A 72,089-nucleotide genomic window follows, 5' to 3' on the forward strand; every position below is an offset into this window, starting at 1 on the left:
CCACCTCCAAACCGTTGCCAACCAACGCCTGGAGGAGGAACGCCTCATATTCTGCCTTGGGACCCTGAAACCACAAGGGATAAATGTGGATTTCAACAGCTTCCTCATTTCCCCTTACCCCACATTATCCCAGTCCCAAGCCTCCAACTTGATACCGCCCTCCAGACCTGTCCATAACTCCCCCTCTGACTTATCACCTTCTCCCCAACTTTCCTCCACCTATCGCTTTCCCAGCTACTGTACTCCAACCCCACCCCCTCCCATTTATTGCTCAGCCCCTCGACCTACAAGCCTCATTGCTGATGAAGGGCTTAGGCACAAAACATCGATTCTCCTGCTCCTCGGATGCTGCCTGACCTGCTGTGCTTTTCCAGCATTATACTCTCGACACTTACCTTCACAGCAAAATGCTATGAGTTAACTGTCAGTTTCATAGATGATTGTGGAATTGATTTTGTTAATTGAGAAATTTGGGCTACTCCACCAATGAAACCAGCCTTTAAGGTGAACATTTCTTACAGGAAAAATAGCACTTAAAGGTCACGATGCTAAATGGGACAAATGTTTGAGCCAATTTAAAAACTCGAGACCGGGCATCAAAAAGGCACTGTGGGCCATCAGCAGCAGCAGAATTGTACTCCTCAATCTGTAGTCTCATGGTTTGTCATATCACACACTCAACCATTAGCATCAAACCAGGAGACCAGCCCTGGTTCAATGGAGAGTGCAGGAGGGCATCCCTGAAGCAGCATCAGGCGGACCTAAAAGTGAAGTGCCAACCTGGTGAAGCTATCAAACGGGACTACTTGTGCACCAAACAACATAAACAGCAAGTGATAGGCAGAGCTAAGTGATCCCACAACCAGTGAATTAGATCTACATTCTGTAGTCCTGTCACATCCAGTCGTAAATGATGGTGGAAAATCTTTTATTTAAAAAAAAGGCTTGCTGCAGGAGAACACTCTCAAGTATCCCTATCATCAATAATGGAAGAGCCCAACACATTAGTGCAAAAATTCAGGCTGAACCAATTGCAGAAATCTTCAGTCAGACGTGGATGATCCATTTTGGCATTCTCCAGTGGTCCCCAACATTGTAAATACCAGACTTTAATTAATTTGATTTATTCCACACAATACCAAGGAGCGGTTAGAAGCACTGGATACTGCAAAGATTATGGGCCTGACAATATTCTTGCATCAACGCGACAATATAGAAAATTGCCCAGATATGTCCTGTACACAAAGCAGAACCAATCCAACCTGGCTATTTCCTGCCCTATTGCCATCGCTCACCAGTAAAGTGATGGAAGGGGTCATCAACAATGCTAACAAGCAGCATCTGCTCATCAATAACCTGCTCAGTGATGCAGAGTTTGGCCTCTGCCAGGGCCACTCAGCTCTTGACCTCATTACAGCCTTGGTTCAAACATGGACAAAAGTGCTGAATTCCAGAGGGGAGGTCTTGTCTTCAGAGCCGCATTTGTGGCACCAAGGAGGCTGAGCAAAATTGGAATCATTGGTTATTGGGGGAAAATTCTCCTCTGGTGTCATACCTGGGAAGTAGGAAGCTGGGTGTGGTTGTAGTAGGTCAGTCATTTCAGCTCCAGGACATCTCTGCAATGTTCCCCAATGTTCAGCACAATTTGTAACACTTCAGATACTGAAGCAAACTATGTTTAAATGCAGCAAGGGCTGATTAATATACAGGGTTGTGGCAAGAAATATTTGTATAATCCCAGTTAAAGACCATCTGCAATAAGAGACAATCTAACAACCATCCCTTGACATAAATTTCCATCACTGAATTTCCCAGAAACTCAACAGGACATACCACACCAACACAGAGTGGCTACAAGAGCAGGTCGGAGACTAGGAATACTGTGGCGAGCAACTCACCTCCAAAGTCTGTTCACCATCTCCAAGACACACGCCAAAATGGCGATGGTATGCTCGCTGCTTGGTTGGAATGGTGGGGTTCCAACAACACAAGAAGCTTGACACCATCCAGGACATGCTAGCTGTTTGATTGGCACCACATCCACATGCACCCACTCCCTCCACCGCTAATGCTCAGTAACAACAGTATGTACGATGTAAAGATGCATTGCAGAGATTCACCAAAAATCCTTAGGCAGCAACTTATAAACCTACAACCACGAAGATGTCAAAGGACAAGGCCAGCAGATCCATAGCAGTTTTTCTCATCTGGTAATCCCATAACAGGAATTAGTTGCATTTAAGACAGTATATAATTAACTAATAATTTGCAAAATTCAGTGTTACTAATTCAAATAAAGTACCTTCAGATAACGAGTGGACCATTGTGATATTTGTGCAGCGTTGCCCCCTTGCTGAAATAACATGCATATGTCTGGAACCTGCCTTATTTAACCCTAAAACATATGTTTTCAACTTGTATCTGGCGCAATAAATGTTAACAGATGATACTATAAAATCTAGACTAGAAATCCTAAATATCAATTTCCAAAATATTCAGTGATGGATTGCGAAAGAGTGCAATGGAGGGTTGAAACCAGACCTATAATTCCTCACCTGATAACTGATAATTTATGATAGTCAAGTGATATTTGAAGATCTGTACTTAACGTGGAAAGATAAAAGTCCGAAGCCATAAATCAAATTGGTTAACTTAAACTGAAAACACACGAGGTGTATTGCTATAAAACTTTCTCTTAAATTAGAGATTAATTTATGACATGAAGGGGCGGGGAAATACATTGTGTCAAGTGGATCAGAAGGTTTCAGTTCTGATTTTCCGCAGGTCTTTACAAAATGTGGGGTGAGTCCCTACTTGAGGTCACAACATGAAGTTTTGGTGTCATGAGCTCCAAGGTAGCAATAGTCAAACCGTTCACCACCTCGACACTCTGAGTTTTAACAATTTACAAGCCTTAAAATGGTGTCACAGTGGGAACAGGTTTGAAAAACCCTGACCTACTACATCTTCTAAATAATTGACATTGAGTTGTGTTGGAGTTTATATCAAATTCTTCATTGTTTTTAATCCTTTTAGACTTGGAAGTATTATGGTATCCTTTAATTCCATGACCTCCCACTCGTTTCAGGCCCTGTTTTAGTTTTGTAAAATGAGAGTCAGGTTTATGCAAACCTTACTATGTGAACTGAATGTCACAGTTCCAACATTGAAAGAGTGAAAGATGGCAATTCTCTGGTTGCTCAGTGAGCTGCAGTCTTACATCTGCCTTGACAAGTCTCTGCAGTCAGATCAGCAAAGATCAGAATCCCTGGGGCATTTAAGGAAAGTTCAGTAATACAGATGAAAGACTAAACGTTTCCCTCTTTGCCAAACATGCTGGTTGGTTGGAGATGAAGTACTCTGTCCTTATTCACATGACTGATTAGTGTGTTTGTGAGGTTGGGTGTGAAGTGGGATAGTAAATCACAGTGGTGTGAATTTGGAATATTGATTTAATTCACCCTCTTCTATTTTCTTTGCCTCATTCCAAAAGATTTGTCAACAGACAAACAGAATTTAACTTTGCTTGTGAGTGTATCGTCGAGGAACATTTCATTATTCTGTATCCCAATGCTGCTGACATGCTCACCCTGTTTCAGAGGGATGTGTAAGCTGTGGTTGGACCATTCGGAAGGTAATGCTTGAGATTCTCCTCCTATCCAAGTCAGAAAGAGAACTGGAGCTGGTGTTGGCATTACTGAGCTCTGTTGCTATTTGAAGTTAACGAATCTTAGCAGAAGGAGTTGTGTTGAGCCAGAAGGTGTCGGGAGGTTGGATATAAATTGTTGTATGGAATACTTGGAATTTTTGTTTAAAATGTGTCAGTTTAATAGTCCTTTCAGATTTTAGATTTTTACTTAGAATTGAAATTACCGATATCAAATATAATTCAGGGCTTAGTGCTGCATTTCGTGGCATGCTGGACAAGCTCAAAAGCATTTTGGATAATTTTAGCAATTGCAGGAAATCTGTGTTGATTTCTAATTTGAATTTAATCTTGCTTCAGAGCTATTTAATTTCCCCTTTTTTATCTTTTCTTTTAAACTGCATTCAAAATGACGTTTGTTACTTTAATGCTTTTCTGCAGCTCCTTCGTAGATTCCCACAGAAAAGACAATTCCATCTCCCTCTTTTTTGCTTTGGGAGCAGTATTTTTGCAAGTTGACTGTTAGTATTTCTATCTGTAACTGGGTTGTTAATCTACCATTTTCTTCCTGATCAGAGAAAAAGACATGGCATTGATGGAAGGATAACTTAAATGGGATTGTAACTGGATGAGCGACACAAATACTCTGGCTGTATGAGCAGCTCAGCGGCTGGACATTCTGCAATGAATAACTGTCCAAAGCCTGAGAGGCACTTTTTTGGATTGTGTGATGGAACAGTCTCTATGTGTTTGGATGAATACTGCTCCAACAGCAAGGAAAAAGCTTGACATTGTCCTGAGCCAAGCAGCCCACTTGGTTGACACCCCACCCATTGACTTCTTTCTCAATGGCACACATTTGCAGCAGTGTGTACAATACATAAGATGCACTACAGCAACTAACCAAGGCTGTTTTGACAGCACCTTTTAAACCCATGATCTGTGCCATCTTAAGACAATGGTAGCTACTGCTCCCTTACTAATGCTACCACCACCCAGTTCCCCTCCAAGCTGCATAACGTTTGACTTGGAATCATATCATCAAACCTGTACCACATCCTGACTGCACTGTGGGTGTACCTTCAAGAGGGCAGCATACCACTACTTAAGGGCAATTAGGAATGAGCAACAAATGCTGGTTTCATTGGCAACCCTCTTATTCCATGAAACCATCTTCAATAAAAGCAAGTCATGTAAATATATCCTGTGGTTACAGTGCAGCTGTGTATACAATCTGCAGACACTGTGCTATGAACCTAACCTGTTTTAATAGTATTCTTGCTAGAACGCTACATTTAACTGAAAATTTATTCATTAATCAATCATGAGAGGGGAAACAGCTTTGTCATTTTGAAGCAATGTCATGGTATTTCATGATAATCCAGTTTAATTGAAGACCTCTTTGTCTTATACAGTGTGATGTGAAAGTTTCGATATAATAGCCTTGATTATATGGTAGGCTGTACTACATTTATGAATAAAATTCACCCAGAATTACTGGAATTATTGAAAAATCATGCAGAATTTTAAGTATGAATTATGTTTGTTGTGTGAATGTTGTAATATTGGAAAACTAATAGAAACTAGCACCCTCTCCCAGGGTGAATTAAATACCAATGGAACTTTGTAATGATTGTGTTGATATAAATCTTTAAAGAGGCTGTTAAAAAAATGAAGATTCTCTTTTGTGATCCAGATGAGAAATTGACATGTTTTAGAAATATTTGACTTTTTTTCCTGTTTGAAACATAAAAAACAAGTGTTGTAGTCAGCCACTTGAGCCTGCACTGTTACTCAATATGATCATGGCTGATCATCCAAATGCAGACGTTGTTCCCACTTTCACCGCATACCATTTGATCTCTTTAGCCCTAAGAACTTTCTCTAGCCATTAAAAATATTCAATGTTTTGTCCTGAAATACATTCTGTGGCAGACTATTTTGTGAGTTCCCCACTATCTGGATGAAGAAACGTCTCCTTCTCTCCCTTCTGAATAGCCTCATCTTATATCCTTTAGACGATGCCCACTGGTTCAGGCCTACCCCACCATGAAGGCCAACATACCATTTGCCTTCACTGCCTGCTGCACCTACATGCTCACTCTCAGGGACTGGTGGACAAAGACACCTTTAGTTGCACCTCCCCTTTTCCCATTATATTCAGATAATTTCCCTTTCTGTTTTTGCAACAAAAAAATCACTCAACTTATCCAAATCACACTGAAGCATCTCTGTATCGTCCTCACAGTCCATCCTCCTCACAGTTCACCCTTCCACCCAGCTTTGTGTCATCCACAAATAGAAATAGTAATAGATCCCCCATCTAAATCATCCGTATATATTGTAAATAACTTGGTTTGAACCATTGATCTCTGTAGTACCGCACTGGTTACTGGCTGCCACTCACAAAATTACCTGTTTGTTCCAGCTCTTTGTTTCCTGTCTGTCAACTAGCTCCCTGTCCATTGAAATACACTAACCCCAATCTCAAACCTGTTCTTTGGTCGGATCACCTGGTAGTTGCCTGTAGTGTTCCTGGTTGTGCAGTTGTCGGTACACTTCCTTGCAGTAATCTGTTCTAGTCTGAATGACAATGGCTCCTCCTTTATCTGCTGGTTTGATGGACAATGTTGTGATTGGTTTTGAGAGCCTGGATAGCATTGTGTTGTGAACGGGTGATGTTTTGCTCTACATGGCAGGTACTCATGTGACTCAGCCAACGTTATTTATCTTATACATTGCAGGCAAGGATGCCCGGAGGCATGGTACATTGGGGAAACCGAGCAAAAGCTACGATACGGGTAAATGGGCACCGCACAACAATCAAGAGACAAGAGTGTTCTCTCCCAGTTGGGGAACACTTCAGTGGTCCAGGACATTCAGCCTCAGACCTTCGAGTGACCATCCTCCAAGGCGGACTTCGGGACAGGCAGTAGTGAAAAATGGCCGAGCAGAAGCTGAAAGCTAAGTTCAGTACCCATAGGGAGGGCCTCAACCGGGACCTTGGGTTCATGTCACATTATAGGTGACCACCATTGCACTATACACACACACAGATACTCCTACACACACACACACACACACACACACACACACACACACACACACACACACACACACTCACACAAAGCACTCCGATAGACACATGCACACGGACACACATATCCACAGACACGCACACACACTCCCATACTCACACATGCACCCCCTCACAGACTTAAGACACTCTACACTCACTACACACACACACAAAACCCCCAACCCAGACAGACACACACAGAGAGACAGACAAAGACCCACATGGACACATATTTTGTGGGATGAATTTGTCCTTGCAGGGTTACATTGTACTTTACTCAAAAACTGCAAGAATTCATGTAAAACTCTGTTATCTCACTTTTTAGATTAGAATTAATCTAAACATCATAGCATAGACAGAGAACACACCGGGGTGTAACACCTTCAACATATTGTCTACCTCTCACCATTGTTAACAGCTAACCTGAGAATGCAACTTTTTTAAAAATGGTTTTGTGATTTACACATGAAAGAAGTGAAACTATCATGATATTCTAACAGATGAAAGGCCTAACAGACAATCAATTTTTCAATGTATAATTTCAGTTACATCACACTGTAAATTTTTACAATAAATTCTGTGTGTTAGGATTGAGCTCTCCACTACCATCTGATGAAGGAGTGACACACCGAAAACTAGTGTGCTTCCAATTAAACTTGTTAAACTTTAACCTGGTGTTGTGAGGTTTGTAACTTTGTACACCCCAATCCAACACTGACATCTCCAACTCATTCCAAATTCTACTTTCCTTCTGCTTTGCCTGTATGTTATATTTAGCGAGAACAAGGTCATTGACCAGAAAGATTAATACTGCCTGAGCTTTACAGTGCTTCCAGATATCGCGGAGCTGCAGTAATTTGTTTTGCACTCAGCCATTTATTGTTCTCACTTGTTTCTTTGTGAAAGATCACAAAATTAACTTGGATGGATGAATTTAGGATTCCCTTTACCAATGTTGGGAGAAAAAATGTCAGTGTTTCAAGTGCTGATAAAGTAAAATAAACTGATAATTAGTAGAAAGGGTTTAGAGGGATATGGAACAAATGCTGGCAAATGGGACTAGATTAATTTAGGATATCTAAACAGCATGGGCAAGTTGGAATGAAGGGTTTGATTGAGTGTTGTACAACTGTGACTTCATTCTCTCAATTATTCAAGAAGTTGAATACTGCGAGGAGGAAAAGGAGGATTTATGCAGAAAATGCACCTGAAATGATGATCGAGGTATATCAACCTCACATTATTTCATTACCTTTTCCTCTGGGTTCTTCAATGACCAAACCTGTTTTGTTATCTGAATAACTATGTATCATCTGATTTGTTTTGCACAAAATATTTCGTTAGGATCTAGTGAACTGTTAAGAAGTGTTCATTTTTAAAATTTAGGCAGCGTGATTGTTAAGCAAGAAAAGGTTGGCGTTTTACTCCCACTGAATCATTGCTCTATAAAAGATAAGTTTTTTATCTGTTCTGGGCACTGAACATATGGAAGTGAATTCTGAAGGAAAAAATCCTCATCGGTAATGTTCCCACATATGTGGAGGAATTGCTTCTGGTCACTCTTCAGGCTATAGAGGCGAGGAAATAAATGAGTTAGCCAAAGTTAGCAACATCATTTGGATGGACTGTACTCATTGGGGAAACTTGCAGGATCTGTAGAAGAAACATGTGTTTCTGAGCATATGCAATAAACCTGAACATTGTTACTTTTTCACAGAGCTTGGGACCTGATCGGAGCAGTAATGAAGCTAGTATTGCTTTTTTAAAAATTTCCGAGCTTGCCAAATTAATGTTGGGAAATGTAGGTGACATTAGCAAAGCACCTTTCATAGTCCCCAGCTAGAAATTTGGTCCCAGTTTTGTCGGCCCATCCATTCCAATGGATAAAAGGTATTTTAAATGTGAGCACTCCATTTAACTATTTGAATTAATCACTGAAGTATTCAAGTCCTATTGGATTCTTAATTTCAAATTACTCAATGTGATTTTTTGTCCTCCCAGAATTTGCCAAGCACTGGGCAGTTCTGGAATATTCCAAATATTTACAATAGATGCATGTACACTATTGAAGACAACCTGGCAGATTTGAATACCATTCAGGTAGTCAAAAACAATACATAAATAACTTTATGAATTGCTTACTGCACACCAACACAAACCAAGTACTATTGAAACCACAGATTGTCTCCCAAGGACTCTCAAGTCTAAACAGTGCATTCAGATATGCTTACTATCACTATCTGGGAGCAGTCTCCCAAAGTGCTCCCAGAACTTAGAAAGTGAACACACTGCCCTCTAAAGCTAAATCTGCTGTCACAGGCTTCACTTTTATTGCATACAATGACATTTATTCTCCAGTTCTTTAATGTGACAGTTGATTTTACAAACAATTTACACAATACTTTAAATCCTGAAGAAATGTGATGTCAGCCCTTTGTAGAAGTGAATGGAAAGTGTGATGTTTGTTTGACCTTTGGCTCTACGTATCAGACCGAACTGAACCTTTAACAAGATGTGGGATGTTTCCCACACACTTTGTTTAAAAAAGCAAAGATTATGCTCTGAGATTTAAGTGTTCAATCACGTTTGATCAAAAAGCCTTCCAAAAATTGAGAGTTTGATTTCAGCCCCTTTAAAGAGACATGCTCTCGACCTTCAATTTTGTGCATGTGATCATTCTTTGGTAAAGGTGGCTGTGTACAACACTGCAGGATGTTGTACTGAAGTGCCTAATTGGGTAGATGAGCTTTATTACTGGTGTAACTTGGCTAATTTTGAGATGGAATGTTCCTTGGAGTTAAATCTTGTTTTTAAACTGAGGCGTGTTTGTGTAACGCAAGTGTCAACACTACGCTCATGTTTACGATGAACCTTTCACTTTTGCAGATTAGTAATTTTCCGATCTGTTTTGTAAATAAAGTTCACTATAGAAAGCACAGTGCTGGAGAACCGCAGGTCCAGCAGCATCTCTGAGGGGAAAAACTTTGTAAGTTCCAAGTCCAGTGACCTTTTGTCCGTTCAGACAAAGAGTCAGTGAACTTCAAATGTAACATTTTTTTCTCTTCATAGATACCCTCAGAACTGCTGAGATTCTCCAGCACTTTGTTTCTGAGGTTCAGATCTCCAGCACCTGCAGTTCATTGTTTTGTTATCAATCCTATGATTTAACTTGGGGCACGAGAGGCAGCAACTGTGATCAACTAGGATAAAACTCCCCAACCACGGGAAAAAAAACACATATCTTTATACTTTGCAAAACATTACTGTAAATAAGAAATGCAATTAAGCTAAATGCAAGAAGGCATACCACCTGCCGTGTCTCAAACTTGTTACTCATCTTTGAGGACTAATCTGTCAGAATTATGTTTGCTCCCTTCCTTTGAGATCACAGTCCACAAATGTCCCAGTTCCAATTCCTGGGCCGGACCCCGGTGCCACATTGCAGTGGGGTGGGGAGATTTGTGTCAGCCTGAAGTTTTTGTTAAGAGCAACATTGCAGGTTGAAATTGACAGTTTTGACTAATATGGTATCATCAAACTTGGAGAAAATCCTTCCGAATGATCAACTGTACTGAGCTTGTTTACATGCAGTCCTGTTACTAGTGCTGTAATATTCTAAGTTAAGAATCACACAACCCCAGGTTATAGTCCAATAGGTTTAATTGGAAGCACACTAGCTTTCCGAGGGCCGCTCCTTCATCAGGTGATTGTGCAGTGTACAATTCAAAGGCACGGAATTTATAGCAAAAATTTACAGTGTGATGTAGCTGAAATTCTCCATTGAAAAATACCTTGATTGTCTGTTCAGTCTTTCATCTGTTCGAATACCATGAGAGTTTCACTTCTTTCATGTGTCAATCACCAAACCTGTTTTTAAAAGTTGCATTCCTGACACTGGCCCACCAAATCACTCATTGTATTAATCACTGCACAGTCTCAACAAAGGAATGAAACTGGGTGGACCACATTACATCTACCAATGCACTGGAAAATACAACCACACAATCAGCCCTCTTGACCCTGCAACTTCCGCCTCACTGTGGGCCAACAACAGCAACAGAACAGTACTCCAGCCCAATCTGAAATCTCATGGCCTGGTATATTCCCCACTCAACCGTTAACATCAAGCTGGGGATCAACCCTGGCTCAATGGTGAATGCAGGAGGGCATGCCAGGAGCAATTCCAGGTATACCTAAAAAGGAGGTGCCAACCTGGTGAAGCTAACCAACATGCATGCCACACAGCGCAACAACACCAAATAGAACTACATGATCCAACAATTAAAAGATCAGATCTGAGCTCTGCCACACCTCGTCATGAATGGTGATGGACAATTAAACAACTCACTGGAGGCAGCATCACAGATATCCCCACCCTTACTGATGGAGGGGCCTCACACATTTATGCAACAGATAAGACAACAACATTTACAGCAATCTTCAGCCAGCAGTGCCAAGTGGATGAGCCTTCTCCATTGGTCCCTGACATCATAAATGTGAATCGAATTGATTGAAAACTCATTTCAAATCAGATCAAGAAATGGACAAGTCGTGTAAAGGCTATGGCCCCTGCCAACATTGTGGCAATAAGACTGATGGCTGTGCTCCAGAACTTGCTACACACCAAGATAATTACTGCTCCAGCACTGGCACCTACCGACATTGTGGGACATTTCCCAGTGGTCTTCAACACAAAAGTGCAGGACACATCCAACCCAGCCAATTTCCCTCCATCAGTCCACACTCACTCCACAGTGAAGTGATGGAAGGTGTCATCGATAGTGCTGTCAAGCACTTACTGAGCTATAACCTGCTCAGTGATGCCCGGTTAGGGTGCTGCCAGGGCCAATCAGTTCCTGAGCTTGTTACAGACTTGATTCACAAACTGACAAACAGCTGAATGCCAGAGGTGAGGCGAGGGTGATAGCCCAGTCCCACTCCAAGACCACTATTTCGACTTCAGTGATATCACCTGACCTCACCACAGTCTCAGCTCATTTACTGAAACTCTCATTCATTCATTTTGTTAACTCTAGATTTCATTGTCTAAACCCACTCCTGGCCAGCATCCCACAATCACCCTCCCTATAATCTCCAGAATATTGAAAACTCTACCGCCCAAGTGCTCACTTGTACCAGAACTTGCTGATCCATCAAAAGGCTCCCATTTATAAGCGACAGCAATTTACTTAATTCCTGGCTGTAATCATTCCTATCTCCCTGCATCACACACCCTTTCATATCTCAATAACTCATTTTAGTTTAGACTCCCAACGATGTGTTTATTTTTGAGTTCAGCTGCGTGACTGTTTCTATAGATTCCAAGGCAACACGGTCTGGAATTCCCACCCTCTAAGATCTGCTTTCTTCCTTTAAGGCATTCCTGAAAAATGGCTTATTTGGTAATGGTTTTGGTCACTGGACATAATATTCTCCAGCTGTGGCCTTATGTCAAAAGTTCTCAATATTTTTGTGAAATTAAAAACATGTTGATTTGTACAGATATCTTCTACTCTTCACTATGTCTGAGTGAACAATCTGTAATGTCTCTTACCCAACCACTTTGTGGGAGCACCTTCACCATTCAAACTGCAGCTGTACAAGGAAGTCAAACATCACCCTCTCCACAGGCAACAGGGCTTTGGCAATGATCACTGGTATCTGTGGAAGGTGAAATACACATGATGTTTCAGGGAGTGCAATATGAATTAGAGGGATTGAAAATGGTGCAGAATTTGACTGTCAGAAATGGAAGGAAAATCCATTCACTTATTGGAAAAAAGAATTCTTGACTGTCAAAGATATTGTGGAAAAAATAACCTGATAATGGAGCAGCAGACGGTCAGGAGTCGGGCAGCAGTGGACAATCCATTTACAAAAAGGTCTGTGAACGTAATAGTAAAATAATAAACATGGCAAGAATACACTCATGAGAGATTGAGGAAGCTAGATAAAGAACAAGTGGACATCAAGGAGCCCAGAGGTGAATCAGAGCAGTGTTCACTTTTATGATCCCACAGTCAGAGATGTCTAACACAGAAACAGACTCTTCAGTTCAACCCATCTATGCCAACCAGATATTCTAATGTAATCTATTCCCATTTGCCAGCACTTGGCCGACATCCCTCTGAACCTTTCCGATTCAAATTTTTTTTTTAAGTGTTACAATTTTAGTTACCCTTTAGGCTCCTTTTCAATTTTCCCCTCTCACCCTAAACCTATATCCTCTAGTTCTGGGCTCCACCACCCCAGGGTAAACACCTAGTCTATTTAGGAGAAAGTGAGGACTGCAGATGCTGGAGATCAGAGCTGAAAAATGTGTTGCTGGAAAAGCGCAGCAGGTCAGGCAGCATCCAAGGAGCAGGAGAATCAACGTTTCGGGCATAAGCCCTTCTTCAGGAAACATCGATTCTCCTGCTCCTTGGATGCTTCCTGATCTGCTGCGCTTCTCCAACAACACATTTTTCAGCCTTCATCCTAATCCAACACCAGCACCTGCAAGTCAAGAGTGAGGAAGGAATGCAAAATATAAGAACCAAAGAACTAGGAACAGGAGAAGGCCATCCTGCCCTTTGAGCTTGCTCTTCCATTCAATAAGATTATGGCTGATCATTTCGTGGATGCAGAACCATTTACCCATGTTCTCATCGTATCCCTTAATTAAGTATTTCTTTTTTATAAAATCTACCTTAGCTTTAAAAACATTTCCTGAACTAGCATCAACTACTTCCCTGGGCAATGAATTCCATAGAGGTCAAGACGTTCCTTCTCAATTCAGTCCTAAATTTGCTGCCTCTAATCTTGAGATGATGCCCTCTTGTCCCGGCTTCACCTGCCAGTGGATGCGGTCTCCTCTACATTGGGGAGGAGACTGGATGTCTCCTAGCAGAGCGCTTTAGGGAACATCTCCGGGACACCCACACCAATCAACCACACTGCCCTGTGGCCCAACATTTCAACTTTTTCTCCCACTCTGCTGAGGACACTGAGGTCCTGGGCCTCCTTCACCGCCGCTCCCTCACCACCTGATGCCTGGAGGAAGAACGCCTCATCTTCCGCCTCGGAACACTTCAACCCCAGGGCATCAATGTGGACTTCAACAGTTCCCTCATTTCCTCTTTCTCCACCTCACCCCAGTTCCAAACTTCCAGCTCAGAACTGTCCCCATGACTTGTCCTGACTTGTCCTATCTGTCTATCTTCTTTTCCACCTATCCACTCCACCCTTCCCCCCCCTATCACCTTCATCCCCTCCCCATACACCTATTGTACTCTATGCTACTTTTTCCCAACCCCCACCGTCCTCTCACTTAGCTATCCACCCTTCAGGCAGTCTGCCTGTATTCCTGATGAAGGGCTTTTGCCCAAAACGTCGATTTTACTGCTCCTCGGATGCTGCCTGAACAGCTGTGCTCTTCCAGCACCACTAATCCAGAGTCTGGTTTCCAGCATCTGCAGTCATTGTTTTTACCTAGTTGATTTTAACTCTATTGCGAATCCTCTTGCAAGGATGCCTGCCTTGAAGAAGTTTTCCTCCTCTCTCTACAAGAATCTCAGGGAGTCCCTCTCCTACTGCAACTCCCAGGTCATTTCCTCTGCTCTGAAGCTCTTCAACCATGTCCTGAAACAAACTCGGTACCACAGCCACATTTGCTTCCTCAGTGCCTGCCTCCATAACCAACTCATCCCACACAGACTCTGGACCACCTTTAAACCAGCAGAGTTCGGACCCGAACAGGACAAACAGTACAGACTACAGATTCAAAAACACCAGCAACGGTTCTCCTTCAAGATCCTCCGCTCAACATTCGCAGCAATGCGCCGGCACCTAACCTCTCTACAGTCAACCCTGCCTCAGCTAAGGGCCACACTCTCTCAGAATTGCAAAGGACCCACTCTGTACTACATCCTCAGGAGAATTCATACTCTCAACAAACAATATTTCAATTCCATCCCAAACATCAAAAACTGTAGAACAACTAACTTTTATCTACCCACCTCCATAACCAGCGCTCCTCAAACATTCCAGAAGACTCCCCTGGCCTCTGGAACTGCTTGGACGCCATTAGCCATGTAGCTGCCACCCCGCGCTGATTGATGATGTCACTTCCTCCCCCATCATGGCTGCTCCCACAGCCATTTCCGCCCCTCACAATTCCTCATGCACCATAGCATCACTTCTGCCCCTCACATCATCGCTGATGTCTCACGCTCAATGACTTCTGCCCCCCTCTACTGCTGTGTTTGCCACCACTTCTGCACCAATGCCACTCACCTGCATTCTGCTGACACGCCCCCCACAGATCCCACTGTCACCATCCCCGCTCCCCAGAACCCCGAGGGGAACACCACCCCTGCTCATGACTCCACCCCCATTCCCACCACCACCACACCCACTCCAGTTACCAGCTCAGGCTCCACTCCCAGATCCACACCCACACCGGATCCCAGCTACCATCCCTGCCGAGTTTTCACCATCCCTCCAAACCTCCCCCTCACTGAGGATGAACGATCAGTCGTCAGCAAAGGACTCACCTTCATCCCCCTCCATCCACGCATGAATGAATTTAATACACGCCGTGATGTTGAACAATTCTTCTGTCACCTCCACCTCTGAGCTTACCTTCACAATCAGGATACCCACCCACCTTCCGAGGACCCCTTCGCCCACCTCCAACATACTGCATCCACCTGGACACCCCACGCTCACCTATTACTTGCCCTCGACCTCTTCATTTCCAACTGCCACCGGGATATTAACCATCTCAACCTGTCTACCCCCCTCCCCCACTCCAACCTCTCACCTTCACAATGCGCAGCCCTCCAATCCCTCTGCTCCAATCCTGACCTCACCATCAAGCCAGCGGATAAAGGAGGCGCAGTGGTAGTCTGGCACACTGACCTCTACACAGCTGAAGCCAAACGTCAACTCGAGGTCACCTCTTCCTACCGCCCTCTTGACCATGACCCCAACCCCCCATCACCAAACCATCATCTCCCAGACCAGAGAGAACCTCATCACCTCAGGAGATCTCCCACCCACAGCTTCCAATCTCATAGTCCGGGAATCCCGTACAACCCGGTTCTACCTCCTTCCCAAGATCCACAAGCCTGACCAACCTGGCCGACCCATTGTCTCAGCATGCTCCTGCCCCACTGAACTCATCCCTACCTACCTCAACACTATCCTATCCGCCCTAGTCCAGGAGCTCCCCACATATGTTCGAGACACCACCCACGCCCTCCACCTCCTCCAAGACTTCCGTTTCTCCAGCCCCCAAAGCCTCATCTTCACCATGGACATCCAATCCCTCTGCACCTCCATCCGCCATGGAGGGCTTGGAGGTCCTGGTCATTTCTTCCTCTCCCGACGTCCCCAACAGTACCCTTCCACCGACACTCTCATTCGTTTGGCCGAACTAGTCCTCACCCTTAACAATTTCTCCATCGAAACCTCCCACTTCCTCCCGATCAAAGTGGTAGCCATGTGCACCCGTATGGGCCCCAGCTATGCCTGTCTCTTTGTTGGCTATGTAGAACAGTTGATCTTCCGTAATTACAACGGCATCACTCCCCACCTCTTCCTCCACTACATTGATGACTGCATTGCGCCACCTTGTGCTCTCGCGAGGAGGTTGAGCAATTCATCAACTTCACCAACACATTCCACCCTGACCTTAAATTTACCTGGACAATTTCTGACACCTCCCTCCCCTTCCTGGACCTCTCCATCTCCATTAAGGAAGACCGACTTGATACTGACATTTATTACAAACCTACCGACTCCCACAGCTACCTGGATTACACCTCTTCCTACCCTAATTCCTGCCAAAATGCCATCCCATATTCCCAATTCCTCTGTCTACGCCATATCTCCTCCCAGGAGGACCAGTTCTACCACAGAACACACGAGATAGCTTCCTTCTTCAGAGTCCGCAATTTCCCTTCCCATGTGGTTAAAGATGCCCTTCAACGCAACTCGTCCACATCCCACACCTCTGCCCTCAGACACCACCCCTCCAACCGTAACAAAGACAGAATGCCCTTGGTCCTCACCTTCCACCCCACCAACTTTCGGATAAACCAAATCATCCGCCGACATTTCCGCCACCTCCAAACAGACCCTACCACCAGGGATATATTTCCCTCCCCACCCCTTTCTGCCTTCCGCAAAGACCGTTCCCTCCGTGACTATCTGGTCAGGTCCACGCCCCCCTTCAACCCACTCTCCCATCCTGGCACCTTCCCTTGCCACTGCAGGAATTGTAAAACTCCTCCACTGCGACCCACACCTCCTCCCTCACCTCCATCCAACGCCCTAAAGGAGCCTTCCACATCCATCAAAGTTTTACCAATATCATTTATTGTATCCGTTGCTCCAGATGCAGTCTCCTCTACACTGGGGAGACTGGACGTCTCCTAGCAGAGCGCTTTAGGAAACATCAACCACACCACCCTGTGGCCCAACATTTCAAATCTCCTTCCCACTCTGCTGAGGGCATGGAGGTCCTGGGCCTCCTTCACCACCGCACCCTCACCACCTGACGCCTAGAAGAAGAAAGCTCATCTTCCGCCTCGGAACACTTCAACCCCAGGGCATCAATGTGAACTTCAACAGTTCCCTCATTTCCTCTTTCTCCACCTCACCACAGTTCCAAACTTCCAGCTCAGCACTGTCCCCATGACTTGTCCTGACTTGTCCTACCTGTCTATCTTCTTTTCCATCTATCCACTTCACCCTTCCCCATGACCTATCACCTTCATCCCCTCCCCACACACCTATTGTACTCTATGCTACTTTTTCCCCACCCCCACCGTCCTCTCACTTAGCTATCCACCCTTCAGGCAGTCTGCCTGTTTTCCTGATGAAGGGCTTTTGCCTGAAACGTCAATTTTACTGCTCCTCGGATGCTGCCTGAACTGCTGTGCTCTTCCAGCACCATAAATCCAGAATCTGGTTTCCAACATCTGCAGTTATTGTTTTTACCTAGTGGAAACATCCTCTTTACTTCTATTTTATCCATTCCATTTTATATGTTTCCATTCTTCTGATTTCCAATGAATATAATTCCAATCTACTCAGTCTCTGTTAAGTCAACCCCCTCAACTCCGGAAATCAACCTAGTTAACCTCCTCTGCATTCCCTCTAGTGCCGGTACATCCTTTCTCAAGTAAGACGACAAAAACTGCATGCAGTACTCTAGGTGTGGCCTCACCAGCACCCAATACTGCTCGAACATAACCTTTGTTTTTAAATGCAATCCCTTCAGCAATGAAGGCCAAAATTCCATTTGCTTTCTGAATTGATTGTTGTACCTGGTGACCAACCCTCATGCAGAAAGCTCCTCAGGTGCCTCTGCATAGCAAATGATGCAACTTTTTAAAATTCAAGTCTTAATCTCTTTTTTAATGTTACTCCAACCAACAGTATGACTTTACATTTATGAACATTATATTCCAGATGCCTGACCATTGCCCACTCACTCAATGTATCTCTGTTCCTCTGCAAAGTTTCACAGTCCTCCACACACTTTGTTCTGCTACTCATCTTAGTGTCATTTGCAAACTTTGACACCCTACATGTGGTCCCCAACTCCAAATCATCTGTATCAATTGTATATAATTGCAGTCCCAACACTGATCCCTGAGACACACTACTAGTCACTGATTGTCAGCCAGAATAGTACTTATTTATCCCCACAGTTTGCTTTGTGTTAGTCAACCAATCTTTTATCCATGCTAATACCCTACCTCTAACGCCATGCACCCTTATATTATGGAACAGCTTCTTGGACACCACCTTGTTGAAGGACTTTTGGAAATCCGGGTACACCGCATCCACTGGGTCCCTGTTGTCCACCTTGTTCGAAATGTCTTCATAGAATTCCAAACGATTTGTGAAGCATGACCTGCACTGAAGACCATAAGACATAGGAGTGGAAGTAAGGCCATTCGGCCCATCGAGTCCACTCCGCCATTCAATCATGGCTGATGGGCATTTCAACTCCACTTACCCGCATTCTCCCCGTAGCCCTTAATTCCTCGAGACAACAAGAATCTATCAATCTCTGCCTTGAAGACATCTAGCGTCCCAGCCTCCACTGCACTCTGCGGCAATGAATTCCACAGGCCCACCACTCTCTGGCTGAAGAAATGTCTCCGCATTTCTGTTCTGAATTGACCCCCTCTAATTCTAAGGCTGTATCCAAGGGTCCTAGTCTCCTCACCTAATGGAAACAATTTCCTAGCGTCCACCCTTTCTAAGCCATGTATTATCTTGTACGTCTCTATTAAGTCTTCCCTTAATCTTGTAAACTCCAATGAATACAATCCCAGGATCCTCAGCCGTTCCTCATATTTTAGACCAACCATTCCAGGGATCATCCATGTGAATCTCCGCTGGACACGTTCCAGTGCCAGTATGTCCTTCCTGAGGTGTGGGGACCAAAACTGGACACAGTCCTCCAAATTGGGCCTAACCAGAGCTTTATAAAGTCTCAGTAGCACAACGGTGCTTTTATATTCCAACTCTATTGTGATAAGTGACAACATTGCATTCGCTTTCTTAATCACGGATTCAACCTGCATGTTGACCTTTAGAGAATCCTCGACTAGCACTCCCAGATCCCTTTGTACTTTGGCTTTACGAATTTTCTCACCGTTTGGAAAGTAATCTGCGCTTTTATTCTTTTTGCCAAAGTGCAAGACCTCGCATTTGTTCACATTGAATTCCATCAGCCATTTCCTGGACCACTCTCCCAAACTGTCTAGATCCTTCTGCAGCCTCCCCACTTCCTCAGTACTACCTGCCTGTCCACCTAACTTTGTATCATCTGCAAACTTCGCTAGAATGCCCCCAGTCCCTTCATCCAGATTATTAATATATAATGTGAACAGCTGTGGCCCCAATACTGAACCCTGCGGGACACCGCTCATCGGCTGCCATTCCAAGAAAGAACCGTTCATCCCAACTCTCTGCCTTCTGTCAGACAGCCAATCCTCAATCCATCCCAGTAGCTCACCTCGAACACCATGGGCCCTCACCTTGCTCAGCAGCCTCCCATGTGGCACATTATCAAATGCCTTTAGGAAGTCTAGATAGACCACATCCACTGGGTTTCCCTGGTCTAACCTACTTGTCACCTCTTCAAAGAATACCAACAGGTTTGTCAGGCATGACCTCCCCTTACTAAATCCATGTTGACTTGTTCTAATCAGACTTTGCTCTTCTAAGAATTTAGAAACCTCATCCTTAATGATGGATTCTAGAATTTTACCAACAACCGAGGTTAGGCTAATTGGCCTCTAATTTTCCATTTTTTGTCTTGATCCTTTCTTGAACAAGGGGGTTACAACAGCGATCTTCCAATCATCCAGGACTTTCCCTGACTCCAGTGACTCTTGAAAGATCTCAACCAATGCCTCCGCTATTTTCTCAGCCACCTCTCTCAGAACTCTAGGATGTATCCCATCGGGGCCAGGAGATGTATCAATTTTAAGACTTTTTAGCTTTTCTAGCACTATCTCTTTTGTAATGGCAACCATACCCAACTCAGCCCCCTGACTCTCTTTAATTGTTGGGATATTACTCATGTCTTCCACTGTGAAAACTGACGCAAAGTACTTGTTAAGTTCTCCAGCTATTTCCTTATCTCCCAGCACTAGCCTTCCAGCATCGGTTTGAAGTGGCCCAATGTCAACTTTTGCCTGTCGTTTGTTTCTTATGTATTGAAAGAAACTTTTACTATCATTTCTAATATTACTGGCTAGCCTACCTTCATATTTGATCCTCTCCTTTCTTATTACTTTCTGTTATCCTGTTTGTTTTTGTAGCCTTCCCAATCTTCTGATTTCCCACTGCTCTTGGCCACTTTATAGGATCTCTCTTTTTCTTTAATACATTTCCTGACTTTCTTTGTCTGCCATTGCTGTCTAATCCCTCCCTGGATAATCTTTCTTTTCTTGGAAATGAACCTCTGTACAGTGTTCTCAATTATACCCACAAACTCCTGCCATTTTTGTTCTACTGCCTTCCCCGCTAGCCTCTGCTTCCAGTCTACTTTTGTCAGTTCCTCTCTCATGCCCACATAATTACCTTTATTGAACTGTAACACCATTACATCCGATTTTGCCTTCTCTCTTTCAAACTCCAGACTGAACTCTACCATATTATGATCGCTGCTTCCTAAGGGTTCCCTTACTTTAAGATCTTTTATAAAGTCTGGTTCATTGCATAGCACTAGGTCCAGAATAGCCTGCTCCCTTGTGGGTTCCATGACAAGCTGTTCCAAAAAGCCATCCTGTAAGCATTCCATGAATTCCCTTTCTTTGGATCCATTGGCAACATTATTTACCCAGTCCACCTGCATATTGAAGTCTCCCATGATCACTGTGACCTTGCCTTTCTGACATGCCTTCTCTATTTCCTGGTACATGTTGCATCCCTGGTCTTGACCACTATTAGGCAGTCTGTAAACAACTCTAGTTATGGTTTTTTTTTGCCTTTGTGTTTCCTCAATTCCACCCACACAGACTCCACATCATCTGACGCTATGTCATTCAGTGCCATAGATTTAATTTTGTTCTTAACTAACAAGGCAACACCACCCCCTCTGCCGACCTCCCTGTCTTTTCGATAAGTTGAAAATCCTTGGAGGTTTAACTGCCAGTCCTGACCCCCCTGTAACCAAGTCTCTGTGATGCCTCCCACATCATAATCATTCACTATGATCTGTGCCATTAGTTCATTTGCTTTGTTATGAATGCTACGCGCATTCAGGTAAAGTGCCTTAATGCTAACTTTCTTATCATTAGAGATATTGGAAGTCATATGATGTCCTAAGTTATCCTTGCTTTTTTCTGCATTCCCAGTCTGCCTCAATTTTAAATCCGCCTGGACACATGCTATACTGCTGCTTGTCTTTCCATTTAACGCCATACTCCCTGTTGCTTTCACTTTCCCTTTCCCCCAACTCAAAAGTTTAAAGTCCTAATGACCACCCTATTTATCCTCTTTGCTAGAAAATTGGTACCTGATCGGTTCAGGTGGAGACCGTCCCAACGGTACAGATTCCCCCTGTTCCAAAACGGATGCCAATGCCCCATGAAGTGGAATCCCTCTTTCCCACACCAATCCCTTAGCCACGTGTTTACTTGCCTAATTTTCTTGCCCCTATGCCAATTGGCATGTGGCTCGGGCAGTAATCCAGAGATTATGACCCTTGAGGACCTGTGCTTCAATTTCCTGCCTAGTGATTCGTAATCCCCAAACAGGTCCTCCACCCTAGTCTTGCCTACGTTGTTCCTACCAACGTGGACCACAACAACTGGATCCTCCCCCTCCCGCTCCAATATCCTTTCAAGCTGGTCAGAGATGTCCCGCACCCTGGCACTGGGCAGGCAACACACCATGCGAGACTCCCGATCCGGCTTGCAAAGGATACTATCTGTCCCCCTAATTAAAGAATCCCCTATAACCACTACTTCTCTATTAACTCACCCCTCTTGAATGGCCTTCTGCACCATGGTGCCGTGGTCAGTTGGCTCATCCTGTCCAGAGCCCTTTTCCTCATCCGAACAGGGAGCAAGAATCTCGTACCTGTTGGACAAGGTCAAGGGCTGAGGCTCCTCCACTCCTGAACTCAGGTTCCCCTACCTGCCTCACTTACAGTCACACTCTGATGTCCCTGATCACTAGCTGAATGCGAATTACTTAATCTCCCAGGTGTGACTGCCTCCTGAAACAAAGCGCCCACGTAACTCTCCCCCTCCTGGATGTGCCGCAGTGTTTGAAGCTCAGATTCCAGATCATCAACTCTGATCCGGAGTTCTTCCAGCAATCAACACTTGCTGCAGATGTGGTCACTGCCATTCACAATGGGATCAGCCAGCTCCCACATCATACAGCTACAGCACATCACCTGCCCAGCCATCTCTGCTTAGTTAATTAATTACTTACTTTGTACAAGTTTGAGTTAGAATACTTTCTGATACCTCTCTGCTATAGTCTTTCCCTAAAAAAGAATTAATATATATATATATATATAGTTTGTAATCAGTCACTGGTAAAGAAATAGAAAATCCTTACCTTAAAAAAACAGTGTAGTTGAGGAGGTTAGAGGAGGAGGGTGGGTGGGAGATACTACAGGTGTAGAATCTCTGGTTTAGCCACCTTCCTGATTTATATACTCACCGCTTTCCTTCCCGACTGCCCCTCTGGTAGACGTCACTTCCCCTGCTGCTCCCGCTCTTTCTGTGAAGAGAGAGAAAAAAAAGCACCGCTGCCCGCTACAGGTAAGTAATTTTAAAACAAACTGTCTTACCTTAGCTGTAGTCTTCTGGGTTCATTTTTACTCGGCCGCTGCTCCCAATCAAAATCCTTCATGAACCCATGCTGTGTCTGCCCAATGGGACAATTTCTATCGAGATTCCCTGCTATTTCTTCCTTGATAATAGACCCAAGCATCTTTCCCACTACAGAGAATAAGGTAACTGTTGTGTAATTCCCCATCTTTTTTCCACCTCCTTTTTAAAACAGTGGTGTCACTTTTGCTGCTTTCCAATCTGCTGGGACTGCCACAGTGTCCAGTGAATTTTGGAAAATTACTGCCAGTGCATTTGCTATTTCTCCTGGCATCTCATTTTGTATCCTGGGATGCATTCCATCAGGGTCAGAAGACTTTTCTGTCATTAGCTCAATTACCTCCAACAGTCCAACACTAGCTGTTCCGTAATAATGATCGTTTCCAAATCCTCATCTACCTTTGTCTCTTTACTAACTATTGGCAAGATATTAGTATTCTCCACTGTGATATCTCATACCTTAATGCTCCTTCTCATTTTCCAAAGGACCAACACTTACTTTAGCCACTCTTTTCTTGTTCAATATGAAATTTTGCTCTCTGTCTTTATAGTCTGTGCTCATTTATTTTTCTCATGTTCCATCTTACTTTTCTTTATAGCTCTTCTGTGGCTTTCTGTTGACCTTTAAAAGTTTTCCCAGTTCTCGTTTCATACTGTTTTTGGCCGCTTTGCATGCCTACTCTTTCAATTTGATCGTTTTCCTTAGATACCCATCGCAGAATATGCCTCTTCTGACACTGGAATATACATTCGCTGAGCACTTTACAAAGTGTCTTTGAAAATCTTCCACTGCTCATCAACTGTTCCATAAAATCTTTGTTTCCGGTCTTCTTTATCCAGGTTCTCCTTCATCCTATTGTAGTTCCCAGTGTTGAAGCAAAGGACCCATATATTAGATTTTATTTTCACACTCTCCATATGTATTCTAAATTCAGCCATACAGTGATCACTTCTTTCAAGAGCATCCCTAACCCTGAAGTCATTAATTATTCCTGTCTCATTGCACAGGGCCAGATGCTGGATAGATTGCTCCCTTGTCAGTTCCATGTCGTACTGTTCAAGAAAACTATCATGGATACACTTAATAAACTCAAGGCTACCCTGACTGAGCTGGTTCAATCAATCTACATGTAGATTAAAATCACCCATGATAATAGCTGTACCATTTTTACAGGCATTAGTTATTTCTTTGTTTATTGCCCATCCCAATGTGATGTTATTATTTGGTGGCCTGCACACTAACCGGTCAGTGACTTCCTTCTTAGAAGTTTGAATGCATCATTCCTGTTTCTCCTAATGTACAACAAAAACAACAACTACTTGCATTGTATGGGACCTTTCACAATGGCAAATCTCCTAAGGTGCTTCATGAATGATCAAAACATTGATTAAGGAGAAGGATTTTAAAATACATCCTAAAAGGAGGATAGAGAAAGTTAGGGAGGCTACTCCACAGACGTCTGCCCGTGACAGCTCCAATTATGGAGTGATGCAGGTGGGGTTGGTTGGAAAGGGAATGTGCAAAAGGAAAATGGAGGAGTGCAGGCAGTGCATAAGGTCTTAAGGACAGGGGAGTTTCCAGACTGAGTCTGTCTGTCATAGAGAGTATGGCTGCCTCATGGTGTTTGAAGCACTGCAATGGAGTAGAGGAGAGGTCACACTGCTTAGAGTTTTTTTTAAAAAAGGCTTCCACAGAGTTCCAGGGAGGTGCAAGAGAAGATTAGCAAAATTATTCTGGGTAGGAATGAAAGGAACAGGGTGGTCATTATGGGGGACTATAACTTCCCCAACATTGACTGGAACTGGTAGAACTCTTTTACGTCGGATGGATCAGTTTTTGTCCAATGTGTACAGGAGGGTTTCCTGACACAGTATGTCGAAGGGCGGACAAGAGGGGAGGCCACACTGGATCTGGTGCTTGGTAATGAACCAGAGTAAGTGTTTGATTTAGTTGTAGGTGAGCACTTTGGAGAGAGTGATCATAATTCAGTTACATTTAGTTTAGCGATGAAAAGGGATAGATACATGCCACAGGTCAAGTGTTATCAATGGGGGAGGGCCAATTAGAATGTGATTCAGGAAGAATTAGGATGCATAGAATGGGGTAGCAAAAAGGCAAGGGGTGCAGACTATTGAAATGTGGAGCTGGTTTAAGGAACAGATATTGTGTGTCCTTGACAGGTATGTTCCTGTCAGGCAGGAAGGAAGTGATAAGGTAAGGGAATCGTGGTTTACTACAGAAATTGGATCTCTTGTTAAGAAGAAGGAGGAGGCTTATGTGTTGATGAGGCAAGATGGTACAGATGAGGCGATGGAGTGTTACAGATCAGCTAGAAAGGATTTAATGAGAGAGTTAAGAAGAGCAAAGAGAGCACACAAGCAGTCTTTAGTGAATAGAATAAAGGAGAATCCTACAGCTTTCTATAGTTATGTGTGGAACAAAAGCATAGGGTAGGAAGAGAGCCAGTCAAAGTCAGAAGTGGGAAGTTGAGTGTGGAGATCGGAGAGGTGCTAAACGAACATTTCTCATCGGTTTTCACTCAGGAAAAGGAGAATATTATAGAGGAGAAGAATGTGGTACGAGATATTAGACCAGAAAGGATTGAGGTTAGTTACGAACAGGTGTTATCAATTCCAGAAGGAGTGAAAGTAGACAAGTCCTCTGGGCAGGATGGGATTTATCCGAGAATTCTCTGGGAAGCTAGGGAGGAGATAGCAAAGCCTTTGGCTTTGATACTTCAGTCATGGAGGATTGCAAATGCTGTGCCCTTGAGCAAGAAGGGCAGTGGAGATGACCCAGGTAATTATAGACCAGTGTACCTTACTTCTGTTGTTGGAAAGGATTATAAGAGATAAGATTTATAATCATCTAGCGAATACCAATTTGATTTCAGATAGTCAACATGGTTTTGTCAAGGGCAGGACATGTCTCACAAACCTTTGAGTTTTTTGAGAAGGCAGCCAAGCATATAGATGAGGGTAGGGCAGTTGACGTGGTATACATGGACTTCAATAAAACCTTTCATAAGGTTCCACATGGTAGGCTGTTGGAGAAAATGCAGAGACATGGAATTGAGGGTGATTTAGCAGTTTGGATTAGAAACTGGCTTTCTGAAAGAAGACAGCGAATGGTAGTTGATGGAAAATATTCAACCTGGAGTCTGGTTACTAGTGGTGTGCTACAAGGACCTGTTTTGGGACCACTGCTGTTTGTCATTTTTATAAATTACTTAGACATAGGCATAGGTGGATTGATCAGTAAATTTGCAGATGACACTAAAGTTGGTGGAGTAGTGGACAGTCTGGAAGAATTTTACAGGTACTCACGCGGACTTCGATAAACTGCAGAATTGGGCTCTGAGGTGGCAAATGGAGTTCAATGCAGCTAAATGTGAGGTGATGCACTTTAGGAAGAATAACAGGATGGCAGAGTACTGAGTCAATGGAAAGATTCTTGGTGGTGTGGGTGTGAAGAGGGATGTTGGAGCCCATGTCCATAGGTTTCTGAAAGTTGTCACCCAGGTGGATATTACTGTTAAGGCAGCATACAGTGTATTAGGTTTCATTCGTTGAGGGATTGAGTTCTGGAGCCGCAATTTCATGCTGCAACTATACAAAATGTTGGTGCGACCATACTTGGAATATTGTGTGCAGTTCTGGTGCCCATAATTCGGGAAGGATGTGGAAGCATCGGAAAAGGTGCAGAAGGGATTTACCAGGATGTTGCCTGGTCTGGAGGGAAGGTCTTTTGAGGAAAGGTTAAGAGACTTGAACCTGTTCTCATTGGCAAGAAGGCAGCTAAGAGGGGATTTGACAGAGACTTAGAAGATGATTAGAGGATTAGATAGGTTCGACAGTGAAAGTCTTTCCCTTAGGATGATGACATTAGCGTGTTCGAGGGGGTATAACTTCAAATTGAGGTGTGATGGATTCAAGACAGATGTCAGAGGCAGATTCTTCACTCAGAGTGGTTAGGGCGTGAAATGTGCTACCTGCTAATGTAGTTAACTCAGCCACATTAGAGAGGTTTAAACAATCCTTTAGATAGCACATGGGTGATTTTGGGATAGTGTAGGGTGACGAGCTGAGAATAGTTCACAGGTCGGCGTAACATGAAGGGCGAAGGGCCTGTTCTGCACTGTATTGTTCTATGACGAAAGTGCTACAAGAGATTTCTACTGTCTTCAACAGTGATGAATGTTGTATTGTGGGCTTCCGAAACGTCACTGGTCTCTACCAAACATGTATGAGGCAAAGCCAGGGCAATAATAAGATGCTGCGACAGGAGGGGAACTGGTACCTCCATAAAAATCACTACTCCTTCTCACCTATTTCACCTCCAAAACCGAGCGCGTTCCGGAAAAGCATCTCTATCTCCCATTACGACACTTTTCCCCACAACAGTGGTATCTGGCTGTGCACTAGGAGTGCAACAGTCAGTACTAGGACTGAGGTCCTGAAACACTTGGTAAAGGTGAAAATCTTCTGGGCATTGAGAGCCCCACCACATTGCATGCATTTTCTATGTTTTTAACTCTGTTCCGGACTTCCCATATTTTTCCGAATGAACCTGTTCAAAGTTTTTATTACACACACCTGCACAAGCTATGAATTGAACTCAAGCCTCTCGATCCAAGATTTGGGGTATTTTCACCGCATCACAAGGCATTGACTCTAACTTGCCTTCTCCCTTGCCTGCTAAGTCACGCCTGAATCAACTCTGCAATTGGGAGGAAGGGGTGGAACTGGAGGACCGAGCAGCGGCCGATCCTCCAACCAGAGTGAGTGAGGAGCGGGGCCAAAACATTCTCCCGGAGTGAACGCTTCAGGATTGGTCAGAAAACAAACTGTTTTGCAGGATTGATCGTTCCCACCACATAGTGGAGTATTAAACCTCTCTCAGAAATCAATGTGAGATTTTAAGAAATAATTGAGATGTAAATCTGATAACTTACATATTTCCAATGATTTGCACAACTCGAGTAAGAAAGTTCTTTTCAAACTCCCAGAACGATTGCTAATTTACATACCTAGCCGGTCTGGTTGAGTTGGACAGAACAACCTATTCACATGCTAGAAACCTCTATGACTACTCGATAAAGCAATTGTTAATGACTAATATTTAACCCATCAGTCTGTGCAGTTATGAATATTCTCTACAAACTCACCGATAACCTCAGACGCACGCGCGGTTTGGTTTCTATGCAGAGCATGCGCAGTGTCACATTGATCACGACAGAGAGCGACATGGAGCTGCTTTCTCCGGCAGCGGCTGCGATCGGCTTCAGAGGGCGGCGCTCAGAGCCGGTGTGCGGGAGCCTCCCTGGGAGAAAGGAGCGGAGAGAATTCACAAGTCCCGGATAAAGGTTAAAAAAACCGTAGAAGACCCTCCAGGCCCTGGTCAGGAGGTGGCGGTCTCTGATCAGGGAAGCGGCCCAGAGTCACGGCCGCCATTTGTTTGAGGGAAGAGGGAGCGCGGGCCTAACGGGCGCCATGTTGAGAAGGTCAAGGCGCAGGAGGGCGGGGCTCTCGGGGTCTGTAGAACAATCCGAGGAAAGGGAAGCCCCATTGTTATTGATTAATTCCATGAACACAGCTTCACTGGGCGATCCTGCAGGAATATCCTCTCTCAGTCCTGCTGTGATGTTTCACCCAATCAGAACCAGCAGCTCTCCTCCTCTCTCAGCTCCCCTTCTGTCCTTCCTGCAGCATCTGTCCCCTGGAACATTGAGCTGCCTGTCCTGTCCCTCCCTCAGCTGTTGTTTCTATAATACCTGTAATATCCCAGTCCCACCTTAGATTACTTCACTAAAGACAGGAATGCATCCGATAGATTTTTCTTAACATCAGTAATTGTTTAATACTCACTTACATGTTTTTAATTACATCTTTTTTGAAGCATTTGATTCACATTTAATCATTTGCAATCGTGGCATTTGAATCTGTGTCCAGAGAACACTTGCTCAGTTTCTGGATAAATTGCCTCACAGTAATACCACTAGGCCATAACTTCGTCTGCTCACAGGTTGCGCATCCCAGTGTAACATGAATCAAAACCCTTTCTTTCCGCACAATTATATGATCCTGAACTCGGGTGATATCACTCAGTATCTCTCCATGTGGTATCCCTCACTGTGTGGGTCTAATTGATCCCTCTGTCAGCGTCTCTCACTCTTGCAGCTACTCCAGATCCTGAGCCAACAGAATTCTCCACTACAGAGAGATGAGACAGTACAGGCCAGGATTGGAGACTGGGATTTTCCAGATCTCTGTGGGCTCAGTGCCATTCTACATCTGTAATCCTCACAGCATCAGTCTAATTTCCCATTCTGCTTATTTCTGTGTCCTCTACAGGTACTCAGGGAGTTCCTGGCTCAATAGACTTGGCAACTGCTAGTTGGGAAGATGATTGGTCAGCCAGAGAGACAAAGGTCAGGGAGGTCGGGAGCCTTTAATAAATCCTGCTGCCAGGTAAGATCACTCACAGTGCACAGAGCAGAGAGCAATGAGATGGCTCCAAACATCAGCTAACAGGACATGACATAGACATAGTGCTGGAGGGGGAGCACAGTATAGACACACCTCTGGGTCAATCACCACCCCTACTTTAAGTTTTGTTGTACTGAGATAGCATTGGGAGTTCCCAGTTTTCAATCCAAGTGTTTGCTGTCTTGGTGAGCACCAGGATAACAGAGGGGAATGCAGGCCTGCAACGAGAGTGTAGTAATGCTGCCTGGGATCTTTCTGTTCCCTATTCCCTCTCCAACACTGTATCTATGGGTCATCTTGTGGACCAGTGTCTTCAATCATTCTAACTCCTATAACAGTTCCTATCTCTGTCACCTCCTCCCCTCTCACCAATTATTTGTCATGTTTGAAACCTCCAGTCCAGATGACCATCCTTATCGCTGTAACTTGCTTCGGTCTCTACAATATGTCTTGTCTCGATAGTCTGCTCCTCCAACAATTGGAGACATAGTGTCTGTTTCTGTGCTGCATGACTCTTTGTTTGCGGTTTCCTAAATGGAATGAGTTGCATTTGCCTGTGTTTGGCTCATATCCCTTCAAACCTTCTCCTCTCCATGTACCTGACCAAGTGTCTTTTCCATGTTGTAATTGTACTTGTTTTTACCATTTCCTCTGGCAGTCCATTCCATCCATGCACCATCCTCTGTGGATAATGTTGCCTCTCAGCTCCCTCTTTAAATCCTTGCTCTGTCACCTCACGTTTATGCCTCGAGCTTTGGACTCACCTACCTTTGGCAATTCACCTTACTTAGACCCTACATGGTTTCATAAACCTTTATAACGTCACCCCGTGGCCTCCTCTGTCGTCAATATTTCTCCTAGGCAATGTTACAAATATCTCCAACTTATGTACTCAACGCTCTGGCCACTGATGGCAAGTGTCCCAAATGCTGCTTTCCCCACCCTGTCCACCACAAATGCCACTTCCAGGAAACAATGTAACTGCACTCCTTGGTCTCTCTCTGTTCGACAACACTGCCCAGAGCCCTACCATTAACTGTATTAGTCCCCCCTGGTTTGTCTGAACTAAATCCAACACCTGAATTAAACTCCATCATTCATTCCTTGGCCCACTAGCCCAGTTGATTAACATCCCCTTCAATAACTATATTCCCTGTCCACTCTTCCACTAATCTTGGTATCCACAAACATAATAACAGGGGCTCCTAAATTTTCACTCAAATTGTTTATGTAAGTGGTGCACAACAGTCGTCCCAGCACCAATCCTTACAGCACACTGCTGGTCAGAGGCCCCAGTCTGAACAACAACCCTCTCCCACCACCCTCTGTCTCCCACTGTCATCCCATTTTGTATCCAGTTGGCTAGCTCTCCCTGATCCTTTGTGATCTACCCTTACTAACCAATGTATCATGCTACACCCTGACCAAGAGTTGCTGAAGACAGAAACAGCATCTGTTGCTCTGCTTTCATCTGTCTTCTTGGTCACATCTTGAACAAACTCCAGTCAAGTTTGTGAGACATGTTTTCCCAGGCACAAAACCGTGCTGGCTGCCGTAATCAGTCCTTGTCTTTCCAAATGCATGTAAGTCCTACCTCTCAAAATGACCTCCAATAACTGACCTAGCCTGATATCTGGCTCATCAGTCTGTAGTTCCCTGGCTTCCTCTTGCAGCCTTTCTTAATTAATGACACATCATTATAATCATAGTCAGAGAGTCATACCGCACTGCTTGGTTAACGCTAACCATACTCTAAAACTGATCTCGTCCCACTTGCCTGTTCCTTGATCATATCCCTTCAAACCTGTACTAATCCTAATGTCTTTTAAACATTGTAATTGTCCCCAAGTTCACCCCTTCCTTGGGAAGTTCATTCCACACACAACCCATCTCTGTGTAACAATGTGCCTCTCATGTCTTTTTATTTAAATGGCTCTCCTCTTACACTTAAAAATGTAGCTCCTAGTCTTGAAACTCCCCTGTCCACGGGAAAAGACAACTCCCATTAATTCTATCTATCCCCCTCGTTATTTTATAAACTTCTATGAGGTCATCTGTCAACATTCAGGTTTCAATGAAAAAATACCAACCTATTTAGCCTTTCTTGATAACTGAAAACTTCCATAACCAGCCACATCCCAGTAAATCTCATCTGAACCCTCTCCAACTTAATAATATCCTTCCTATAACTGGGCGGCCAGAACTGGACACAGTATTCCAGAAGAGGACTCACCAATGGCCTGTGTAATCTCAAATAAGCTTCCCAACTCCTGTATCCAAAGGACTGAGCAATGAAAGCAAGTGAGGCAAGCACCTTTTTTTACCATCCTATCTCTCCATGTTGCAAACTTCAAAGAATTATGTTTCTGAACCCCGGGGTCCGTCTGTTCTACAACACTACCGAAGGTCCTATCATTAATTGTGCAAGCCCTGCCTGTGTTTGTTGTACCAATTGCATTACTCGCATTTATTCAGATTAAACTCCATCTACAATTTTTCAGCCATTCCCACATTTCATCAGGATCCCTTTGCAATCTCAGAAAACCTTCTTCACTGTCCACAATGCCACCCTCCAGTCTACCTGCCTATCACACATAGCTCACTATGGTACAGATATCTCTGCTAGGAGCCCTACAATTTCTTCACCAGCTTCCCACAATGTCCTGAGATACATTTGATCAGGGCCTGGGGATTTATCTACCTTTGTGTTTTAAAACTTCCAGCATCTCCTCTTCGATAATGTGGACTCATTCCAAGACATTCAGTCACAGAGATGTATAGCACGGAAACAACTGTGGAACAACTCCTGCATGACGTATCTAGTCACTTTTGCCAGAACTTTGCCAGTATCCCTCTAAACCCTTCCTGTTCATATACCCATCCACATGCCTTTTAAATGTATTTCTATCACCCTCCACTATTTTCTCTTATTCAATAGACTCTGCCAGAACCAGTTGTCCTTTAGGTCCCTTTGAAAAGTTTCCCTCCCACTTTAAAGCTATGCCCTGTCAGTTTGGAATCCCCAGCCCTGGGGAAATGACCTTGTCTATTGACCCTATCGATGACCACCATGATTTTAAACACCTTTATCAGGTAACTCCTCAGCCTCCCATGTTCAAATGAAAACAGCCCCAGCCCATTTAGGCTTTTCCCTGAAGCACAAACCCTCCAACCCTGGCAGCATCCTCGTTCATTTCTTCTGAAACCTTTCATGTTCCACGACATCCTTCCGATGGCATTGAGACCAGAATTACACACAGTATTCCAATAGTGGTCAGGCCAAACACTGTTTAGTTCCCTGACTGCCCCAGTCTTTATCCACAGTAAGTTCCAAAGAGAAATATTTGTTTTGGATCTTGTAGTTTCACACATCGTTGCCTTCATTGATCATTAAGGAGACCAGGTTTGTCCCGAGCTTTTCTTTTGCTCTGAATACACTTGTAGAGTCTCTTTGGATTCTCCTTAACTTTCTCTGCCAAAGCGATCTTGTGTCCCCATTTTACATTCCTGATTTCCATCCTAAGTGTATTTCTACAGCCCCGATGCTCCTGAAGGAATTCCCTTCAGTCAGCCAATTATATCTGACATGTGACCCCTTTTTTCTTGACCACAGCCTCGAAACTCAGCCAGTGTTTCCTAATTCAGTCAGCATTGAGCTGCACACTAACAGGAACACGCTGGCGCTGAACGCTCCTTTTATCTCGGTTTTAAAATATTCTTACTTGCCAGACTTCCGTTTACCTGCAAATAGCCTCCCCAGATCTACTTTAAAAATTCCTGTCTAATACTATCTTGCTCCATTGAATAACTTTAACTTGTGGACCAGGCCTGTCCTTTTCCATCGCTATTTTCAAACTAATAGAATTGTGGTAACTTTCCAAAGTGCTCCCCCACTAACACCTCAGTCCTGTTCCTGACCTTGTTTCCCAAGGGGAGGTCAGGTTTAGCCCCATTCTCCAGTTAGGCCACTTACATAATGTCTGGGAGTTTTCAGAACACACTTAACAAATTCCTTCCATTCAAATGCTTAACTTAGTAGCAATCCCAGTCCAGGTTTGGAACGGTTAAGATCCCCTATCATTACAACCCTATTATTCTAAGAGATATCTGAAGTCTCCTGACATTTTTGCTCCTTCATCTCCCATTGCCTATCGCTGTAGCACGATCGTAGAAAACTAATGACCAACTTTTATTTCTCGGTTCCACTAATATCGTTTAACTGGGCGATCCTACATGAATCCTCCCTCGAGGTACTGCTGGGATGTTTCCCCCAATCAAACCCACCAGCTCTCCTCCTGTTTTGCCTCCTGTTCTATCCTTCCTGTAGTATCTGTCTCCGGAACATTGAGCTGCTGCTCCTGTTGCTCCCTCGGCTGTGTTTCTGTAATATCTATGGGATCCCAATCCCATGTTCCCATCCATGCTCTGGGTTCATCTGCCTTATCTGTCTGGCCCTTTGCATTGAAATAACTGCAGTTTAATCCACCAGTTTTCCCTAATTGTCTGTTATGTTCTTGCCTGCCTTGTCTACTTATGTTGCTCTTTTGAACCTTTGTACTAGCCTCAACTTTCTTTCTGCCCTTACGACTCTTTGGGTTCACACAGCCCTGCCAGACGAGTTTAAATCCTCTCGAGCAGCTCCAGCAACGTTCCCCCATCAGAATGTGGGTCCCCCTCCTGCTCCCAGTTCAGGTGTATTCCCCACCCTGTCTACCTGTGCTCACACCTTCAGACATCCAGGGACTTGTCCACCCAGGTCCCTGTATTCCTCAGTTCTCCAGGCGGACCTACCCTTCATGATGTATATCATTTGTTTATTAGACTTCCCACAGTGCATTACCTCACAGTGATCAGAAGTAAACTCCATCTGCCATTACTCTGCTCAGTTTATCATCTGATCGATATCAGACTGCAGCCTGAGTCCATCCCCCTCACTGTGGACAACACCCTCACCTTTCATGTTATCTGCAAACCTACTAATGTTCCCTTCTGCTTTCACATCCGAGTGATTAATGTCCACAATGAACAGCAATGGTTCCTGCACAGATCCCTGTGGTACACCCACTGGGCAAAGGCTTTCAATCACAAAACCAACCCTCCACCAATTGTGGAGCCAATTTACCAACTTACCTTGGATCCCATGGGATCTTCCCTTTTGGACCAGCCTTCCGTGTGGGACCTTGTCAAAGTCCTTAATGAACTCCATATAAACCACATCATCTGCACTGCCCTCATCAATATCAGAGGACAGTTGTCTAGCAAATCCATACAGACAATCCCTAATGAAATTGTGGGGGTATCCGTTTTTGGCGTTGTATCGGTGTTCTTCTTCCTCTTTTTGCAGTTCTGGTGTACTGCAGTGTGTTGTGGCCCTTTTGAACAGTGTCTTGATGCAACTTCTATTGTGGGTGGTTGCTTTCATAGTTCAGGACTTGGTCTGTGTGTGTGGTTTTCCTGTATACCTTTGTGGTCAATTCTCCGTTCGGTGTTCTCTGTACCATCACTTCTAGGAATGGGAGTTGGTAGTCCTTTTCTTCCTCTCTAGTGAATCGGATTCCTGTGAGTGTGGCTTTGATGATCCGGTGTGTGTTCTCTATTTCTGTGTTTGTAATGATTACAAAGGTGTCCTCCACATATCTGACCCAGAGTTTGGGTTGAATTTGCAGTAAGACTGTTTGTTCTAATCTTTGCATTACCATGGGTGTGCCGTTGATTTGTTCATATATTTGGTTGTTGAATGTGAAGTGTGTTGTGAGGCACAGGTCCAGTAGTTTGAGTATGATGTCTTTGTTGATATGTACACCATCCTGTTGTCTGTTATGTCTGTCCAGCAGGTTGGCTATTGTTTCTTTGGCTAGGGTTTTGTCGATGGAGGTGAACAGGGCCATTACATCGAATGAGACCATAGTTTCTTCCTTGTCTATGTGTATATTTCTGATGATGTCCAAGAATTCCTGTGTTGACTGTTCAGAGTGTCTGGATCCGCTGATCAGGTGTTTCAGTTTCTGCTGTAGCTCTTTAGCCAGTTTGTGTGATGGTGTCCCTGATCGTGATACTATGGGACTGAGTGGGATGTCTGGTTTGTGCACTTTAGGTAGTCCATAGAATCTGAGGGTGTTGTTGCTTTCAGGTTTCATTCTCTGTTGGTCAAACCTGGTTATCTGTCCATTTTTTTTTGTAGGTTTCTCAGTGTGTTGTTTATCCTATTGGTGAGCTGCGGGATGGGGTCAAACTCCACGCAATTTCATCCACAGATGCCTCGGGGAAAGACAACGGAATGAAGACATGCCACAATCCAAAGGACTAGCCAAACTACCATACATCAAGAACATTTCGGAACTGACAGCCAGACTACTGCAACCACTAGGACTCATAACAGCACACAAACCAACAGCCACGCTCAGACAACAACTCACCAGGACGAAGGACCTGACACCCAGCATGAGCAAAACCAATGTAGTGTACAAACTCCCATGCAAGGACTGCACAAAACCCTACATAGGACAAACAGGAAGACAGCTAACAATTCGCATCCATGAACACCAATTAGCCACGAAACAACACGACCAGCTATCCTTAGTAGCCACACATGCAGATGACAAGCAACGTGAGTTCGACTGGGAAAACACTACTATTATAGGACAAGCCAAACAGAGAACATCCAGGGAATTCCTAGAGGCATGGCACTCATCCACAGATTCAATCACTAAGCACATTGACCTGGACCCAATATTCCGGCCACTGCAGCGGACAGCTGGAACTGACAACCAGAAGCGGCAGATACAAATCACTATAAATGCTGGAGGAAAGATCACAGAAGCGCTTCACAGGAGGCTCCCAAGCACTGAGGATGTCACCTAGACAGGGGACGAAACGTCTGCAACACAAATTCCCAACTCGGTGAACAGAACCACAACAACGAGCACCCGTGCTACAAATCTTCTCCCAAACTTTGAAGCCCTTTAGACTCTACAAAGCTCCGTTATGAACAATCCACCATCTCTCTATTTCCTTTGCCTTCTTCAGTGTCTGCAACTCTCACTGTATCTTCCAGTAACGTTCTTTAGTTACTGCAGGTCTGCCTTGCTCCCGAGACAACCTGTTTCATCTCCTACAGCTCCCTCAATCACTGTAACACACTCTGCTCTGTCTAATCCTCCTCTTCCCCACTGTCTTCCAGGTACAACAATGATCCTGTAAGAGAGCAGTGCGGAATGGGATGTTATAAATCTCAGCTGAGGCTTGAGGCCTACCATTACCTGGGAGTCACAAAGGGAGGGAACCTGAGATAGAATAGCACAAAGCGGGAGAATATAAATCAGCAGCAAGGGTCAAGGCCGACTGGGACTTGGATTTGGATAAAAAGCAGAGCAGGAGGCTCGAAATCAGCACCGAGTCACAGAGGGAGTGACCGTGTGAGGGAGCAACTTGAAGCAGGAGCTTGAGGCTGACTCCCACCTGAGAGAATATAAACCAGCACTGAGGATCGAGGCCTACTTGTACCTGGGAGTCACAGAGACAGTGACCCTGTGAGGGAGCAGACTGGAGTGAGAGCTGGACGATTACACGTCCGAGGAGACACATCACTGTGTGTGCACGTGTCCCTCCATTGTTCTGTGTTTGTGTGTGTATGCGTGCGTGTCCCCTTCCCTCACTGTGTGTGTGTGTGTGTGAAACTCTCCTCACTGTGTGTGTTTGTACCTCTCTCGCTGTGTGTGAGCATGTCCCTCCTTCACTGAGTGTGTGTGCGTGTCCCTCCCTCACTGTGTGTGTTTGTTTGTGTGTGCGTTTGTCTGTGTATCACCATCCCTCACTTTGTGTGTGTGTGTCCCCTCTCGCTTTCTGAGCACATGTCCCACCCTCGCTGTGTCTGCGTGTCTCAACCTCGCTGTGTGTGTGTGTGTCCCTCCTTTGCTCTGTGTTTGTTTGTGTGTGTATGTGTGCGTGTCCCTCCCTCGCTTTGTGTGTCCGTGTGTCCGTCCCTTGTGTGTCTGTGTGTCCCCCCTTGCCGTGTCTGTGTGTCCCACCCTTGCCGTGTCTGTGTGTCCCCTCTCGCTGTGTGTGTGTGCCCCCTCTCAATTTCTGTGCACATGCCCTCCCCCTCGACATGTGTAACTTCATTCACTGTATGTGTGTGTGTCCCTCCTTCGCTGTGTGTCTGCAGGTAACCCCCTCACTGTGTGTGTTTGTATGTCGCTCCCGTGCTGTGTGTGCACGTTTCTGTCCCTTGCTTTGTGTGTGTGTGTGTGTGTGTGTGTGTGTGTGTGTGTGTGTGTGTGTGCATGTCCCTCCCTCGCGTTGCGTGTATGTGTCCGTCCCTTGTGTGCATGTTTGCGTGTGTGCATGTCCCTCCTTTGCTCTGTGTTTATGTGTGTATGTATGTGTGCGTGTCACTCCCTCGCTTTGCATGTTTTTCACTGTCCCTTGTGTGTGTGTGTGTGTGTGACCAGCTTGCTGTGTGCGCGTGTCCCACCCTTGCCATGTCTGTGTGTCCCTCCCTTGCTGTGTGTGTGTGTCCCTCCCTCACTGTGTGTGTCCCTCACTCTCTGTGTATGTGCGCGTGCATGTCCTTCCCTTGCTGTGTCTGTGTGTGTGTCCCTTCGATGCGTGTCCCTCCCTCGCTCTGTGTGTGTGTGTGTGTGTGTGGGTGTGTCCCTCCTCACTGTGTGTGTGTGGGTGTGTCCCTCCTCACTGTGTGGGTGTGTCCCTCCCTCGCTGTATGTGTGTGTGTGTGTGTCCCTCTCTCGCTGTGTGTGTGTCCCTCTTGGTGTGCGTGTGTGTGCTTGGCCCTCCCTCATTGTGTGAGCATGTGTCTCCCGCTTCGCTGTGTGTGCGCGTGTCCCTCTCTTGCTTTGTGTGTGTGTGTGTGTGTGTGTGTGTCCCTCTGTCGCTGTGTGTGTCTGTGTTTGTGTGCTTCCTCATGTGCATGTTGCTCCCTCACTGTGTGTGCGTGTCCCTCCCTCGCTGTCGGTGTGCGTGTGTGTGTGTGTGTGTGTCAATGTCCCTCACTGGCTGTGTGTGTGTGTTCCCCTCTCTTGCTGTGTGTCTGTGTTTGTGTGCTTGAGCATGAGCGTGTCCATCCCACTCTGTGTGTATGTGTCCCCTCTTGCTGTGAGTATATGTGACCCTTTTACAGTGTATGTGAGTGTCCTTCTCTCGCTGCGTGTGTGTGTATGTGTGTGTGCGTGTGTATGCGTGTCACTCCCACACTGTCTGTGTGTGTCCCTCCCTTGCTGTGTGTGTGTTGTGTTTATCCCTCCCTCGCTGTGTGTGCATGTCTCTTCCTTGCTCTGTGTGTGTATGTGTCTGTGTGTGTGTCTGTGTGTGTGTGTGTGTGTGTGTGTGTGTGTGTCCCTCCCTTGCTGTGTGTGTGTGTGTCCCTCCCTTGCTGTGTGTGTGTGTGTCCCTCCCTTGCTGTGTATGTGTGTGTCCCTCCCTCGCTGTGTGTGTGTGAGTTACTCCCTTGCTTTGTGTGTGTGTTCCTCTTGCTGTGCATGTGTGTGTGTGGCCCTCCCTCGCTGTGTGTGCATGTGTCTCCTCCTCGCTGTGTGTGTGCGTGACCCTCTCTTGCTCTGTGTGTGTGTGTGTCCATGTCCCTCACTGGTTTTGTGTGTGTGTGTGTGTGTGTGTGTGTGTGTGTGTGTTCTCCCTCGCTGTGTGTGTACGTCCCCCCTTGCTGTGTGTGTGTGTGCCCCTCCCTTGCTCTGTGTGTGTGTGTGTGTGTTTGTCCCTCTGTCGCTGTGTGTGTCTGTGCTTGTATGCTTCCTCATGTGCATGTTGCTCCCTCACTGTGTGTGCGTGTCCCTCCCTCGCTGTCGGTGTGTGCATCCTCGCTGTGTGTGTGTGTGCGTGTCCCTCCCTTGCTGTGTGTGTGTGTGTGCGTGTTCTTCCCTCGCTGTGTATGTGTGAGTTACCCCCTTGCTCTGTGTGTGTGTGTCCCTCTTGCTGTGCATGTGTGTGTGTGTCCTTCTCTTGCTGTGTGTGCGCATGTCCCTCTCTTGCTCTGTGTGTGTGTGTGTGTGTGTGTGTGTGTGTCCCTGTCCCTCACTGGCTGTGTGTGTGCATGCCCCTCTCTCGCTGTGTGTCTGTGTTTGTGTGCTTGGGCATGTGCGTGTTCTTCCCTCGCTGTGTGTACGTGTTCCCCTCTTGCTGTGAGTATGTGGGTCCCTTTTACAGTGTATGTGAGTGTCCTTCCCTCGCTGCGTGTGTGTGTGTGTGCCCCTTCCTTGCTGTGTGTGTGTGTGTGTGTGTGTCCCTCCCTTGCTTTGTGCGTGTGTGTGTGTGTGTCTCTTGCTGTGTGTGCGCGTGTCACTCCCTTGCTCTGTGAGTGTGTGTCCCTCCCTTGTTCTTTGTGCATATCCCCACCATTGTGTGTCCGCATCTCCCCTCGCTGTGTGAGTGCCTGTGCCCCCTTGCTGTGTGTGCGTGTGTCCCACCCTTGCCATGTCTGTGTGTGTCCCGTCTCGCTGTGTGTGTGTGCCCCCTCTCAATTTCTGTGCACATGCCCTCCCCCTCACCGTGTGTCTGCGTGTCCCTCCTTCCTTATGTGTGCACATGCCCCTCCCTTGCTGTTTATGTGCGTGTCCCTCTCTCGCTCTGTGTGTTTGTGTATATCCCTCCCTAACTGTGTGTGTGCGTGTCCTCCCTTTCTGTGTGTGTGCATGTCCTTCCCTGTGTGTGTGTGTGTGTGTGTCCCTCTTGCTGTGTGTGTGTCCCCCTCCCTTGCTCTTTGTGTATATCCCCCTCGCTGTATGAGTGCGTGTGTCCCTCCCTAGCCGTGTCAGTGTGTGTCCCCCCTCACTGTGTGTGCGTGTCCCCTCACTTTCTGTGCACATTTCCTCCCCTTCGCCGTGTGTGTGCTTGTCCCTCCTTCCCGCTGTGTGTGTTTGTGTATGACCCTCCATCGCTGTGTGTGTGCGCATGTTTTTCTCTTGCTGTGTGTGTGTGTCCCTCACTTGCTCTATGTGTGTGCATGTCCTTCCCTCCCTCGCTGTGTGTGTGTGTCACTCTCTCACTGTGTATGTGTACGTTTCACTCCCTCGCTCACTGTGTGTGTGTGTGTGTGTGTGTGTCCCTCCCTCGCTGTGTGTGTGCGTGTGTCCTTCTCTCGCTGTGTGTGTATGTCCCTCACTCACTGTGTGTGCATGTCCATCTCTCGCTGTGAGTGTATGTGTGTGTGCATGTCCTTCCCTCCCTCGCTGTGTTTGTGTATGACCCTCCATCGCTCTGTGTGTGCATGTCCTTCCCTTGCTGTGTGTGTGTGTGTCCCTCACTTGCTCTGTGTGTGTACATGTCCTTCCCTCCCTCACTGTGTGTGTGTGTGTCACTCTCTCGCTGTGTGTCTGTGTGTATCCCCTTAACTGTGTGTATGTGTGCGTGTCACTCCCTCGCTTTATGTGTGTCCCTCTTGCTGTGTGTGCGTGTCACTCCCTCGCTGTGTGTGTGTGTGTGTGTGTGTCCCTCCCTTGCTCTTTGTGTATATCCCCCTTGCTGTGTGAGCGTGTGTCCCTCCCTCACCATGTCAGTGTGTGTCCCCTCTCACTTTCTGTGCACATTTCCTCCCCCTCGTCGTGTGTGTGCTTGTCCCTCCTTCCCTGTGTGTGGGTATGTGTGTGTGTCCCTCGTTTGCTATGTGTGTGTATGTTTCACTCCCTTGCTGTTTGTGTGTCCCGCGCTCGCTGTGTGTATGTGTATGTGTGTTTGTGTGTGTCCCTCCCTTGCTGTGTATGTGTGACTTTCCCCCCTTGCTCTGTGTATGTGTGTGTGTGTCCCTCTTGGTGTGCGTGTGTGTGCTTGGCCCTCCCTCATTGAGTGAGCATGTGTCTCCCCCCTCGCTGTGTGTGTGCGTGTCCCTCTCTTGCTGTGAGTGTGTGTCCCTCACTTGCTCTGTGTGTGCGCATGTCCTTCCCTCCCTCACTGTGTGTTTGTGTTTGTGTGTGTGTGTGTGTCACTCTCTCACACTGTGTATGTGTATGTTTCACTCCCTCGCTGTTTGTGTGTCCCTCGCTCGCTGTGTGTGTGTGTGTGTGTGTGTGTGTGTGTCCCACTCTCGCTGTGTGTCTGCATGTATCCCCTTAACTGTGTGTGTGTGTGCGTGTCACTCCCTCGCTGTGTGTGTGTGTGTGTGTGTGTGTGTGTGTGTGTGTGTGTGTGTCCCTCCCTTGCTCTTTGTGTATATCCCCCTTGCTGTGTGAGCGTGTGTCCCTCCCTCACCATGTCAGTGTGTGTCCCCTCTCACTGTGTGTGCATGCCCCCTCTCACTTTCTGTGCACATTTCCTCCCTCTCGCCGTGTGTGTGCTTGTCCCTCCTTCCCTGTGTGTGTGTGGGTGTCCCACCCTCGCTGTGTATGTGTGTGTATGTATGTGCATGTCCCTCACTCTGTGTGTGCATGTCCATCCCTCGCTGTGTGTGTACGTGTGTGTGTATGTGTGTGCGCACACGCGTGTCCTTCACTTGCTGTGTATGTGTGTGTCCCTCCCTCGCTGTGTGTGTGTGTGTGTGTGTGCGTGTGTCTCCCTCGCTGTGTGTGCGTGTGCCTCCCATACTGTTTGTGCATGTCCTTCCCTCCCTAGCTCTGTGTGTGTGTGTGTGTGTGTGTGTGTGTGTGTGTGTGTCCCTCTCTCGCTGTGTGTGCATGTCCCTCCCTGGATGTGTGTGCGTGTGTCACTCCCTTGCTGTCTGTGTGTGTCCGTCCCTTGTGTGTGTGTGTGTGTGTGTCCCTCCATTGCTCTTTGTGTATATCCCCCTCACTGTGTGTGCGCATCTCCCCTCAGTCTGTGAGTGCATGTCCCGCCTTGCTGTGTGTGCGTGTGTCCCTCCCTTGCTGTGCCTGTGCGTGTCCCGTCTCGCTCTGTGCGCGTGCACCCTCTCAATTTCTGTGCACGTGCCCTCCCCCTCGCCGTGTGTCTGCTTGTCCCTCCCTCCCTGTGTGTGGGTGTCCCTCCCTCGCTGTGTGTGCGCGTATCCCTCCCTCGCTGTGTGTCTCAGCACGTCCCTCCCTCGCTGTGTGTGTGTGTCCCTTCCTTGCTGTGTGTGTACGTGTCACATCCTCACTATGTGTTTGTGTGTCCCTCACCCGCTGTTTGTGTGTGTGCGTGTCCCTCCCTCGCTGTGCGTGTGTGTGTGTGTGTGTGTGTGTGTGTGTGTGTGTGTAAGTGTGTCTCTCTCCCATGCTGTGAGTGTGCGTTTCCCCCTTGCTGTTGTGTGTGTGTGTATGTGTGATTGTCCCTCTTGCTGTGCATGTGTCTCCCCCTCGCTGTGTGTGTGTGTCCCTCTCTTGCTCTCTGTGTGTGTGTTGTGTGTGACCCTCCCCTCGCTGTGTGTGCATGTCCATCCCTGGCTGTGTGTGTGCGTGTCCCTCTCTTGCTCTGTGTGTGTGTGTGTGTGTGTGTGTGTGTGTGTGTGTGTGTGTGTGTGTGTCCCTTGAGATGTGCACGCGTGTGTGTGGTCTTCCCTCTTGTGTGTGCATGTGTCTCCCCCTCGCTGTGTTTGTGAGTGTCCCTCTCTTGCTCTGTTTGTGTGTGTGTGTGCGTGTCACTCCCTTGCTGTGTGTGTGCCTGTGCCTCCCCCCTTGCTGTGTTTGCGAGTGTTCCTCTCTTGCTCTGTGTGTGCGTGTTTGTGTGCGCGTGTCCTTCCCTCGCTGTGTGTGTCTGTGTTTGTGTGCTTGCGCATGTACCTCCCTCACTGTGTGTGTGTGTCCCACTTGCTGTGAGTATGTGTGTCCCTCTTGCAGTGTATGTGCATGTCCCACCCTCGCTTTGTATGTGTGTGTCCCTCTTGCTCTGTGTGTGCGTGTCACTCCCTCGCTCTTTGTGTTTGTGTCTGTCCCTCCATTGCTCTTTGTGTATATCCCTTCATTGTGTGTGCGCTTCCCCCCTCGCTATGTGTGCGTGTCCTCCCTCACCGTGTCTGTGCGTGTCCTCTCTCGCTGTGTGTGCATATCCCCTCTCAATTTCTGTGCACATGCCCTCCCCCTCACCATGTGTGTGCTTGTCCCTCCTTCCCTGTGTGTGTATGTCCCTCCCTCACCGTGTTTGCGTGCCCCTCCCACCCTGTGTGTGCATGTCCTTCCCTCCCTCGCTCTATGTGTGTGTTTGTGTGCACGCGCGCGCGTGCATGTCCCTCCCTCTGTGTATGTGTATGTGTCCCTCCCTTGCTGTGTGTCTGCGGGTAACCCCCTCACTATGTGTAGTGCGCGTGTCCCTCCCTCGCTGTGTGTCTGCGGGTAACCCCCTCACTGTGTGTGTTTGCGTATCGCTCCCTCGCTGTGTGTGCACGTGTCCCTCCCTTGCTCTGTGTTTGTGTGTGTATGTGTGCGTGTCCGTCCCTTGTGTGTGTGTGTGTGTGACCAGCTTGCTGTGTGCGTGTGTCCCACCCTTGCCATGTCTGTGTGTCCCCTCTCGCTGTGTGTGTGCGTGCCCCCTCTCAATTTCTGTGCACATGCCCTCCCTCTCTACATGTGTGTGTGTGTCCCTCCTTGCAGTGTGTGTGCATTTCCCTCCCTCCCTCCCTCACTGTCTGTCTGCATGTATTCCCCTCACCGTAAGAGTGTGTGTTTGTCCCTCCCTCGCTGTGTGTGCACGTCTCTCCCTTGCTTGCTGTGTGTCCCCCCGTCCCTCGCTGTGTGTGTGTGTTCCCGTCCCTCGCAGTGTGTCTCTCTGTATTCCCCTCACTGTGTGTCTGTTTGCGTGTCCCTCCCTCACTTTGCGTGTGTGTGTGCCCCCTCTCAATTTGTGTGCACGTGCCTTCCCCCTTGTGGTGTGTTTGCGTGTCCCTCCCTCGCTGTGTATTTGCGTGTCGCTCCCTCACTTTGTGTGTGCGTGTCCCTCCCACGGTGTGTATGTGCATGCCCCCTCCTTCACTGCGTGTCTAAGCGTGTCCCTCCCTCGCTGTGTGCATGCCCTTCCCTCTGTGTGTGTGTGCGTGTGTGCGCGCGCGTGTCCCTTCGCTGTGTGTCTGTGCGTGTCCCTCCCTCACTGTGTGTGTGTGTGTGTGTGTGTATGTATCTCCCTCGCTGTGCGCGTGTCACTCCCTCACTGTGTGTGTGCGCATCTCCCTCCCACGGTGTGTATGTGCATGTCCCCTCCCTCACTGCGTGTCTCAGCGTGTCCCTCCCTCGCTGTGTGTGCATGTCCTTCCCTCACTGTATCTGTGAGTGTGTGTGTGTATGTGTGTGTGTCCCTTCGCTGCATGGCTGTGTGTGTGTCTCCCTCGCTGTGTGTGTGCGTGTCTCTTTCCTGCTGTGTGTGTGCATTTCCCTCCCTCGGTGTGTGTGTGTGTGTCCCTCCCTCAGTGTGTGTGCACGTGTCCCTCCCTCGCTGTGTGTGTGTGTCCCTCCCTCGCTGTGTGCATGTGTCCCTCCCTCGCTTCGTGTGTGCGTGTGTCCCTCCCTCGATTTGCGTGTGTGTATCCCCTCACTGTGTGTGTTTGCATGTCCTTCCCTCACTGTGTGTCTGCGGGTATCTCCCTCACTGTGTGTGTTTGCGTGTCACTCCCTTGCTGTGTGTGTGTGTCCAAAATTTGCACCATCAGTGGATTGGCCATCATAAATTGACTGTGGTATTCAGGAATGTGTGGTTTAAGTAAGTTCACCACGAGAAATGCAGGGTTTAATGTATAGGTAGAGGGGTGGGTCTGGGTAGGATGCTGTTCAGAGTTTTGGAATGGACTGGTTGGGCCGAATGGCCTGGTTGCACATGATGGCGATTCTATTCAGGTTATTGTCCAGCCCTGTCAACCATCCCCATCTCTTACACCTGGCCTTATCCCCAATATTCTCCTTAACACTGTAATCTCCTCCAGACTCGAAAACACTCCTTGCCTATGTAACCTTCTCCAGTCCTTACAAAGATCGATGTCTGTCACCTCTTCCTGCTTTTAGAACCCTCCCTATAACTATTACCATTTGGTACAGCACTCCCAATCCTCGTTTCCTCTTGAAAATCCCATAAACATTTGTATCTCTGAAAACTCATCTGGACTGTCTCAACTTCCCTTTGACAGTTACATGCTGAGACCTGCTCTATATCAGTGAAGTAATTAAGTCTGGGCAACAGTCACTGTTAAAATCTCCCTCCAGCCTAACAGCACCGAGGATCTGTAGAAGGTCTTTTCAACCCGACAGCCATCTCTGTGTCTGTAATCTCCTCCACTCCCCATAATACATTCTCTCTGAGCTCCTCTGTAGTCCACTAAACACTCCCTAACACTGTCTGTATCAGTGTAACCTTCTCCAAAAACACAACCTTCCCTATCTGTGTAAATCCCTACACCAGTCCCTATCCCTCTCAGCTCAGTCTAACAATACAACCCTCCATGTCTGTGTATTCACCTTCAGTCCCTACTCACCTCCCTATCTGTGTAACCTTCTCCATGCATTTTTGCTTCAGTCTCTTCAACTGTCCCTGTCAGTGTAACCTCTTCCAGACGCAAAAACTCTCCTCTTTTTGACTTACTCAGACCACACACCCCTCACTATCTATAACCTACTCCTGTCTGAGAAACCTACCTCTGCAAATTGCTTCAACTCTCCATAAGCTCCTGAAGCTCTTACATCTCTCCCTATCTACCAAATCTCTTCCAGTCTGTGGAGACCCGACCACCATCCCGATCAGTGTAATCCTCTCAGGTCTCTGCAGTAATCCTGATCTGTCGAACTCACTCCATGCCTGTGCCTCTCCCAATCCAGTCCCTACAAAACCCACTATCTATTTAACACCCTCCTGTCACTATCACCCCCATGTCAATGTAAGCTCCTCCTGTGTCTCTCCACCATCTACCCATCTCCATAACCTTGTCCAGCTCTTACACCACTATCTGTTTAAACGTCACCTTCCTCTACAACTTCCTCCTGTTTGTGCTATGCTCCCTTATCTGTGAAACTGTTTCTGACCAAAATTGCTATCCCAGTCTCTGAAAAGAAATCCAGATTCAACAGCCTCCATAACCACAAGAACCTAAGCCTTCCTATCTCTATAAACGTCTTCAGTCACGACTACCCTGCATGTCTCTGTTTGTTCTTCCAGTCGATACAAACATCTTTATCTCTGTAATCTGCTCAGCTCCCTAAAACACTCCCTGTCTGTGATCCAGCCCTGGCCCACAAACATCCTTATCCCTGTAAACTTCTCTATCCCTCCCAACATTCCCATCTCCATGAGCCCGTCAGCCCTATAGATCTCCACATTTCTGTAATCTCCTGTGGGTCTATGGTCCTCCTTCCCTGTGAAACCACCTCCAGTCCCCACACCCCTCCCAATCTGGGTCCTCTGCTTCAGATCAGACCATTGCTGTCTCTGTAAACACCTCCACTCCTGACAACTCTTCCCATTTGTGTAACCTCGTTCAGACCCCATACTCTCCAGCTTCCTGAATCCTCTTCCTGCATTGCAACCAAACCCACATGTTTATGTAATATCCACCAGTGCTTACACCCTCCCCAACTCAGTAACCTCTTGCAGTCCTAACAAAGCACCTAAACTATGAAACCTCTCATTTCCCTACAATCCTCCCTCCCTCCCTCCTCAAATGCCTTCATCACCATGAAACCTCACAATTACTGAAACCTCCTTTTGGCACTGCAAAATCTTCGAGTCCTGATATTCCTCCCTATCTCTGTAACTCCCTCCACCCTCCAGTGTCATTCTGGGGAACGTGGCAGAGGAGAGAACGTTTGTAGAGTTTGGACCATATAACGGAGGTAGAATTCTGGGAATTACAGATTTGGTCAAATGTCTGTGGTGTGCAGATTATTGGCGAGGACTCTAAAGACAGAATTTACGACTACTTGGAAAACCATAGTTAAATTAGAGATAGTCAGTATGGGTTTGTGAGGGGTCAGGTCATACCTCACAAACCTTATTGAATTATTTGAGGATATGGCAGAATATGATGATGGCTCATTCAGAAAAGAAGGAAAATTGGGATACAGGGAAATCTGTCTGTATGGATACAGGATTGGATGGCCCAGAGAAGACAGAGGGTGGCAGCAGATGGACAGTATTGAGCCTGGAGCTCAGTGACCAGTGGGGTTCTGTAACAATCAGCTTTGGGACTCTATCATGAAGGTTGGTGGTGTGGTGGGGAATGTGGAGGGCTGTTGTAGGTTGCAATGGGACATTGACAGGACGCAGAGCTGGGCTGGAAGTGGCAGATAGAGACCAATCTGGAAAAGTGTGAAGTGATTCATTCTGGAAGGTCGAATTTGAATACAGAATACAGGGTGAAAGGCAGAATACTTGGCAGTGTGGAGGAACAGAGAGACCATGGGTTCCGTGTCTATAGATCTCTCAAAATTGGCACGCACGTTGGTAGGGTTGTTCAAAAGGCATATGTTGTGTTGGCTCCCCTTAGAAGGGGATTGACTGTAAGAGCCGTGAGGTTTTCCTGCATCTTTATAGAGTCCTGGTGAGACCACACTTGGAATATTGTGTTCAGTTCTGGTCCCCTGTTTACAGGAAGGCTGTGCACGTTTTAGAGAGTGTACACAGGAGATTTACCAAGATGCTGCCTGTAACGGAGGGCAGTTCTTACGAAGAAAGGTTGAGGGAACTAAGGCTTTTTTCATTGGAGTGAAGAAGGGGGCAGGGTGACTTTGTGGAGGTGAACAAGATGATAAGAGGCACAGAGAGAGTGAACAGTCAGAGACGTTTCCTCCTATGGAATAAATGGCTATTACAAGGCGGCATAATTTTAAGGTGATTGGAGGATGGATAAGAGGATAGAGAATGGTAGGTGGTTGGATGGACTGCCAATGGTGGTAGTAAAATTAGACACATCTGGGACATTTAATAGACTCTTGGACAGACACGTGGATAATAGTAAAATGAAGGGTATGTAGTTTATGTTGATCTTACAGTTGGATAAAAGGTTGGCATGAAATCATGGCCGAAGGGTCTTGGGCTGAACTGACTGTTCTGTGTTTTGTGTTCTGTGTGGTAAATTGGGTAATAAGCTCAGATCAGTGTAAAAAGGATATGGCATTCAGGAGGAGCTTGTGAACTGGATCCAAAAGTTGCTTGATGGTTGTAGACAGAGGGTGGTGGGAGACATGTTGTTTTTCTGACTGGAGACATGTGACCAGCGGTGAAGTGGGTCCCCTGTTGTTTGTCATTTGGATAAATAGTTTGGATGGGAATATTGGTTTCCTGGTAAGTAATTGTTTTCGGTGACACTCGAAATTGGTGGTAAAGTGGACAGTGAAGACGGTTATCTATGATACAACAGGATGGACAGTACTGCTGGGATCGTGGGCTGAAGAATAGCAGATGAAGTTCAATTAGATAAAGGTGACATGTTCCATTTTGGAGAAATAAGCCAGGGTGGGACTTGTACAGTTAATGTTCGGGCCCTGGGTAGTGTTTTCAGTCAGAGATCCAGTGACCCAGGTACACAGTTCTTTAAATGTGGTGTCACAGGTAGACAGGCTGGTGAAGCAGGCGTTTGGGATGGTTACCTTCATTGGGGAGAGCATTGAGAGTAAGAGTTGGGACGTCATGTTGTGGCTGTAAAAGACATTGATAGGGCCACCATGAAAACATTGTTGATCAGGAGGAAGAACTCATCTAGTTCACTAACCTCCTTTAGGGAAGGACATCAAATATTCTAACCTGGTCTGGCCGACATGTGACTCCAGACCCACAGCAATATGGCTGACTCTGAGCTACCATCTCAGTAATTAGCAGAGGGGTCAAAGAACGTTGTTCCAGGCAGTGACACCCACATCCCATGAATGAATATCTAAAAATACCTATGTCCCTCCCTACCTCTACAAACCCCTCCAGCTGCAGCAATCCGTACTGGCTTTGTAACACCCTGACCACTCTCACCATCTCCAGCACCTTCACCTCTCCCTATTCCTATTGTGTCAATGAACCCTGACCGTGACTCCCCTTCCCACAGCCCTCCTCCTGCGAGCAGACCCATTGCAATCCATTAACATTTACTCCTAAAATACACTCTCACTTCAGGATTTTAAGTACTTTTTGGTGATCTTCTCAGCCTCATAATCTAGTATGATTCCTTTTGTCCTGAGTGAGGGATCAGTGGGAATTTCTTCCTGAGGTTTTTACTGTTTCAATCGAATGTCCATTTGTTGAGTATTTTGCATTGTCCCTTCAAATGTTTTCCACTGTTCATTTACAGACACATATTTCAGTCTGTTTACCCTGTTTACCTTGGTCATTTCTCCTCTCAATCTCATGTAATTGACTATTTTTGTTTCTAGCTGTAGCTTGTCCTTTCTGTGATTCACTTTAAAACTTTATATTTATTTAAACTGCACTTTATCACAATTTCCCGAAGGATCTCTCCAGGTGACATTACTCATTCACTAAGTTTCATTACACGGTCGCTCTGCGATAGTTATGTCTCTAGCCAGTTGCACAATGTGTTTTTCAAAGAAACACTGAAAAGTAAATTAACCGAACTCCTCTTCCAATATCAATGCTGTCCATGTGATTGTCCCAGATTATTCAAATATTGACGTTTTCCAAAATTATCACAATGCCTTTGTTAAAAAATTCCAATGAGTTCCTGGTAAATGCAGTGATGAGCAATGAAATGCTGTTCGGTGGCTAAAACTATTCTGCTGCTTGTGTCCTTGGCAAGTAGTAGCCAGAATTTACATTCAGACTGACTCTACTTCATGATCTGAGGCCAAATGCTTTCTCTGTAATGCCTTTGTTATACATTATTGTTAGCGTTGCCCATTTTGCCTGAGTTTGCACAAGATTACGAACCACTGAATATTTTTGTTCACCCTGTATCCATGTCTCTATGGTGTCTAAATCTCTTTTATCTCTGTGTCACAAATCCATCAACCTTATTGCAGCAACGTTTGTCCATTCAAAAAAAAAACATAATCTACTCTCTTCCACAATTTTCTGTCACAAATCTATTTGCTGATGTACAATTTTAGTTAAACTCTGTCCCATCCTGTTCCTGTCTGCTTGTGTTCAGCCACATTCCCATGCTGTTCCATTGCTTTACCTTTTCCCTTTGGATTTGGAAAGCTCCTTTCACCTGCATCCTCTCTGTCAGTTTAAAGCCCTGTCCATAAACCTACTGACATGATTGGCCAGGACACTGGTCCAGCACAGTTCCAGGGGTACCATCCTAATAGATTTTTTTTAAAATCAGGTATGGGATGTGTGAGTCTCTGGCTGACCAGCCTTTCTTGCCCAGTCCCAGAAGCCCTTGAACTGAGTAACTTGCTTGGCCATTTCAGAGGGTAATTGAGAGGCAAACCCTTTGCTGTGGGGATGTCGTGCAGACCACGTGAGGATGGGCAGATGTCCTTCTCTAAAGGACAAGTGTTTGGATTTATTGTACATCAGTAATGGTTTCATACTTATTTATGGATTGTTAATTATTATTTTTAAAATTATTGATTTCAAATGTCTCCTTTTCAGATGGTGGGATTCAATCCTGCCTCCCCTGAACATTAGCTGAGGTTTTGGATACATTCTCTCGCAATAATACCACTAGGCCATTACTTCACCTGCTCACTGGGTGCTCATCCCTGAGCACTGATACCAGGGCATCATGAAGCGAAAGCCATTCTTCCAACATGACTGTGTGATCCTGACATCTTCCAGCAAACTGGGACTATTACTTAATATCGCTCCATTTTCCAGATCTCTGTGGAACTCAGTGCCATTCTCCATGTGTAACCCTCACTGCATCTGTTTAATTTCCCATTCTGTCTATTCCTCTGTCTCCTGTAGGTACTCAGGAAAGTCCTGACTCAATAGCCTTCCCAGCTGCTGGGTGGGTCGTCCATCACCTCATTGAACGCAGTTGGTCTGCCAGAGAGAGACAAAGGGAAAGGAGATCTGGAGCTTTCAATAAATCCTGTCGTGAAGTCAGGTCACCCATAGTGCACAGAGCAAAGAACAATGAGAGGACTCCAAACATCTGTTAACACAACATGGCATAGATACAGTGCTGGAGCACAGTACACACGCACACACACACCCCAGGCTCAATCACCACCCCAATGTAAGTTCTGTTATATTAAAGCTCACTATGGCATGTCTTGTGGTCCAGTGTCTTCTATAATTATTAATTCTTATAACTGATCCTATTGCTGTAACATCCTCCCTTCCCGATAGTCCCTCCACATATTTGAAATGTACTGCATTCCAGATTACCATCCCTATCGCTGTAATCTGCTTCAGTGTCTACAACATGCCTTATCTCGGTAGTCTCCTCCTCCAATAAGGTAAAAACAAGGACTGCAGATGCTGGAAACCAGAGTCTAGATTAGATTGGTGCTGGAAAAGCACGGCAGGTCAGGCAGCATCCGAGGAGCAGGAAATCGACGTTTCGGGCAAAAGCCCTTCATCAGGAACAGAGGCTGGGAGCCTGCAGAGTGGGGAGATAAATGAGAGGGGGTGGGGATGGGGAGAAAGTAGCATAGAGCACAATAGGTGAATGGGGTGGGGAAGAAGGTGATAGGTCAGAGTGGAGGATGGGGGAAGGTAGTAAAGAGTACAATGGGTGAATGGGGGTGTGGATGGGGGTAATAGGTCAGAGATGAGGGTGGAATGGATAGATGGGAAGGGAGATAGTCCATTAGGACAGGTCATGAGGGCGGTGCTGAGCTGGAAGGCTGGAAGCGGGGTGAGTTGGGAGAAGGGGAAACGAGGAAACTGGTGAAGTCCACATTGATGCCCTGGGGTTGAAGTGTTCCGAGGCTGAAGGTGAGGCGTTCTTCCTCCAGGCGTCGGGTGGTGAGGAAGTGGCGGCGGAGGAAGCCCAGGACGTGCATGTCCTCGGCAGAGTGGAAGGGGGAGTTGAAATGTTGGGTCACAGGGCGGTGGGGTTGATTGGTGCGGGTGTACCAGAGATGTTCCCTAATGTGCTCTGCTAGGAGGTGTCCAGTCTCCCCAATGTAGAGGAAACCGCATCGGGAGCAACGGATACAATAAATGATATTGGTGGATGTGCAGGTAAAACTTTGGATGTGGAAGGCTCCCTTGGGGCCTTGAATGGTGGTGAGGGAGGAGGTGTGGGCGCAGGTTTTGCAATCCCTGAAGTGGCAGGAGAAGGTGCCAGGAAGGGAGGGTGGGTTTTTGGGGGGCATGGAACTGACCAGGTAGTTACAGAGGGAATGGTCTTTGCGGAAAGTGGAGAGGGGTGGGGAGGGAAATATATCCCTGGTGGTGGGGTCCGTTTGGAGGTGGAGGAGATGGCGGTGGACAATTTGATTTATACGAAGGTTGGTAGGGTGGAAGGTGAGCACCAGGGGCGTTCTGTCCTTGTTACGGTTGGTGGGGTGGGGTCTGAAGGCAGAGGTGCGGGATGTGGACGAGATGCGTTGGAGGGCATCTTTTACCATGTGGGAAGGGAAATTCCGATCTCGAAAGAAGGAGGCTATCTGATGTGTTCTGTGGTGGAACTGGCCCTCCTGGGAGCAGGTACGGCGGAGGTGGAGGAATTGGGAATAGGGGTTGGGAATTCTGCAGGTGGTAGGGTGGGAAGATGTGTAATCTAGGTCGCTGTGGGAGTCGGTAGGTTTGTAAAAAATGTCGGTGTCAATTCGGTTGTCATTAATAGTGATTGAGAGGTCCAGGAAGGGGAGGGAGGTGTCTGAGATGGTCCAGGTAAATTTAAGGTCAGGGTGTAATGTGTTGGTGAAGTTGATGAATTGCTCAAACTCCTCGAGGGAGCACGAGGCGGTGCCAATGCAGTCATCAATGTTGCGGAGGAAGACATGGGGAGTGGTGCCATTGTAACTATGGAAGATGGACTGTTCTACGGAGCCAACAAAGAGACAGGCATAGCTGGGGCCCATACGGGTGCCCATGGCTACCCCTTTGGTCTGGAGGAAGTGGGAGGATTTGAAGGAAAAATTGTTTAAGGTGAGGACAAGTTCAGCCAAACGAATGAGAGTATCGGTGGTAGGGTACTGTTGTGGACGTTGGGAGAGGAAGAAACGGAGTGCTTGGAGGTCCTGGTCATGGTGGATGGAGGTGTAGAGGGATTGGATATCCATTGTGAAGATGAGGCATTGGGGGCCAGGGAAATGGAAGTCTTGGAGGAGTGGAGGGTCTGAGTGGTGTCTCAAACGGATGTGGGTAATTCCTGGACTGGGGGATAGGACAATGTCGAGGGAGGTAGACATGAGTTCGGTGGGGTAGGAGCATGCTGAGACAATGGGTCGCCCAGGGTGGTCAGGCTTGTGGGCCTTGGGAAGGAGGTAGAACTGGGCAGTAGGGGATCCCGGACAATGAGGCTGGAAGCTGTGGGTGGTACATCTCCTCCTGAGGTGATGAGGTTCTGTCTGCTCTGGGAGATGACGGTTTGGTGATGGGAGGTGGGTCATGGTAGAGGGGGTGGTAGGAGGAGGTGTCTTAGAGTTGGCATCATGGCTTCAGCGGTGAAGGACAGCGGTGAAGAACAAGGACAGAACCGTAACAAGGACACTCCAAAGATGTGCAGGTCAGGTGAATTGGCCATGCTAAATTGCCCGTAGTGTTAGGTAAGGTGTAGATGTAGGGGTATGGGTGGGTTACGCTTCAGCGGGTGCGGTGTGGACTTGTTGGGCCGAAGGGCCTGTTTCCACACTGTAAGTAATCTAATCTAATCTAATCTAATCTCCATAGTGTTCCAATATTTCAACCTTTCTCTTTGGACTTGGGAATTTCCATTCACCTCAGACCTGTCCCCCTCCTCATCTGTGTCCGTTTATGGCACACTGCATAATCCTGGTCCCAGAGGAGCCTATCCCAATAAAATAGCTCAGTCCTCCCTGAGTACTGGTAGCAGTGCTCACTGGTCAGAACCACTTCTGATGATACCATTGTGTGATCCTGATACATTCCTGCACTCTGCTGATATCACTGTCTCTCTCCATGTGATATCCCTCACTGTGTGGGTCTAAATGCTGTCTCTATCAGTGTCTCTCACTCTTGCAGTTACTCCAGATCTCGAGCCAACAGCATTCTCCACTCCAGAGGGAAGCAACTGCACAGGCCATGGATGGAGACTGGGAATTTCCATATCTCTGTGGGACTCAGTGCCATTCTCCATGTGTAACCTTCATTGCATTAGTCTAATCTCCCATTCTGTCTACTTCTCTGTCTCCTGTAGGTATTCCTGATGTCCCTGACTCAGCAGAATTCCCAATTCCTGTCTCGTCCATCACCACATTGAAGACAGTTGGTCAGCCAGAGAGAGATGGAGAGTGAGATCTGGAGCCTTCAGTAAATCCTGCAGCCAGTAAGATCACTCACAGTAAACAGCACAGGGAGGAGTTAGTGGACTTTAATTCAGACCCTGAGGGCATGATGTAGGAACAATGCTGGGCAAGGAACATGAGAAAATTCTCAGGCTTCATTATCACCATCTTGTCTGTAAATTCATCTGTTCCACAGAACCCTCCCTATGTCTGTCAGTTTCTCCATTGTCTGTTTCATAAATATCACTTTCCCTATGTCTATCAGCCCCTACAATTCTGCTTATCCCTGTAAGCTCCTCATATCAGTAAAACTCTCCAAGTTTCTGCCTTTGCCTTTCATCCCGGGTTCTGTCACATCTCTCCTTAACTGAAGAAAAACAACTCTTCAGTTCCTTAAGCCATCCTGGTCAGTGTAGTCCTTTCCAGACCTGAAAACCTCCCTGTCTTTGTGACTTTTTTGAATTCCTATGACCTTCATGATCTCTGTAACCTTCCCGTCACAACAACAAAAAAGCTCTGTGTACCTTAGTAACCTCCTCCAGCTGTTAGACTCCTCCTTGTCTCTGGGCACAGTGCAGAGTGACCCTGCTTCTCTCCTAAATTAGTTTCTGCATTTCTAATGATGACTATAAACTCTTCCTGTCTCTAAAACGCACTCATTCTCTGTAAACTCTGCTGGTCCTGATTGATGTAATTTCCTATGGTAACTACAAACCTTTATACCTTTAATCTCCTCCAGACGCGACCACACAGTTTATTTCTATAACCTCTATGAGTGATAGAGTCATAGAGATGTACAGCACGGAAACAGACCCTTCGATCCAACCCCATCCATGCCAACCAGACATCCCAACCCAATCTAGTCCCACCTGCCAGCACCCGGCCCATATTCCTCCAAACCCTTCCCATTCATATACCCATCCAAATGCCTCTTAAATGTTGCAATTGTACCATCCTCCTCCACATCCTCTGGGCAGCTCGTTCCATACACGTACCACCCTCTGCGTGAAAAAGTTGCCCCTTAGCTCTCTTTTATATCTTTCCCCTCTCACCCTAAACCTATGCCCTCGAATTCAGAACTCACTGACCCCAGTGAAAATACTTTGTCTATTTATCCTAAGGGCTGATTAGAGATAGTCAGCATGGGAAACCGTGTTTCACAAACTGGATTGACTCTTCGAGGAGTTGACCAAGCGATAGATGAAGGCAGAGCAGTCAATGTTGTCTACATGAACTTCAGCAAAGCATTTGACAAGATTCCAAGGGATGTAGAACATCTAGTCAAGAGGAAGAAGGAAGCTAACGTAAGTTTGAGGAACCAAGGATCAGAAGCAGGGCTCTAGAGAGTTACATGGGGCAGCACAGTGGCTCAGTGGTTAGCACTGCTGCCTCACAGCACTAGGGACGCGATTTCAATTCCAGCCCCAGGTGACTGTCTGCGTGGAGTTTGCACATTCTCTCCATGTCTGTGTGGGTTTCTGACAGGTGCTCCGGTTTCCAACCACAGCCCAAAGATGTGCAGGTTAGGTGAATCAGCCACGCGTTGTTCAAGAAAGGGAATAGAGATAATCCTGGGAATCACAGACCTGTTAGTCTTCTGTCTGTGAAGTACAGATTATTGGAGAGGACTCTGAGAGACAGGATTTATGATTCCTTGGAAAACCATAGTTTGATTAGAGGAAGTCATCCTGGCTTTGTAAGGGACATGTCATGCCTCACAAATCTTATTGAATCCTTTGAGAATGTGACAAAACACATGGCTCATTGAGAAAATACAGAGCATGGCATACAGGGAAAACTGCCTGTCTGGATATAGAATTCCTGGCCCTTAGAAGACAGAGGGTGATGACAGATGGAAATCATTCAGCCCGGAGCTCAGTGACCAGTGGTTTTCTGCAGGGAGAGGTCAAAAAATCTCTGCTCTTTGTGATTTTATGAATGACTTGGATGTGTGAGTGGAAGAGTGAGTAAGTAAGTATGCCGATGACACGAAGGTTGGTGGAATGGTGAATAGTGTGGATGTCTGCTGGAGGTTGCAATGGGACATTGACAGGATGTAGAGTTGGGCTGTGAAGTGGCAGATGAAGTCAAATCTGGAAAAGTGTGAAGTGATGCATTTTGGAAGGTGAGACTTGAATGCAGAATACAGGGATAAAGGCAGAATACTGAATAGTGTGGAGGAACAGATGGATCTTGGATTTCATGACCAGAGATTCATCAAATTTGCCACCAAGCTGATAGTGTTGTTTAGAAAGAATATGTTATATTGGCTTTCATGAGCTGGGGGATTGAGTTTTAAAGCCATGAGGTTATGCTGCAGCTCTATACAGCCCTGTTTAGATCCGAATTACAATATTGTGTTCAGTTTCGGTCCCTTCATTACAGGATGGATGTGGAAGATTTAGAGAGGGTAAAGAGGAGATTTACCAGGATGCTACCTGGACTGGAGGGCATGTCTTATGAAGAAAGGTTGAGGGAGCTAAGGCTTTTCTCATTGGAGTGAAGAAGAGTGTGGTGTGATTTGGTAGAGGTGAACAAGATGGTGTGAGGCAAAGATAGAGTGAACACTGAGAGACCTCTTTATCCCATGGCATACATGGTACAAGGGGGCATAATTGTAAGGTGATTGGAGGATGGGTAAGGGGAGATTTCAGATGTAGGTTCTTTACACATAGAGTGGTGGGTGGGTGGAATGGGGCACTTTAACAGACTCTTGGATAGGCACATGGATGATAGCAAAATGAAGGGTATGTAAGTTAGTTTGATCTTACAGTTGGGTAAAAGATGGTCATGGCATCATGGCCGAAGGGTCTTGTGCTGTACTGTTCTGTGTTCTACGTTCTCTATGGTAAACTGGGTAATAAACTCAGATCAATGTAAAAGGTTATGGCATTCAGGAGGAGCTAGTCAACTGGATACAAAATTGGGCTTGATGGTAGGAGACAGAGGGTGATGGGAGACATGTTGCCTTTCTGACTGGAGACATGTGACCAGCGGTGAAGTGGGTCCTCTGTTGTTTGTCATTTGGATAAATGGTTTGGATGGGAATATTGGTTTTGTGGTAAGTTTTTTGAGTGACACTGAAATTGTTGGTAAAGTCGACAGTGAAGAAAATTATCTATGATACAACAGGACGAATAATACACTGGGATAGTGGGCTGAAGAATAGCAGATGGAGTTTAATTAGATAAATGTGAGGTGTTCCATTTTGGTGAAACAAACCAGGGTGGGACCTGTACAGTTAATGTTCGGACCCTGGGTAGTGTTGTCAGTCAGTGACCCAAGGATGCAGGTAGACAGTTCTTTGTAAGTGGTGTCACAGGTAGATAGGTTGGTGGAGCAGGCGTTTGGGATGGTTACCTTCATTGGGCAGAGCATTGAGAGTAGAAGTTGGGAAGTCATGTTGTGGTTGTACAGGACATTGGTGAGGCCACCATAAAAGCATTGTTGACCAGAAGGAAGAACTCATCTGGTTCACTTACATCCTTTAGAGGAGATTTTCTGACATTCTCACCTGGTCTGGCATGCATGTGACATCAGACCCACAGCAAAATAGCTGACTCTGTGCTACACTCTGGGTAATTAACAGTGGGGCAAAGAATATTGGTCCAATCAGCGACATCCTCATCCCTTAAAGAATAAAAAAAAATACATATGTCCCTCCCTACCTCTGCAAACCCCTCCAGCTGCAGCAATCTGTACCTGCCTTGTAACACCGTTCAGACCCTGACCCCTCTCTGTGACACTCTCACCACCTCCAGCACCTTCAGCTCTCCCGGTTCCTTTTGTGACATAAAACCTTGACAATTATTCCCTCTTCCATCTGACCTCCTCCTGCGAGCAGACCCTTTGCAATCCCTTTAAAACTTACTCCTAAAACATTCTCTCACTTCAGGATTTTAAGTACTTTTTGGTGATCCTCTCAGCCCGATAATCTGATATGATCCTTTTTACTTGAGTGAGGGACCGATGGGGATTTCTTGCTGAGGATTTGTCTGTTTCAATGGAATGTCTTTATGTTGAGTGTTTTACACTGCTCCTTCAAATGTTTTCCACTGTTCATTGACAGACACATATTTCAGTCTGTTTAGCCTATTTACCTTGGTCAGTTCTCCTCTCAAACTCATGTTATTGTTTATTTTTCTTTCTAGTTGTAGCTTGTCCTTTCTGTGATTGACTTTAAAACTTTATATTTCTTTAAACTGCACTTTATCACAATCTCCCAGAGGATCTCTCCAGGTGACATTACTCAGTTACTAAGTTTCATCACACAATGGTCGCTCTGAGATAGTTATGTCCCTAGCCAGTTGCACAATTTGTTATTCAAAGAAACACTGAAAACTAATTTTCTGAACTCCTCTTCCAATATCACTCTTGCCAGTGTGACTGTTCTACATTTTGTGAATATTGATGTTTCCCAAAATTATCACAATGTGTTTGTTAAAAAAATTCCAGTGACTTCCTGTGTAATGCAGTAATGAGCAGCGGAATGCTGTTCAGTGGCTAAAACTGTTCTGCTGCTTGTGACCTTGGCAAGTAGTCACCAGAATTTACATTCAGACTGACTGTACTTCATGATCTGAGACCAAATCCTATCTGTGATGCCTTTCTTACCCATTATTGTTAGTGTTACCCATTTTGCCTGAGTTTCCGCAAGGTTGTGATCCATTGAATATTTATGTCCACCTTTTGTTCACCCTGTAACCATGTCTCTCTGGTGTCTAAACCTCTTTTATCTCAGTGTCACAAATCCATCTGCCTTATTGATAAGACTTCGTCCATTCAAAATAAATATAATTTACTCTTTCCCGCAAGTTCCTGTCACAAACCTATTCACTGATGTACAGTTTTAGTTAATCGCTGTCCCATCCTGTTCCTTTCTGATTGCCTTCAGCCACATCCCCGTACTGTTCCGATGCTTCACCTTTTCTCTTTGGGTTTGGAAAGCTCTTTTCACCTGAACCCTGTCCCTGCATCCTCTCTGTCAGTTTAAAGCCCTGTCCATAAACCTACTGACATGATTAGCCAGGACACTGGTCCCAGCGCGGTTCCAGTGGGACCATCGTATTGGATTTTTTAATAAATCAGGTAGGGGATGTGGGTGTCTCTGGCTGACCAGCCTTTCTTGCCCAGCCCGAGCTGCCCTTGAGCTGAGTGGCTTGCTTGGCCATTTCAGAGGGCAATTGAGAGGCAAACAATTTGCTGTGGGTATGTCGTGCAGACCACGTGAGGATGATCACGTGTCGCTGTTGAAAGGACAAGTGGGCGGCGCGGTGGCTCAGTGATTAGCACTCCTGCCTCACAGCACCAGGGTCCCAGGTTCGATTCCAGCCGCGGGCGACTGTGTGGAGTTTGCACATTCTCCCCGTGTCTGAGTGAGTTGTCTCCAGATGCTCTGGTTTTCTCCCACAGTCCAAAGATGTGCAGGTCAGGTGAATTGGCCATGCTAAATTGCCCATAATGTTAGGTGTATTAGGTCGAGGGTGATGGGTCTGAGTGGGTTACTCTTTGGAGGGATGTTGTGGACTGGTTGGGTCAAAAGGCCTGTTTCCACACTGTAGAGAATCTAATCTAAGGGATTGTGATATTTGTACACCAGCAATGGTTTCATATTTGTTTATGGATTGTTAATTGCTATTTTTAAAATTATTGATTTTAAATTACACCATATCTTATGATGGGATTCAAACCTGCCTCCCCTCAACATTAGCTGAGGTTTTGGACAAATGCTCTAACAATAATGTTACTAGGCCATCACTTCACCTGCTCACTGGTTGCTCATCCCTGAGCACTGACACATGAAGCTAAACCCATTCTTCCAACATGATTGTGTGATCCTGAAGTCTTCCAGCACTCTGGTGACATCACTCAGTCTCTCTCCTTGTGGTATCCCTCACTGTGTGGGTCTAATTGCTGCCTCTGTCAGTGTCTCTCACTCTTGCAGCTACTCTAGATCCTGAGCCAACAGAATTCTCCACTCCAGAGAGACGCAACAGAACAGGCCATGGATGGAGTTTGGGATTTTCCAGATCTCTGTGGGGCTCATTTCCATTCTCCATGTGTAATCCTCACTGCATCAGTCTAATTTAACATTCTGTCTATCTCTCTGTCTCCTACATGTACTCAGGAAGTTGCTGACTCAATAGACTTCCCAACTGCTGGGTGTCTCATCCATCATCTCATTGAAGATGGTTGGTCAGCCAGAGAGACAAAGGGAAGGGAGATCTGGAGCCTTCAATAAATCCTGCAGTGAGGTAAGATCACTCACAGTGCACAGAGCAGAGAGCAATGAGAGGGCTGCAAACATCACTAACAAGACATGACATAGATACAGTGCTGGATGGGGAGCACAGTATAGACACACCTCAGACTCAATCACCACGTCTACTTTAACTTATGTTGCACTGAGACAGCATCTGGAGTTCATAGTTATCAATCCAGGCCTGTGCTGCCTTCGTGAGCATCAGGACAACAGAGGGGAAATCAGGCCTCCAACGAGAGGTTGGGAATGCTGCCTGGGATCTTTCTGTTCTGTGTTCTCCCTCCAACACTGTACTAAAAGTCAATACTCTGCAACACTGTATCTATGGCATGGCTTGTGCACCAGTGTCTTCAGTCATTTTTAACCCCCGTAGCCTGTAGCCTCCTCCCTTCCCGATAGTCCCTCCACATATTTGAAATATACTGCATTCTACCATCCGCATCGCTGTAACTTGCTTCAGTGTGTACAACATGCTTTATTTCGGTACTGTAATCCTCTTTAGCTGGATACAGAGTGATACAGCACGGAAACAGAGCCTGTGGTCCAACTCCCCAATGCTGCTCATGTTACCGAAACTGAATGAATCTCATTTGCCTGCATTAGGCCCTTATCTCTTCAAACCTTCTGCTCTCCATGTACCTGCCCAAATGTCTTTTCCATGCTGTAATTGTTCTTGTTTCTCCCATGTGCCTGAGGCAGTCTATTCCGTCTATGCACCATCCTCTGTGGATAATGTTCCCCCTCAGTTCCCTCTTTAAATCCTTGCTCTCTCACCTCCTGTTTATACCCTCTAGTTTTGGACTCACCTACCCTTGGTTATTCACCATTCTTAGGGTGACCCCGTGGCCTCCTCTGTCCAAGAGAAATGTTTAGGACAATGTTACAAATGTCTCCAACGTATGTAACAAAGTGCTGAGCAATGTCGGCAAATGTGCCAAATGTCACTTTCCCCACCCTGTCCACCTGTGATACCACTTCCGAGGAACAATGTAACTTGCACCTCCTGGTCTCTCGCTCTCTCTCTCTCTCTCTCTCTCTCTCTCTCTCTCTCTCTCTCTCTCTCTCTCCTCTCTCTCTCTCAGCCCTTCCATTAACTGTTAGTCCTCCCTGGTTTGTCTTAACAAAATCCAACACCTGAATTAAACTCCATCTTTCATTCCTTGGTCCACAGGCCCAGTTGGTCAAGATCCCCTTTTATAACCGTATTTACTGCCCACTACACCATTCATTTGATCGTCAACAAACTTTCGCACAATCACTCCTATATTTTCAACCAAATCGTTTATGTAGATGCACATCAGTGGGCCCAGCCCTGATCCTTTCTTCAATAATGGAATCAAACCATATTCTTGTCATAGAACCATACAGCATGAAAACTGCCCCTTCAGTTGATACCCACCATAATCTAAAACGAAACCCTTCCCAGCTGGCCCCATATCATTCCAACCCTTCCGTATTCACCTGTTTATCCAAATATCTTTTAAATGTTGTAATTGTACCCACATCAACCCCTTTCTCAGGAAGTTCATTCCACACTCAAACCACCCTCTGTGTCGCAAATTGCCCCATATCTTTTGTTTGAACATCTCTCTCCTCTAACCTGAAAAATGTGGCCCCTCCTCTTGAGACTCCCCCGTCCTGAGGAAAAGGCAATTACCATTAAATTGATCTATATATCTCATTTTTTCCATAAACCTTTATAGCATCACGTCTCAACCTCCAGGCTCCAGTGAAAAAAGACTCAGCCTATCCAGCCATTTTTCAGAACTCAAGCCTTCCATACCGAGCAACATCCTAGTAAATCTCTTCTGAATGTCCTGCAGCTTAATAATATCCTCCCTGTTAACTGGGTGACCAGAACTGGACAGAGTATTGCAGAACAAGCCTCACAAATGTCTGTCCAATCTCAACATGACGTCCCAAATCCTCCACTCAATGGACTGAGCAATAGTCAGGCATGCCAAGCACTGTCTTATCCATCCTGTGATGCAAACTTCAAGGATTATGTACCTGAACCCGGAGGTCCCTCTGCTCTAAAACACTAACCGAGTCCCTAACATTAATTGTATAAGCTCTACCCTTGTTTGTTTTACAAAATGCATTACCTTGTATGTATTCAGATTGAATTCCATCTCTAGCTTTTCAGCCCATTCACTCCCTTCATCAAGATCCCTTTGTAATCTCAGAAAACCTCCTTCACTGTCCATGATGCCACCCTCCAGCCTGGCAGCCCATCACACATGGCTGTCTGTAGTACACATTCCTTTGCTAGAGTCTCCAAAATTTCTTCCCTAGCATCCCCCAGTGTCCTGTGATACACTTAATCAGGTTCTGGGACTTGCCATAGCTTTGTGTTTTAAAACCCACTCCAGCACCACCTCTTTTATAACATGCACTCTTTTCAAGGGATATACACCATAGAAACAGACCCTTCGGTCCCCAACTCGTCCAGGCTTCCCAGAAGATCTAAATAAATCCATTCCCTTTTCCAGCATTTGGCCCATATACGTCTACACCCTTACTATTCAGATGCCCATCCAGATACCTTTTAAATGTTGTAACTGTATCAGTCTCCATTACTTTCTCTCTCAGCTCATTCGATACACCCATCACCATGTGTGTGAAGAAGCTGTCCCTTCAGTCCCTCTGTAAACCATTCACCTCTAACCTTAAACGTATGCCCTCTAGTTTTGGACTCCCCAACTTCTGGGAAAAGGCCTTGAATGCTTACCCTATCCATGCCCTTCATGTTTATATAAACCTCTGTAAGGTCATCCCTCAGTCTCCGATTCTCCAGTGACAGTAACCCCAGCTTATTCAGCAACAACCCGGGCAATATCTTGTTCATCTTTTCTGAGCCCTTTCAAGTTTCAAAACATCCTTCCTGTAGCAGAGAGACTGGAATTGCAGAGAACTCCAATTGTGGTCTAATGTATTACTCTTGATCCCTGAGTTACCCAGTCTTTCTCCACAGTAAGTTCTGGAGTGAAAAAAATTGTTTAGGATCTTAGCAAATATCCTGCAGTTCCACACATTGATGGACTCATTGATCTTTAATGGACACTATTTTGTCCTGAGTTACTTATGCACTCTTAATATACTGATACAATCACTTCTGGATTCCCTTTTCCTTCTCTGCTGAGGCTATTTCATTTAGCCTTTCTCCATTCCTGTTTTCTACTCAAAGTGTATTCCTACAGCCCCTGTATATCCTCAGGAATTCCCTTGATCCAGCTGGCTATACCTGACATGTTGCCACCTTTTCCTTGACCAGACCCTCAATAGACAGCCAGTGTTACCGAATGCTGTCAGCATTGACCTGCACACAAACAGGAAAATGCTGGCGCTGATCGATCAGTTTATCTCACTTTTAAAATAATCTCACTTGCCAACCTTCCCTTTCCCTGTAAATAATTCCCTTCCCCCCAATCACATTTTGAAAGTTCCTGGCTAATACGATCAAGATTGGTCAGGCTCCATTTTATAACTTGCACTTGTGGACCAGGCCTGTCCTTTTCCAAAGCTGTTTTCAAACTACTAGAACTTTGGTCACTTTGGCAAAATGCTTTCCCACTCACACCTCAGTCCCTCTCCCTACCTTAATTCCCAAGTGGAGGTCAGGTTTTGCCGCTTTCTCTTTTCAGGCCATTTACATATTGATTGGGAGTTTTCTGGAACACAATTATCAAATTCCTCCCTTGCAAACACTGAACACTGGCAGTCCCAGTCTAATTTTGGAAAGTTCAAAAACCCTACCATAACAGCCCTATTATTATGGTTGATATTTAAGATGTCCCGACATATTTGTTCCTCAGTCTGCCACAGATTATTCGGGGTCAGCAGTCCAATCGTATCAAAGTGATGACCCATTCTTATTTCTCTGTTCCACTAAAATAGCTTCACTGGGTGATCCCACAGGAATATCCTCTCTAAGTACTGCTGTGATGATTCATGCAATCAAAACCCACCACCACACGTCCTCTCTTGCGTCCCCTTCCTGTAGCATCTCTACCTTGAAACAATGAACTGCCAGTCCTGTGTTTCTGTAATAACTATAATATCCCAGTCCCATGTTCCAATCCATGCCCTGAGTTCATCTTCCTTAGCTGTCAGGCTCCTTGCATTGAAATAAATGTGGTTTAATCATCAGTTTCCCCCATTCCCTGCTATGTTCTTGCCTGCCCTGTCGGCTGAAATTGCTGTCTTTAACTCGTGTACCAGCCTCAATCTTCTTTCTGGCCTTACATCTATTTAAGGTCCAACACCCTGCCAGACTGGGTTATATCCTCTCAAGCAGCTCTAGCAATTCACCCCACCAGGATATGGGTCCCTCTCCCGCTTCCAATTGAGGTGCCTTTCCCACCCTGTCAACCTGTGCTGACACCTTCAGGGATCTATGGACTTATCCATCAAGGTCCCTGTATTCCTCAGTACTCCGCAAGGATCTACCGTTTATTATGTCTGTTCTTCGCTTATCGTACCTCCCACAGAGTATTCTCTCACTTCGATCCGAACTAACTGCTTAGATTATCATCTGATCGATATCGGACTGCAGACGGAGACCATCCTCCTCACTGTGAACAACACCCACACCTTTCATGTCATCTGCATACCTTCTGCTTTCACATCCGAGTTATTAATGTTCAATGGTTCCTGTACAGTTCTCTGTGGTACACCCGCTGGTGAAAGTATTCTATCCACCAATTTTGCATCCAATTTGCCAACTTGCCTTGGAACCCAGTCCTTTTGGATCAGCCTTCCATGTTGGATCTTGTTTAAGGACTTAGTCAAGTCCATGTAAACCACATCATTTAAAATTCCACATGGTTAGAAGTTAGAAAGAAGAAGGGGGGGGGGGGGTGGGTCACTTTGTTGGGACTGTATTGTAGACTGTTGTAGACCTAACAGATACCAGAGGAGCAGCTGTGTAGAGAGATTGTTATAACTATAGGAATAATAGAGAAGTGCAGGCTGGAGATTTTAATATTTCCTGTATTGACTGAGTATAAAAAGAACTGGCCGGAGGGCAATTTTTCAAATGTGCCCAAGGAAGGTTCCTAAATCAATATGCAGAGGGCCCTACTCTACTCAGGCAGGTGCAACACTGGACCTCCCCTCAGAAAACAAGGTCAGGCAAGTGACTGAACTGTCATTCAGAGAGCACTTTGGGTCCAGTGCCCACAACTGTCTTCGTTTTAACATAGTTATGGAAAAAGATCAGCAGGTCCACAGATTGAAGAGGAAAACTGGAACAGGGCCAGGTTTGGGGCCATTCTGCAGGATTTGGCCAGCGTCAATGCTGTGAATTTAAAATTGCACAACGCCCAGTTATAATCCAACTCGCTTTGGAAGCGCTGGTGATCACTGTAACAGATGAAAGGCTTAAACTAAATTTGTTTGATATTATGTTCCATGACACTGCCATCCTGTTGCTATAAATTCTGTACCTTAGGATTGTGCTCCACAAACACCTGATGAAGAAGCAGTGTTCTGAAAGCTAGTGTTTTCAAATAAACTGGTTGGACTGGAACCGAGTGTCGGGTGATTTTTAACTTTGTCCATCCCCAGTCCGACACCAGCACCTCCACATTATGATTCTAATCGATTGGGTGAGTCTGTTTGAAGGAAAAATAACAACTGGCAAATGGGAGGCTTTTCAAAGTGTGATCTCAAGAATCCAGGACCAGTATGCCCCATTGGGGTAAAGGGAAAAGCTGGCAGGGTTAGGTATCCTTGGCTGATGAGGGATAATAAGGCTCTGGTCTTGAAATGAAGACTGCATGTATTGGGTTTAAGATTTCCTTATCTACATATTCTTAAAGACACGATCAATCTGTAGAGACCCTACAATCCTCTCAGTCCCTGTAATACTCCCAATCTGCAGAAGTCATTCCAATGCCTGTGACTCTTTCAATACAGTTCCTACAAGACCCACTATCGATGTGATATCTTTTCATTGCCAGCGCCCACCCTGTCAATGTAAGCTCCTCCAGTGTCTCCATCCATCTACTCATTTCCATAATCTTCTCCAGCTCTTCCATGTGTAAACATCACCCTCCCCTACAACCCTTCCCACTCTGACCAAACTGGAGGAGGTTACTAATGTTCCCTAATCTGTGAAACTGACTCCAACCAAAATTGCTGTCTTTATCACTTGGAGAATCTGTCTGATTCCACACCCCCTTTATTTAAATAACCTGCAGAACCTAAGCCTTCCTGTGTCTATAAACCTCTTCAGTCATGACTACCCTCCATACGTCTATTTGTTTTTCCAATCTGTACAACCCACTTTATCTCTGTACTCAGCTCCATTCACCCTAAACATTCCTGTCTGTGTAAAACACCCCATCCTACCAACAGCCTTATCTGTGTAAACTGTTCCATTCCTCCCAACCTCCCCATCTCCATGAACTCCTGTAGGCCCGACAGCTCTTCACATTTCTGTAACCTCCTGTGGCTGTATGCCCCACCCTCCCTGCGAAAGCACCTCCAGTCCCCACAATTCTCACAGTCTGGTCATCTGCTCCAGATCAGACCATTGCTGTCTCTGTTACCTCATACAACTTTAGCAATGCCTCCTATTTGTGTCACTTCATTCAGATCGCATCCTCTCCCGCTTCCCGAAACCTCTTGCTGCCATCGTAACCCTTGCTATTTAGAACATGGAATAGCACATTCCAGTACAAGCCCTTCCTCCCTCAATATTGTGCTGACCTTTTATCCTACTCTGAAGATGAAATGAGCCTACATACCTTACATTTTACTATCATTGATGTGCCTATCCAAGAGTTGCTTAGATGTCTGTAATGTGTCTGAATCTACTACCACGGCTGGCAGTCCGTTCCACGCACCCACCACACTCTGTGTAAATAACGTACCAGTCCCGTCCATGCCGACAGGATATCCCAACCCAATCTAGTCCTACCTGCCAGCACCTGGACCATATCCCTCTAAGCTAAACCTTCCGCCAATTACCTTAAACGTATGTCCCCTTGTGATAGCCATTTCGCCATGGGAAGTAGTCTCTGGTTGTCCACTCTATCTATCCCTCTCATTCCCTTGTACACTTCTATCATGTCACCATTCTTCCTCTTTCGCTGTGATCAGTAAAGCCCTAGCTTCCACAACCTACCTTCTCTGGGCATGCCCTCCAGTCCAGGCAGCATCCTGCTAAATCTCCTCTGCACTGTCTTTAAACCTTCCACATCCTCCCTATAATGAAGCGAACAGGATCCCTTTGTTCCTGCACGCTGCTAAGAATCCTGCCTTTAACCACGTAAATGTTTTCTGCAGAATCCTCCAATCTAAAACTATCCCTATCTTTGTAAGTTCCTCCAGTCCCTACAACACTCATAAACTGTGAAACCTCCTGAAGTCCATATATTCCTAATGTCTGCAAAATCCTCCCGTCCTGATGTCCCTCCATATCTCTGTAACCCCCACCATCCTCCAGTGCCCTTCTGGGGAACATTGCAGAGGAAGGAGGAGTTGGAGAGTCTGGGCCATGTTATGAGGTATGAAGGGCTGCAGAACCTGGAGGATGGTACAAATGTCAGAAGGGACGTGGGACTTGCAGAAGGTGAGAGGTGCCGGGATTCATTGAACCTACAGGATGGGACAGGGGATGGCTTGTGGAACATGGAGGATATTATGATTTGAACCACAGGTAATTTTTGATTGGACCATTCAGCCAATCTTACAGTCATAGAGATGTACAGCATAGAAACAGACCCTTCATGTCGACAGGATATTCCAACCCAATCTAGTCCCACCTGCCAGTACCTGGCCTATCTCCCTCCAAACCCTTTCTATTCATGTATCCATCCAAATGCTTCTTAAATGTTGCAATTTTACCATCTGTAAGATTGGCTGAAAGATCCAATCAAACATTACCTGTGGTTCAAATCATAACATCCTCCAGGTTCCACAACCCATTCATGGTCCCATCCTGCAGATCAGATATCCCAACCCAATGTAGTCCCACCTGCTAGCACCCGGCCCATCTGCCTCTAAACCCTTCCTATTCATATACCCATCCAGATGCCTTTTAACTGTTGCAGTTGTACTAGCCTCCAGCACTTTCTCTGGCAGCTCATTCCATATATGTACTATCCTCTGAGTGAAAAGGTTGCCCCTTTTTACTTTTATATCTTTCTACTCTCACCCTAAACCTCGCCCTATAATTCTGGATTCGCACACCCCAGGAGAAAGACTTTGTCTATTTACCCTATCCATGCCCCTCTTGATTTTATAAACCTCTATAAGGTCACCCTCAGCCTCCAACTCTCCAGGAAAAACAACCATCACCTGTTCAAACTCTCCCTATAGCTCATCCCTGGCAACGTTGTTGTAAATCCTTTCTGGACCCTTTCAAGTTTCACAAAATCCTTCCGATCGGAAGTAGAACAGAATTGCATGTAGCATTCCAAAAGTGGCCTAACCACTGTCTTGTACAGCCGCAACATGACCTCCCAACTCCTGGACTCAATACTCTGACCAATAAAGGAATGCTTACCAAGCACCTTCTTCGCTATCCTAACTACCTGTGACTCTACTGTCAAGGAACTCTGTATTTCATTTGAAAAATTGCATAGACAGGTAGAGTGGCCCGAGGTCTTCTGGGTAATGCTAGTTCAGTCTAATCTGGTAGGCAGAGCCAGTGAAATATTTGCAGCGCTGTCTGATGAATGGTCGAGAGATAATGCACATGTCAAACAGGCTGTTTTAAGTGCTTATGGATTGCTTATGAAACGGAAGCCACTACAATTCCCTTTACTGTACCATTGCTATCTGTCAAAGCTCCTTCAGGTCTATATCCTCCGAATTTTTGAAACCTGCTATCACCATTGCAACTCCCATTATTTCCTAACATTGTTGAGTCTCTAAAAGCTTCCCTATCAGGTTAATTTCCTCCACTGCATACATGACTCCTAGCCTGTGTAATCTCTTCAATTCCTTCAGTTCCTATATACCTATGTATAGGTGTGACTGCTTCATGGCCAATGTATCCTCGTTTATATCTGCAAAAGGCTCTGCTCACTGTAGCATATCCTATGCTCATAAGTGAATCTGGTCTCTCACAAGACTCTCTATCACTGTCTCCTCCAGTCTCTACAAGCTTCTCTATCCCTGTCGTATCTTGCAGCATGCACACCACTCACTCTCTCTGACATACCTTCCAGTGCATAAATTCATCTCTCCTTCTAACTGTATCCAGTCTACAACTTCCTCCCTATCCCTGCAACATCCTCCAGTCCATATACTCATCTCTAATGCTGCAACATTCTCCAGCTTATATCATCTTCCATGTACTTGCAACATTCTCCAGTCCATACTACCCACCCTTTCCCTGTAATATTCTCCAGTCCATACCATCCTCTCTATCACTGTGATATTCTCCAGATCCCACAACTGTTGTTAAATGTACGACATCCTGGAATCCTGTGAATGTTTCTACACCCTGATCAACATAGTCCATATAACGATCCACAACCCTACACACATCCCTAGCTCTGGAATCTAATCAAAGACGCTTTATCTCTCTAACTTCCTACAAACAATAAAATATTTTCTCCTGCGGACATTCTGTAGCAACTGTAACTATGCTAAACCCTGCAACATTGTTGTGCCCCCAAACATCTCTCCCACTCTGTGGCCTCTAACCATCACTCAAAGGCCCTCTCTCGGTGACACGCGCCATGCATTTGCAACAAGGCAGATGGAATGACAGCATTAACTGAAGGGAACAGATATGATCGAACTGTTATTGTGGAGGTGTGGCTGCAGAATAATGATGACAGCAATGTGATTATTGAGGGATTGTAGGGATTTAGGCAGGATTAGCAAAAAACCAAACAAGGTCCTGTTTTGTGAAGAAAGGATGCAGTCAGTGCATTTGTGAGACAGCCAATTTAATCTAGGAATCAAAAAATAGAGTTATTTGGAATGGACAGCTTCCAAATAGCAAGGGGGATCTGGAAGATCAAATCACAATCCATGCTCGTTGGTAAGTTGGATACAATATCTTCTTGGTGATAGTAGACAGAGTCATGTGCAGTGGTGAATTTCTGATTGGACGCCTGTTTCACAAGGATCAGTGCTGTGATGTGTGTTTGTAATTTATATCTGTGATTCAGATGAAAAGGTCAGCAGTTTGACTGGTAATTTTGCAGTCGACATTTGGAAAGGCATGTAATGATTAGGGATAGATAGGGGAATTGCGGATAGTGAGGAAGAGTGTTCATGGTTGCAGCAGTACGTACATCAGCTGTAATGTTGGGCAGAGATGTGGCAAATTGAATTTCATCGGGACAGGTGTGAAGTGATGCATTTATGAAGTCAAATGGAAGAATGAAGTACACTAATTGACTAGTTGGAGACATTGGAAGCAAATCCATAGCTCCCTAAAAATAACAACACTACAGGATGTGGTGGTCGAGGGGGAGTATGGTATGGTTACCTTTATTGGGCACAGTATTGAGTACAGACGTTTGCATGTCATGTTGTGACTGAATGAAACTTCATTCGGCCATGTTTGGAAAGTTGCGTGTCATTCTTGTCGACACACCACAGGAAGGATGTGGAGGTTTTGGGGAGGGTGTAAGAGAGGGTTGGCAGAATGTTGCCTGGATGAGAATGTGTTTAGTGTAAGGAGGTTAGACGCAGTTGGATTGTTTTGCGTGAGTATCGGAGACTGAGGGGTAACCTGGTACAGGTATATAGCATTAGGAGAGGCGTGAATAGTGTGGATAGTTGGAATCCTCCTTCCAATGTAGAAATATCAAATACTAGGGTGCCTCAGTTTAAGGTGAGAGTGAGAAGTTTTAAGTGAGATGAATGAGGCCAGTTGTCTTTACCGAGAGGGTAGAAGCTGCTCAGGAGGTGGGAGAGGTGGCAACGAGAGCAAACATTTGAAGGGCAGTTAGACAGAAACATGAACAGGCAGAGAATAGAGGGATATCGCCCATGTGCAGGCAGATGGGATTAGTTTAGAATAGCATCATGGTCAGCACAGCCATGGTGGGCCGAAGGGCCTATTACTCTGCTGTACTGTTCGATTTTCTAACTT

General features: G+C 45.9%; 1 long non-coding RNA gene across 1 annotated transcript; it reads left to right on the forward strand.

Annotated features, from left to right (window-relative positions):
• Positions 1-28,332: 28,332 nt before the first annotated feature.
• LOC140487226 (uncharacterized) lies at positions 28,333-42,980 on the forward strand. Its single transcript, XR_011962799.1, has 3 exons — positions 28,333-28,452; positions 29,441-29,557; positions 35,757-42,980. It is a non-coding gene; the product is annotated as an uncharacterized lncRNA (long non-coding RNA).
• The last annotated feature ends 29,109 nt before the right edge of the window (positions 42,981-72,089 follow it).

This window comes from Chiloscyllium punctatum, chromosome 16, assembly GCF_047496795.1.
Source record: "Chiloscyllium punctatum isolate Juve2018m chromosome 16, sChiPun1.3, whole genome shotgun sequence".
Taxonomy (NCBI): Eukaryota; Metazoa; Chordata; class Chondrichthyes; order Orectolobiformes; family Hemiscylliidae; genus Chiloscyllium; species Chiloscyllium punctatum.